Source organism: Bombina bombina, chromosome 2 (assembly GCF_027579735.1).
Source record: "Bombina bombina isolate aBomBom1 chromosome 2, aBomBom1.pri, whole genome shotgun sequence".
NCBI lineage: Eukaryota > Metazoa > Chordata > Amphibia > Anura > Bombinatoridae > Bombina > Bombina bombina.
Window position 1 is genome coordinate 697,681,152 of NC_069500.1, and position 72,089 is coordinate 697,753,240.

Here is a 72,089-nt window from a genome sequence, read left to right on the forward strand (position 1 = left end):
CCATTCAAGGAACTTGCAGACAAACCCTTATCCAAACCATCCTGAAGAAACTGTAAAATTCTAGGAATTCTAAAAGAATGCCAGGAGAATTTATGAGAAGAACACCATGAAATGTAAGTCTTCCAAACTCTATAATAAATCTTTCTCGAGACAGATTTACGAGCTTGTAACATAGTATTAATCACTGAGTCAGAGAAACCTCTATGACTTAGTACTAAGCGTTCAATTTCCATACCTTCAAATTTAATGATTTGAGACCCTGATGGAAAAACGGACCTTGAGATAGTAGGTCTGGCCGTAACGGAAGTGGACATCCAAACCAGATCCGCATAAAAACCTGTGTGGCCATGCTGGAGCCACCAGCAACACAAATGATTGTTCCATGATGATTATGGAAATCACTCTTGGAAGGAGAACTAGAGGCGGGAAAATGTAAGCAGGGCGATAACACCAAGGAAGTGTCAGTGCATCCACTGCTTCTGCCTGAACATCCAAGGACCTGGACAGGTATCTGGGAAGTTTCTTGTTTAGATGAGAGGCCATGAGATCTATCTCTGGAAGACCCCACATCTGAATAATCTGAGAAAATACATCTGGATGGAGAGACCACTCCCCTGGATGTAAAGTCTGGCGGCTTAGATAATCCACCTCCCAATTGTCTACACCTGGGATATGTACCACAGAGATTAGACAGGAGCTGGATTCTGCCCAAACAAGTATCCGAGATACTTCTTTCATAGCTTGGGGACTGTGAGTCCCACCCTGATGATTGACATATGCCACTGTTGTGATATTGTCTGTCTGAAAACAAATGAACGGTTCTCTCTTTAACAGAGGCCAAAACTGAAGAGCTCTGAGAATTGTTCTAAAATATTGATTGGTAATCTCGCCTCTTGAGATTTCCAAACCCCTTGTGCTGTCAAAGATCCCCAAACAGCTCCCCAACCTGAAAGACTCGCATCTGTTGTGATCACAGTCCAGGTTGGCTGAACAAAAGAAGCCCCTTGAACTAAACGATGGTGATCTATCCACCATGTCAGAGAGTGTCGTACATTGGGATTTAAGGATATTAATTGTGATATCTTCGTATAATCCCTGCACCATTGATTCAGCATACAAAGCTGTAGAGGTCTCATGTGAAAACGAGCAAAGGGGATTGCGTCCAATGCTGCAGTCATGAGACCTAAAACTGCCATGCACATAGCCACTGAAGGGAATGACTGAGACTGAAGGTGCCGGCAGGCTGCAACCAATTTTAAACGTCTCTTGTCTGTTAGAGACAGAGTCATGGACACTGAATCTATCTGGAAGCCTAAAAAGGTGACCCTTGTCTAAGGAATCAAGAAACTTTTTGGTAAATTGATCCTCCAACCATGTTTCCGAAGAAACAACACTAGTAGATTTGTGTGAGATTCTGCAGTACGTAAAGACTGAGCTAGTACCAAGATATCGTCCAAATAAGGAAACACCGCAATACCCTGTTCTCTGATTACAGAGAGTAGGGCACCCAGAACCTTTGAAAAGATTCTTGGAGCTGTTGCTAGGCCAAATGGAAGAGCAACAAATTAGTAATGCTTGTTTAGAAAAGATAATCTGATAATGTTCTGGATGAATCGGAATATGAAGGTATGCATCCTGCAAGTCTATTGTGGACATATAATGTCTTCGCTGAACAAAAGGCAGAATAGTCCTTATAGTCACCATCTTGAAATTTGGTATTCTTACATAACCAGAACTGGTCTGAATAAATTGTCATTCTTTGGGACAATGAATAGACTTGAATAAAACCCCAAACCTTGTTCCTGAAGAGGAACTGGCATGATTACCCCTGAAGACTCCAGGTCTGAAACACACTTCAGGAAAGCCTGAGCTTTTACTGGATTTGCTGGGATATGTGAGAGAAAAAATCTTCTCACAGGAGGTCTTACTCTGAATCCTATTCGATACCCTTGAGAGACAATGCTCTGAATCCATTGATTTTGGACAGATTTTATCCAAATATCCTTGAAAAATCTTAATCTGCCCCCTACCAGCTGAGCTGGAATGAGGGCCTCACCTTCATGTGGACTTAGGGGCTGACTTTGGTTTCCTAAATGGCTTGGATTTATTCCAATTTGAGGAAGGCTTCCAATTGGAAGCAGATTCCTTGGGGGGAGGATTGAGTTTTTGTTCCTTATTCTGACGAAAGGAACGAAAACGGTTAGAAGCCTTAGATTTACCCTTAGGTTTTTTATCCGGAGGCAGAAAAACTCCCTTTCCCCCAGTGACAGTTGAAATAATAGAATCCAACTGAGAACCAAATAAATTATTACCTTGGAAAGAAAGAGATAGTAATCTAGATTTAGATGTCATATCAGCATTCCAAGATTTAAGCCACAAAGCTCTTCTAGCTAATATAGCTAAAGACATGGATCTAACATCAATTTTGATAATATAAAAAATGGCATCACAAATAAAATGATTAGCATAATGCAGTAAGCGAATAATGCTAGATAAGTCAGAATCCAATTCCTGTTGCACTAAATTCTTCAACCAAGTTGATGCAGCCACAATATCAGCCAAAGAAATTGCAGGTCTGAGAAGGTGACCTGAATATAAATTGGCCATCCTTAGATAAGATTCAAGCTTCCTATCTAAAGGATCCTTAAAGGAAGTACTATCTTCCATAGGATTAGTGGTACGTTTAGCAAGAGTAGAAATAGCCCCATCAACTTTGGGGATTTTTTCCCAAAACTCTATAGATTTTGCTGGTAAAGGATACAATTTTTTAAACCTTGAAGAAGAAATAAAAGAAGTACCTGGCTTATTCCATTCCTTAGAAATCATATCAGAAATAGCCTCAGGAATAGGAAAAACCCCTGGAGAAACCACAGGAGGTTTAAAAACAGCATTTAAACGTTTATTAGACTGAACGTCAAGAGGACTGGTTACCTCAATATCCAAAGTAATTAACACTTCTTTTAATAAAGAACGCATATACTCTATTTTAAATAAATAAGTAGATTTGTCAGTGTCAATATCTGAGGAAGGATCTTCTGTATCAGATAGATCCTCATCAGAAGAGGATAAATTATTATGTTGTTGGTCATTTTAAATTTCATCAACTAAATGAGAAGTTTTAAAAGACCTTTTAAGTTTATTAGAAGGTGGAAATGCAGACCAAGCCTTCAGAATAGAATCAGAAACAAATTCTTTAAAATTTACAGGTATATCATGCACATTAGAAGTTGAAGGAACTGCAACTGGCAATGTACTATTACTGATGGATACACTATCTGCATGTAAAAGTTTATCATGACAACTATTACAAATGACATTCGGTGAAATAATTTCTACAATTTTACAACACATGCACTTAGCTTTGGTAGAACCGATGTCAAACAGCAATGTTCCAGCAGAAACTTCTGAGGCAGGATCAGATTGAGACATCTTGCAAAATGTAAGAGAAAAAACAACATATAAAGCAAAATTATCTATTTCCTTATATGACAGTTTCAGGAATAGGAAAAAAATGCAAATAGTATAGCCCTCTGATAGAGAAAAAAGCAAGAGGCAAACATCAATGGGGTATTGAAATAATGATAAAGTTTGGCCCCAAGTATGACGCACAACGTAACTTAAACTTTTTTGGCGCCAAAAATAACCGGAAATGACACACTCGCGTCACTAATGACGCAACCGTGTGAAAGGTCTCGGCGTCAAGTATGATGCCGGAAATGGCGAAGTTGCGTCATAGACGTATTTTTTCGCGCCAAAAATATTTTCGCGCCAAGAATGACGCAATAATGTTTAGCATTTGACGCACCCGCGTGCCTAATACAACCCGCAATTTGCAAGAAGTAGTCAATTGAAAAAAAGACTAAACCCCAGGTAAGAAAAAAAATTATTTTTTAAAAAAAAATTATATTCCCCAAATATGAAACTGACAGTCTGCAGAAGGAAATACATGAACCTGACTCATGGCAAATATAAATACAATACATATATTTAGAACTTTATATAAATGCATAAAGTGCCAAGCCATAGCTGAGGTGTCTTAAGTAATAAAAAAACATACTTACCAAAAGACACCCATCCACATATAGCAGATAGCCAAACCAGTACAGAAACAGTTATCAGTAGAGGTAATGGTAAATTGAAAGTATATCGTCGATCTGAAAAGGGAGGTAGGAGATAAATCTCTATGACAGATAACAGAGAACCTATGAAATAGACCCCCGTTAGGTAAATCATCGTATTCAATAGGTGATACTCCCTTCACGTCCCTCTGACATTCGCTGTTCTCTGAGAGGAATCGGGCTTCAACAATTCTGAGAAGCGCATATCAATGTAGAAATCTTAGCACAAACTTACTTCACAACCTCCATAGGAGGCAAAGTTTGTAAAACTGAATTGTGGGTGTGGTGGGGGGTGTATTTATAGGCATTTTGAGGTTTGGGAAACTTTGCCCCTCCTGGTATGATTGTATATCCCATATGTCACTAGCTCATGGACTCTTGCCAATCACATGAAAGAAATACATTTGTGTTAAGAGTTTATTATTATTATAATTTATTTTTTATAGCACAGCTAAATTCAGTAATTCTGTTATAAGAGTATTTACCTCTACCTTCATAAAGCTGCTTTTCTTTTAAAATCTCCTAGAGCTGTAACTGCAGGTAAGGTTTTCATCTTTAAAAAGTTTTGCTTTGAATTCATGAAATACCCTGAACCGGAAACTTGATAAGCATATTACAAAATTGTTCTATTTAAATTTGTTGTAATTGGGGGTTAATTTGGCATATGGTAAGTCATTTGGATTTAAAAGTGATTAAAATCAATAGTGTGACAGGGCTGTACATAACATTCTATTGCAAGGTAATGTACCTGCAAAACCTGTTAAACAGACTTCTATATACAGCTCTAGAATACTAAAAACATTTTATGTCCCTTTAACCCTGCAAAGTCATATGCAATACTGTCAATATTGTGTTAGCAGGACTCTTTTACTTACACAGAAATCACTTACTCACAAAAGATAAAACACTTAAAGGGACAGGAAACCCCAAAATATGTTTTCGTGATTCGGATAGAACATACAATTTTAATCAACATTCCAATTTACTTCTATTTTCTAATTTGGTTCATTCCCTTCGTATCCTTTGCTGAAGGAACATTGACAGCTAGCTGAACATGTATAGTTAGCCAATCATAAGAGACAAATGTGTGCAGGCTACTGAGCTTCCAGTCCGATTACGACATAGGGGGTACAAACAAAATACTACCAATAAAGCCAGACATGAAGCATGCTAGATGGTAATTCTTTAAAATTGAAAAGAGATAGAAGTATGGGTGCATTCCAAGGTGTAACATTTACAATAGAATACACCTCTCAATACATACATATATGTAACATTATCAAATACCATTTCTCCCTACTTGCTGCAGACAATAGATTGGTAACTTTTACTCAACAAGGGTGCCGCTTCTCTTATCGGAGAAATAAAACCTTAGGCAACATTTTGTCTCCCTCCCAATTAAAAAAACCCACTCCTCCTTTTCAAAGCTAATGGTTGACCCATAATGGTCTATATCGTTGCGGCACCAGAGATTGCGTGGCATGGGATTGTGCTTCTTTGGGACCTAATTTTAGCTCCACTGTCACCAGAGAAAAGTTGTTTGAACTGCCGACCATGCTAAATAGTTTCTAAATTTTGTCCTGAGTTTAGAAATACCCAATGTTAACATGTTCTTTGCTTTTTTTGCAAGTTATAGGGAAATAAATACAAGAAGCACTTTGCTATTTCAAAACCACTTTTTTTCAAAATGAGCGCTAGTTACATTGGAACTCTGATATCTGTCAGGAATACCTGAATATCCCTTGACATGTATATATTTTTTTTTTAGAAGACATCCCAAAGTATTGATCTAGGCCCATTTTGGTATATTTCATGCCACCATTTCACCGCCAAATGCAATCAAATAAAAAAAAAAAGTTCACTTTTTCACAATCTTTAGATTTCTCACAGAAATTATTTACAAACAACTTATGCAATTATGGCATAAATGGTTGTAAATGCTTCTCTGGGATCCCCTTTGTTCAGAAATAGCAAACTTATATGGCTTTAGCGTTGCTTTTTGGTAATTAGAAGGCTGCTAAATGCCACTGCGCACCACACGTGTTGTATGCCCAGCAGTGAAGGGGTTAATTAGGGAGCATGTAGGGAGCTTGTAGAGTTAATTTTAGCTTAAGTGTAGTGTAGTAGACATCCCAAAGTATTGATCTAGGCCCATTTTGGTATATTTCATGCCACCATTTCACCGCCAAATGCGATCAAATAAAAAAAAAAAAGTTCACTTTTTCACAATCTTTAGATTTCTCACAGAAATTATTTACAAACAACTTATGCAATTATGGCATAAATGGTTGTAAATGCTTCTCTGGGATCCCCTTTGTTCAGAAATAGCAAACTTATATGGCTTTAGCGTTGCTTTTTGGTAATTAGAAGGCTGCTAAATGCCACTGCGCACCACACGTGTTTTATGCCCAGCAGTGAAGGGGTTAATTAGGGAGCATGTAGAGAGCTTGTAGAGTTAATTTTAGCTTAAGTGTAGTGTAGTAGACATCCCAAAGTATTGATCTAGGCACATTTTGGTATATTTCATGCCACCATTTCACCGCCAAATGCGATCAAATAAAAAAAAAAAAGTTCACTTTTTCACAATCTTTAGATTTCTCACAGAAATTATTTAGAAACAACTTATGCAATCATGGCATAAATGGTTGTAAATGCTTCTCTGGGATCCCCTTTGTTCAGAAATAGCAAACTTATATGGCTTTAGCGTTGCTTTTTGGTAATTAGGAGGCTGCTAAATGCCACTGCGCACCACACGTGTTTTATGCCCAGCAGTGAAGGGGTTAATTAGGGAGCATGTAGGGAGCTTGTAGAGTTAATTTTAGCTTAAGTGTAGTGTAGTAGACAACCCAAAGTATTGATCTAGGCCCATTTTGGTATCTTTAATGCCACCATTTCACCACCAAATGCGATCAAATTAGGTAGTTTGTAGGGAGCTTGCAGGGTTAAATTTAGCTTTAGTGTAGAGATCAGCCTCCCACCTGACACATCAGACCCCCTGATCCCCCCAAACGGCTCCCTTCCCTCCCCCACCCCACAATTGTCCCCGCCATCTTAAGTACTGGCAGAAAGTCTGCCAGTACTAAAATAAAAAGTTTTTTTTTTTATTTTATTTTTTTTAGCATATTTACATATGCTGTGGTGTAGCATCCCCCTAAGCCCCAACCTCCCTGATCCCCCCAAAAACAGCTCTCTAACTCTCCCCATCTGCCTTATTGGCGGCCATCTTGGGTACTGGCAGCTGTCTGCTATTATTTCACAGTCCAAAAAGTGTTGTTTTTTTTAAATGTACACTACTGTTACACCAGATATGAGTGGTGGCACTGGGCAACTGGGCACAGTATACGCTGTGAGGCTGACACACACGCTGGCAGGCAGGCAACTGCAATTAGATTACACAGGGAAAAAAAAAAAAGCAGACTGATGTTCTAGCCCTAAAAAGGGCTTTTTGGGGTGCTATGCTTACAGCAGAGATCAGATGAGTCCTTCAGGACTGTAGTGGACACTGAATACACTAGCCTAGCTATCGATTTCCCTATTAAATCAGCAGCAGCTACACTGTCCCCCCTCTCACTAAGAATGCAGCTTTCGAATGAATCTAAAATGGATGCTGTCCAGGAGGTGGGAGGGTCTGGGAGGGAGGGTCTGCTGCTGATTGGCTGGAATGTGTCTTCTGACTGTGAGGTACAGGGTCAAAGTTTACTCAATGATGACGAATAGGGGGCGGATCGAACATCACATATGTTCGCCCGCCGCAGCGAACGCAAACATGCTATGTTCGCCGGGAACTATTCACCGGCGAACTATTCGCGACATCACTAGCTGTTGCCTGTTTCCCTTTATGTTTCTTGTTGGCTCTGCTTTTATCCTGCATATTTTGCATAAATAAATGCTAAGTTTTATTCAGCTCCCTGGCTTCTCCGCTTTTCCTTGGGCACCAATCAGCAGCTAGCTTCCACTAATGTAGCATATGTGTTCTTTTCACCAAGAAAACAAAGCACATTATAAAATAGAAGTGAAATTAAGAGTGTCTTAAAATGACATGCTTTATCTTAATAATGCAAGCTTAATGTTGACTTTCCTATCCCTTTAATAAAAAAACATGGATGACACAGGCACTTACTGAACAAATATACATGGGGGGAAAAAAATATTTTCACAAGATAGAAGAGTGATGCAGATTTGTGTGGAACAGTTTGAGGTTCATATAAGCACCTTATGTTCCTGGGGCTCCCAGAGCTCCATATTAGCTCATAGACAGTGCTCTCCCCTGGACCCCTTGCACCCATTAGGCATATGTACTATGCAACACAGTACGTTTATGTGGGGCATGCTGTGGTCCCCACTGTCAGCTTAGACAGCAGATACTGCAGCAGGGAGCAGAAGGAATCTGCCTTCATATGGTAAAGGAGCACTGATCGTGCTAATTTACCATACGAAGCGAGAGCGATGATTGTTGCAGAAAGTGACACTGTCTGTAAGAGGTAGCTGGGTAGCCCAAGAGAGGAAGCAGGAGGGAGGGGCGAAGTTCCTTACACTACAGAAAAGTTTTAGGCAGGGGAAAGGGAAGGATGGGGTAAGGTGGAGAGTGAGGGAGCCCAACACTACAGAGACAAAATTAATACATATAAAATAAAAAACAAGAATGAAAAAAATATGTCAGGGAGCAGTGGTAGGGGGGAGGATTTGAGAGCTGCTTTTGGGGGATCAGGAAAGTGTTAGGGTGAGGAGGGATCTACACTAGAGAAAAATTAAAAATAACTATTTAAAAATAAACAAATAAAAGCCTTATAATGCATATTGGCAGCCTATCTGCAAGTAACTAAGGGCTAGATAACAAGTGGAGTGCTAATTGATTGCACTTGCAAATGGTCAAATTGGCCCATTTGCAGACACGCGATAAATAACTAGTAATTACAAGTGGCTGGTTATAGCTACCGCTAGATGAGATCTCTGGATAATTTTCTAAAAGTGCCCCAAATGTAGAATTTTTTTTTTGGATAAAAAACCGACTTCACTAGGCAGTTTTTAGGGGTTAAAAGAGGCGGGTGTGGGGGTGAAAACACTGAAACTGCCTTTACATAGCGGTCTATGGGAACTGTGGGTTCCCTGTAAATATATATGTATATACACAATATTCATGGTTATGGTCTATGATTATGGCACGCTAGAAAGCCAAAACGCATCAGACGTCTCTATTGTCTTTGCTATATTATATATAATTGTGTTATATGGAGGCATATTAAGAAACTGTGTTGTATATTCATATATATTTAATATTGCTGCCCATCACTGCGCTACTTAACCCCTTTGCTGTGCTAGTCCTCATGCCGTGTGTCACGGCATGAGAATGAGGCTCCCATTTAAGCCAATGGAAGCACGCTCTATTGAGCGCAAAGCTTCCATGCAATGTGAATGCAAGGTCGCGTTCGCATTGCGGGCCACTTCAGATACCAGTGCACAATTGTGTGCGCTGGTATTATTAGTGGAGTTTGTGAAAGTGCTTGTGAAAGTGCAATTTTGTGCTCCACTCCTAATTAGCCCTAAGATGCTGGTGACCAGTGGGGAGAGGGGAAGAATGTGTTTGGAAGGCATCAGGTATGATCAGGGAGTGTCAGGTAAGCAGTGTCGTGCAGTAATAGGAGGCAGGGGAGGCAGCCAATCATGGAAACATTTTTTTTAAATAATATTTATTAAAAATTTAAAAATATTTTTTTTTTCTTATTTATTTGGCCACACCCACCCCCGCACCAAGGGTACCCCGTCCCACCCCCCATGGTGATTTTTCCCACACATCATTATTATTTTATTTTACTGCGCTTGCGCAGCAGCCAAATTCAGCTTAGCAAGTTAGCATCCATTGTTGCGCAATTAGGAAGCAGTGAGCCAGTCCGCTGCCCTCCAATAATTGCGCAACATGGATCTAAATAACAATCCTCTGCTTACTTAGAGCTGCGCCACCCTATGTTGACTCGCCGGGCCCTCATAGTAGCTCTCAAAACCGCCTCCATGATGAGCTACATCACTCAGCCAATCAGCATTCAGCACTGCGGGGAGGCGTGCCTGCTGATTAACAGAGTGACGTGTGGGTCACGTGACGTCGTGCCTGGCTTGTCTTTCAGTTGTTGTGTAGGTGGGAAGAGAGGGAGCTGCTGCTGCAACTGCATGTCCGTACTACCCTGCCCGAATTCAAAGTGCTCACTGTGCTCAGTGAGTCAGTCAGCAGCTGTGGTTGTGGCTGTGGAGTGAGGAGGTCCTGGAGGAGGACTGTGGTGTAGCATGGAGAAGACTCAGGAGGAGCCGAGGAGTGGAGGAGCGGACACAGAGTCACGTGGGTGGACCTGACAGTGGAGTGTGACAGAGTCTCTCTCAGTCAGTCTTCGTGACGACTGGTTGTCATTACTTTAGCTTAGGTAAGGACCAGGTTAGGACCTAGCTAGGCCTCAGTGTGCTGTGCAGCCCTGAACTCCTGAGAGTTTGCTGAAAGTCATAAAGAATCCTAAAAAGGCCTTTTTTCTTCCTCACTGATATTCTGGCTGATTATTGCTTGGTGTGGTGTGAGATGATTATGATCATGAGTTGGGTAACGGTTCTGCTTAAAACAAATGATATAGAGTAGGAATTGCGAGCTTAATAATCACAATTTTTGCCACCTGCAAATGCAAATTGCAAAATGAATGTGAAAAAATGAGAAAATACTGGAAATGATAGAAAATGTTTGCAAAGGATTCTGGATGGTGCACAGTGCAGTTGTAAGCTGTGTACAATAAAGAGTCACATAATCATTATATCATATTATTACAGGACTATAAGTATAACATTTTACACATAATGATCATAAAGTGAAGTTAGTGAACAAAGTCAGAATTTATATTCTTCCCACTAGTCCATCTTTGTGCTACATTCTCAGGTCTCACTGAATTAATTTCTCATCATGATCCTACAAGCTGCATCGGGCAACAGCCAGTGATATCATGCACTAAACAATGCATATGTTATTATTTGTAAGCAGCATGCTTCAACTATACACTCACTGCCAAACAACATCTAGGGACAGTTAGTCGCTTCACAACTTCTCTCCGTGACATCCAGACCGATTATGATTTTCTCATGCTGCAGAGAGGCTATGCTAGTAGTGAAAATCAGTGATAATCGGTTGGGATGTCATAGAGAGAAGTGGTGAGTTGTGACTAACAGTCACTAGCTGTTGTTTGGCAGTTGATAGTTGAAGCGAGCTTGATTGGCTTTCCAATTTTTCAAAATTAAATATCTAGCACCCAAGATTGCTGTGTTGACAAAGACAACATTGTGAGTATCATCAGACGGTTCTCTTAAAAAAAAATGTCCTGTTGTTGGAGTATTAAATGGGAGGCAAGTATCTTATTTAGCCAGAATTGAACCTGGCACCAAAACTGCATAATTTTCGGGCAGCTCCAGAACATGTGAACCAGGTCAGCCCGGCATGAATGACAACGTGGACATGTGTTTAATAAGTTACCATACCATCTATTTAGACTTGCAGGGGGTATATATATATATACGATTTAGCAATTTAAAATGAGTCTCACGCCACAACGCCAAGAGGGAGGCCCGCTCAACCGCAACTATACTATATTTCAGCTTGACGATTTCCAGTGTTGGATTATCTTGTGACCACCTAGCACAGATGTCCGAGAGATTACTTCCCCTAATACTGATAAAATCATCCTATACCAGTAACTACTCGAGCGTTTTCCCAACTTGTATAAGACAAGGCCCATTCTTATGGCAGGGTGGGTCCACTCTCTGAAATGATTTTGTATGATTTCATTATACCAATGCCGAACTTGCAAATATGCATAAAAGTCTGTATTTGCAAGTTGGTAACGAGTTTTGAGTGCAGCAAAAGGTCACGTAAGTGAATTAGATGCAAAAGACCTTGAGCAGTCCATCTAAGAAACAATTTATTATTTAAACCAGGAGTAAAACCGGGATTTCTCGTAATGGGTATAGCCTCTGAAATCAGGGGATTATCATCCATGTTACTCTGAATAGACTGCCAGGCTATTATAACATTCACTAGTGTGCATCTCATCTTTATCTTGCTTGGTATAGCTTTAGCAGGACAATGCAGCAGAGCAGTTAAAGAGTAGGGAAAAGCTAATATTTGTTCAATCTCAAGAGAGGCTACATAAGATCCATCAGTTAGCCAATCCATGGTTACCTTAGCTAGACATATTCTATTATACAAAGAGAATATCGGCAGCGCTAATCCTCCAAACTGTTTAAGTTGTGCCAATTTATATAACGAGATACATTTCCTTCCGCTACCCCATATGAATATCCTAATATACCTATCCAAAAGTTTGAGATCGTTTTTAGTTAATAAAACAGGAATATTTTGCATTACGTATAACAGTTTCGGTAAAATAGTCATCTTAATCAAGTTAACTTTTACGGGAGTTGATAATGGTATATTTGCCCACTTTCTTAGATCTGCTTCCATGTTAATTAAAAGAGGGGTGTAGTTAAGATTATACCACTCTGCTGGATTTCTGCTGATTTTAATACCTAGATAAGTTATATAATGCTCAGCCACATTAAAAGGAGGGACGTAGTCCGAGTGTGATAATGAATTTAACCAAAGTAAATCGGACTTAGTAATATTAATTTTATAGTCCGAAAATGAACCAAACTTATCTATGATCTCTAGAATACCCGGGAACTTCATTTTGAGGATTATTAAGAAATAGTAGCAGATCATCTGCATATAATAATAATTTACAGTCTTTCTCTCCTAAGCGAATCCCTTAAAGATACTTTTTTATTAGTAACGCTAATGGTCCAATTGCCAAGTTAAACAAGAGCGGTGAAATTGGGCAGCCTTGCCGGGTGCCTGTCTTGATAGAAAAAGGCGCCGTAAGTGAGCCATTCACTAATAACACTGATGACGCATTTGCATACAGATCCCGAATACAGTTGGAAAAATGCCCTCTAAAAGAAAATTGCTCCATAGCATAAAATAAGGGATCCCAGGTAATAGAGTTGAACGCCTTACGGGCGTCCAGAGACAGAATAGCTGGCTCATCATGACCTTTACTAAACTTCGGCTGGAAGAAGTCTAGCAGCAGAATTTTTTTTCGGATACTCGCTGCCGAGTTCCGGTGTGCCATGAAACTGACCTGGTCCACATGTACTAGAGCGCCCAAAATAGCTTTAAGTCTGTGCGCTAGAATAGAAGTGAATAATTTATAATCGGAATTTAATAATGATATGTGGCGATATGAATCGATTAGTTCAGAATCTTTGCCCTTTTTCGGAATCAGAATAATTTTAGAAGTTGCAAAATATTTAGACGGAACTTTACCATTACATAAGTAATCATTAAATAAATTTACTAAAGGTGGAATTATCTCTACTCTAAGAATTTTATAAAACTCTGCGGGAAGTAAATCTGGCCCAGCTGCTTTGCCCACTCTTAATTTATCAATAGCTTGTCTTACTTCTATATTTGTAATAGGTTGGTTAAGCTTTTCAGCTTCCTGTATGGATAACGTAGGAAGCCTAATTTTCCCCCAAAACGACTCCTTGTTCTGAACATCAATCTTAGGAACATCATACAAAATTCATGAAAGCCTGCTTTTATATCATTGGGATTGATTACTCTTTTTCCATCAATCCTTATAGCTTTGATACTCTTATGTGCCTGATACATGTTCACACAGTTTGATAACAGTTTACCCACCTTGTTGCCAAATCTGTAGAATCTGGACCTACAGCGTAGTTCCTGCATCGCAGCTTTCTGCATAGATATCGTTTCCCATTCCTGATTTGCTTTCATATATTTCAGCCAGTTATTCTGAGTAGGAAGCGATATATAACTATTGTAAGTGTTTCTCAAGTAGTTAGATAGTTCAGATTCCCTTAGACGCGTTTTCGTTCTAAGCCTACAGGTATATTTTCTGACTTCTCCTCTAATCACCGCTTTAGCGGTTTCCCAAAAAACCTCTGAGTTATACATATCTGGGTTATTTTGTATTACAAATGAATGTATATCTATCAGCGCCACAATAATACCATACAAGCTATATCTGATATAGGCGGAGTCTCCCAACCAGACTCCAAAAGTTAAGAGTAAAAAGAAATGCCAAGATACAGCGCTACACTACCCTCAGATGAGGGTTGGGTTGCTAAAGATTGTGTCCACGACTAGGAATGTGTATGCATAAAGGTTAATATATAATATTGTGTTACACAAAGAATATATATAAAACCATGTGAAAAAGTACTTAAAAGGTAAAAGATTAAAAACAAAATATATATATATATAGGATGTGATATTAAAATGTATTAAACAAACATTTTATTAACATAAACTGACAGTTAAAAATACAGTTAAAAATAGATTCAACAATCTAATAGATTGCACCATACAATGTCCAAGAAGTTATGTCCTATGTAACATACAAGTGTTTAAAGTCCCATACCAAAATGTCCAAAGCAAATGTTCAAGGTTAATATCCAAAAAAAATAAAAATAAAAATGATAATATGTCCAAAGTTGGTGTAAAAATCAAAAAGGTGAAAAAATGTAAAAAATATATTAAATATTTTTTGAAAAGATGAAAAAATGAATAAAAATATATAAAAAATATATGAGTTGTGATCAGCAACCCATATGGAAGGAATATAATATATGTGATAGTGAATAATTCTCGTGAGGTGTACACCTAAAAAGTGTGTATAAAAATGTGTGTATATAAAAGGGTGTGGTAAAAAATGTGTCATAAAAAATGTGTCATAAAAAAGGATTCAAAATCCTGGTGAAATAAATAAAGACCAAATTGCTCCAAAAAAATGTGTATATAATTCCAAGTATTCCAAATGTGAGTGTAGAAAGTGCTGGGTTGATGTTCCTCTTCTTAAAAGGTTATCAAATGTAATGGGATATCCTCCTGTACCTAAAAAAGTGTACAGAAAATAGACATAGTGCAATAAAATCACTTTAGAATGACAACAACAGTATTCTACTCACCAGATATATTCTGAGCTGCAATACCAGTGTATAGCCAACACGTTTCGGTCCTCAGAGACCTTTCTCAAGACTGGTAGCAGCTGTCTGGCTTCTACACCTTAAGTGTGTTTTGATAGCCAATGGAGGCAACTTCCAGCCAGCCTGGAGGCAACCGTAACATTTGGCGGCAGCGGTGGGATGGCGTTCTAGCGCAAGGAGCAGCACCCCAACAGCACTGGTATTGTAGGAGATTTATTGAGGGCAACGCTAGCCACTGCGCAGCGTCCCTACCTACAGCAGCATGGAGCTGACAAGATACTATCAATAAATAAATTAAATACAATTCCTACAAATAAATACAATTAAATTAACTAACTAAAGTACAAAAAATAAAAAAGAACTAAGTTACAAAAAATAAAAAAATATTTACAAACATTAGAAAAAAATTACAACAATTTTAAACTAATTACACCTACTCTAAGCCCCCTAATAAAATAACAAAGACCCCCAAAATAAAATAATGCCCTACCCTATTCTAAATTACAAAAGTTCAAAGCTCTTTTACCTTGCCAGCCCTTAAAAGGGCCCTTTGCTGGGCATGCCCCAAAGAATTCAGCTCTTTTGCCTGTAAAAAAAAACATACAATACCCCCCCCCAACATTACAACCCACCACCCACATACCCCTAATCTAACCCAAACCCCCCTTAAATAAACCTAACACTAAGCCCCTGAAAATCTTCCTACCTTGTCTTCACCATGCCAGGTATCACCGATCGTTCCAGGCTCCGAAATCTTCATCCAAGCCCAAGCGGGGGCTAGACATCCATCATCCGGCTGAAGTCTTCTATCAAGCGACGGCTGAAGAAGTCCAGAAGAGGCTCCAAAGTCTTCATCCTATCCGGGAAGAAGAGTAGATCCGGACCGGCAACCATCTTCTTCCAAGCGGCATCTTCTATCTTCATCCGATGAAGACCAGCTCCATCTTGAAGACCTCCACCGCGGACCCATCTTCTTCTTCCGACGACTTCTCGACGAATGACGGTTCCTTTAAGGGACGTCATCCAAGATGGAGTCCCTCGAATTCCGATTGGCTGATAGGATTCTATCAGCCAATCGGAATTAAGGTAGGAAAATTCTGATTGGCTGATGGAATCAGCCAATCAGAATCAAGTTCAATCCGATTGGCTGATCCGATCAGCCAATCAGATTGAGCTCGCATTCTATTGGCTTATCGGAACAGCCAATAGAATGCAAGCTCAATCTTATTGGCTGATTGAATCAGCCAATCAGATTGAACTTGATTCTGATTGGCTGATTCCATCAGCCAATCAGTATTTTCCTACCTTAATTCCGATTGGCTGATAGAATCCTATCAGCCAATTGGAATTCGAGGGACGCCATCTTGGATGACGTCCCTTAAAGGAACCGTCATTCGTCGGGAAGTCGTCGGAAGAAGAAGATGGGTCCATGCTGGAGGTCTTCAAGATGGAGCCGGTCGTCATCGGATCAAGATAGAAGATGCCGCTTGGAAGAAGATGGTTGCCGGTCCGGATCTACTCTTCTTCCCAGATAGGATGAAGACTTTGGAGCCTCTTCTGGACTTCTTCAGCCGTCGCTTGATAGAAGACTTCAGCCAGATGATGGATGTCTAGCCCCCGCTTGGGCTTGGATGAAGATTTCGGAGCCTGGAATGATCGGTGATACCTGGCATGGTGAAGACACGGTAGGAAGATCTTCAGGGGCTTAGTGTTAGGTTTATTTAAGGGGGGTTTGGGTTAGATTAGGGGTATGTGCGTGGTGGGTTGTAATGTTGGGGGGGTATTGTATGTTTTTTTTTACAGGCAAAAGAGCTGAATTCTTTGGGGCATGCCCCGCAAAGGGCCCTTTTAAGGGCTGGTAAGGTAAAAGAGCTTTGAACTTTTGTAATTTAGAATAGGGTAGGGCATTTTTTTTATTTTGGGGGTCTTTGTTATTTTATTAGGGGGGTTAGAGTAGGTGTAATTAGTTTAAAATTGTTGTAATTTTTGTTTGTAAATATTTTTTTTTTTTTTAACTTAGTTGTTTTTTATTTTTTGTACTTTAGTTAGTTTATTTAATTGTATTTATTTGTAGGAATTGTATTTAATCTATTTATTGATAGTGTAGTGTTAGGTTTAATTTTTAGATAATTGTAGGTAGTTTATTTAATTTATTTATTGATAGTGTAGTGTTAGGTTTAATTGTAACTTAGGTTAGGATTTATTTTACAGGTAATTTTGTAATTATTTTAACTAGGTAGCTATTAAATAGTTCTTAACTACTTAATAGCTATTGTACCTGGTTAAAATAAATACAAAGTTGCCTGTAAAATAAATATTAATCCTAAAATAGCTACAATATAATTATAATTTATATTGTAGCTATATTAGGATTTATTTTACAAGTAAGTATTTAGATTTAAATAGGAATAATTTATTTAATAAGAGTTAATTTATTTAGTTAGATAAAAATTATATTTAACTTAGGGGGGTGTTAGTGTTAGACTTAGCTTTAGGGGTTAATACATTTATTAGAGTAGCGGTGAGCTCCGATCGGCAGATTAGGGGTTAATTATTGTAGGTAGCTGGCGGTGACGTTGTGGGGGGCAGATTAGGGGTTAATAAATATAATATAGGGGTCGGCGGTGTTAGGGGCAGCAGATTAGGGGTACATAACTATAATGTATGTTGCGGCGGTGTAGGGAGCGGCAGATTAGGGGTTAATAATAATATGCAGGTGTCAGCGATAGCGGGGGCGGCAGATTAGGGGTTAATAAGTGTAAGGTTAGGGGTGTTTAGACTCGGGGTACATGTTAGAGTGTTAGGTGCAGACGTAGGAAGTGTTTCCCCATAGAAAACAATGGGGCTGCGTTAAGAGCTGAACGCTGCTTTTTTGCAGGTGTTAGTTTTTTTTTTCAGCTCAAACTGCCCCATTGTTTTCTATGGGGATATCGTGCACGAGCATGTTTTTGAAGCTGGCCGCGTCCGTAAGCACCGCTGGTATCTAGAGTTGGCGTTAAATTATGCTCTACGCTCCCTTTTTGGAGCCTAACGCACTGAAAACCCAGCTGTTACAAACTGCTATTTGTAACTGGCCCTTTAAATGGAAAATTGCCCTGCTTCCCTGGATTTTGGAGAAGTCTATTTGCCAGCCTCCTTCCTCATGACTATGGCCCCTGGAAGATTGTGCCCCTGAGAACATATTAACTTTTATTGGGTGTGTAGGGCCCTTTAAGAACCGTCTGGGGACATATTGTGACTTTGGTGTACAATGCCCCTTTAAGACTATGTCCCCAGACCTGTAAAATAACTTGTCCCTGGCTTTTTCCCACTTGGTTCAGTAAATCGGGCTTACTGAACCAAGTACCACACAGGCAGAGTGTTCCACAGAAAGGGAGCACTATTACAAAAGCATTCGTTTTCATTGTGTGCCATTAAGTGCTATGTGACAGACCCTTCGGTCAGAACTAAAGAGTTAAATTTTGTTCAGCTTCAAGAAACTTATTCTAAATACAAGTTTGCTGGGATCAGCTCTAATTAAGTTTAGTGATAAAACATTCCCATTGTCTAATCAGACTGCTAGTGATAAGGTGGACTGCATTGTTTTATTGTGTGTAATGTTATCTGCTGAAGTAATGTTGTGGCCTGTAAAAGGGCGTTGTCTCTATCTAAAATGTATCAAATGTGTGATTGGGGATTTTATGCCTCCCCCTGAGAGTGTCCTGTTTGCATGTAACCTCAATAAAAACCAGGCTGTGTGTTCCAGCACATCAGACCTATTCTGTCCCTCTAACTTGCAGCTTTGACTCATGTTTGTAGGGGCCAGCTATAATCACTACAGGGATTGCTATGCTCTATATACTCCCTTAGCTACTGAGCTCCTGTAAGAGCTCTTGTTCCTGGGTTCACCTACTGGAGCCTGGTCGTAGGTCCAGGGCGCAGAGCAGACGGCGAGATACCAGCCCAACAGCGGTGGTTCATAGAGTACGCGTTACTTATGGTGGCTACGCAGCAGTTAGAGTGTCTACGGTGCTGCTGATCCTTTGGGGAGCGCTAGGAGTATCATTTTCTACGGTCCAACTTCCAGCCAGCCTGGAGGCAACCGTAACATTTGGCGGCAGCGGTGGGATGGCGTTCTAGCGCAAGGAGCAGCACCCCAACAGCACTGGTATTGTAGGAGATTTATTGAGGGCAACGCTAGCCACCGCGCAGCGTCCCTACCTACAGCAGCATGGAGCTGACAAGATACTATCAATAAATAAATTAAATACAATTCCTACAAATAAATACAATTAAATTAACTAACTAAAGTACAAAAATAAAAAAGAACTAAGTTACAAAAAATAAAAAAATATTTACAAACATTAGAAAAAAATTACAACAATTTTAAACTAATTACACCTACTCTAAGCCCCCTAATAAAATAACAAAGACCCCCAAAATAAAATAATGCCCTACCCTATTCTAAATTACAAAAGTTCAAAGCTCTTTTACCTTGCCAGCCCTTAAAAGGGCCCTTTGCGGGGCATGCCCCAAAGAATTCAGCTCTTTTGCCTGTAAAAAAAAACATACAATACCCCCCCCAACATTGCAACCCACCACCCACATACCCCTATTCTAACCCAAACCCCCCTTAAATAAACCTAACACTAAGCCCCTGAAGATCTTCCTACCTTGTCTTCACCATGCCAGGTATCACCGATCGTTCCAGGCTCCGAAATCTTCATCCAAGCCCAAGCGGGGGCTAGACATCCATCATCCGGCTGAAGTCTTCTATCAAGCGACGGCTGAAGAAGTCCAGAAGAGGCTCCAAAGTCTTCATCCTATCCGGGAAGAAGAGTAGATCCGGACCGGCAACCATCTTCTTCCAAGCGGCATCTTCTATCTTCATCCGATGAAGACCAGCTCCATCTTGAAGACCTCCACCGCGGACCCATCTTCTTCTTCCGACGACTTCTCGACGAATGACGGTTCCTTTAAGGGACGTCATCCAAGATGGAGTCCCTCGAATTCCGATTGGCTGATAGGATTCTATCAGCCAATCGGAATTAAGGTAGGAAAATTCTGATTGGCTGATGGAATCAGCCAATCAGAATCAAGTTCAATCCGATTGGCTGATCCGATCAGCCAATCAGATTGAGCTCGCATTCTATTGGCTTATCGGAACAGACAATAGAATGCGAGCTCAATCTGATTGGCTGATTGAATCAGCCAATCGGATTGAACTTGATTCTGATTGGCTGATTCCATCAGCCAATCAGTATTTTCCTACCTTAATTCCGATTGGCTGATAGAATCCTATCAGCCAATCGGAATTCGAGGGACGCCATCTTGGATGACGTCCCTTAAAGGAACCGTTATTCGTCGGGAAGTCGTCGGAAGAAGAAGATGGGTCCATGCTGGAGGTCTTCAAGATGGAGCCGGTCGTCATCGGATCAAGATAGAAGATGCCGCTTGGAAGAAGATGGTTGCCGGTCCGGATCTACTCTTCTTCCTGGATAGGATGAAGACTTTGGAGCCTCTTCTGGACTTCTTCAGCTGTCGCTTGATAGAAGACTTCAGCCGGATGATGGATGTCTAGCCCCCGCTTGGGCTTGGATGAAGATTTCGGAGCCTGGAATGATCGGTGATACCTGGCATGGTGAAGACACGGTAGGAAGATCTTCAGGGGCTTAGTGTTAGGTTTATTTAAGGGGGGTTTGGGTTAGATTAGGGGTATGTGGGTGGTGGGTTGTAATGTTGGGGGGGGTATTGTATGGGTTTTTTTACAGGCAAAAGAGCTGAATTCTTTGGGGCATGCCCCGCAAAGGGCCCTTTTAAGGGCTGGTAAGGTAAAAGAGCTTTGAACTTTTGTAATTTAGAATAGGGTAGGGCATTATTTTATTTTGGGGGTCTTTGTTATTTTATTAGGGGGCTTAGAGTAGGTGTAATTAGTTTAAAATTGTAATTTTTTTCTAATGTTTGTAAATATTTTTTTTTTTTGTAACTTAGTTCTTTTTTATTTTTTGTACTTTAGTTAGTTTATTTAATTGTATTTATTTGTAGGAATTGTATTTAATCTATTTATTGATAGTGTAGTGTTAGGTTTAATTGTAGATAATTGTAGGTAGTTTATTTAATTTATTTATTGATAGTGTAGTGTTGGGTTTAATTGTAACTTAGGTTAGGATTTATTTTACAGGTAATTTTGTAATTATTTTAACTAGGTAGCTATTAAATAGTTCTTAACTACTTAATAGCTATTGTACCTGGTTAAAATAAATACAAAGTTGCCTGTAAAATAAATATTAATCCTAAAATAGCTACAATATAATTATAATTTATATTGTAGCTATATTAGGATTTATTTTACAGGTAAGTATTTAGATTTAAATAGGAATAATTTATTTAATAAAAGTTAATTTATTTCGTTAGATAAAAATTATATTTAACTTAGGGGGGTGTTAGTGTTAGACTTAGCTTTAGGGGTTAATACATTTATTAGAGTAGCGGTGAGCTCCGATCGGCAGATTAGGGGTTAATTATTGTAGGTAGCTGGCGGCAACGTTGTGGGGGGCAGATTAGGGGTTAATAAATATAATATAGGGGTCGGCTGTGTTAGGGGCAGCAGATTAGGGGTACATAACTATAATGTATGTTGCGGCGGTGTAGGGAGTGGCAGATTAGGGGTTAATAATAATATGCAGGTGTCAGCTATAGCGGGGGCGGCAGATTAGGGGTTAATAAGTGTAAGGTTAGGGGTGTTTAGACTCGGGGTACATGTTAGAGTGTTAGGTGCAGACGTAGGAAGTGTTTCCCCATAGAAAACAATGGGGCTGCGTTAAGAGCTGAACGCTGCTTTTTTGCAGGTGTTAGTTTTTTTTTCAGCTCAAACTGCCCCATTGTTTTCTATGGGGATATCGTGCACGAGCATGTTTTTGAAGCTGGCCGCGTCCGTAAGCACCGCTGGTATCTAGAGTTGGCGTTAAATTATGCTCTACGCTCCCTTTTTGGAGCCTAACGCACTGAAAACCCAGCTGTTACAAACTGCTATTTGTAGCTGGCCCTTTAAATGGAAAATTGCCCTGCTTCCCTGGATTTTGGAGAAGCCTATTTGCCAGCCTCCTTCCTCATGACTATGGCCCCTGGAAGATTGTGCCCCTGAGAACATATTAACTTTTATTGGGTGTGTAGGGCCCTTTAAGAACCGTCTGGGGACATATTGTGACTTTGGTGAACAATGCCCCTTTAAGACTATGTCCCCAGACCTGTAAAATAACTTGTCCCTGGCTTTTTCCCACTTGGTTCAGTAAATCGGGCTTACTGAACCAAGTACCACACAGGCAGAGTGTTCCACAGAAAGGGAGCACTATTACAAAAGCATTCGTTTTCATTGTGTGCCATTAAGTGCTATGTGACAGACCCTTCGGTCAGAACTAAAGAGTTAAATTTTGTTCAGTTTCAAGAAACTTATTCTAAATACAAGTTTGCTGGGATCAGCTCTAATTAAGTTTAGTGATAAAACATTCCCATTGTCTAATCAGACTGCTAGTGATAAGGTGGACTGCATTGTTTTATTGTGTGTAATGTTATCTGCTGAAGTAATGTTGTGGCCTGTAAAAGGGCGTTGTCTCTATCTAAAATGTATCAAATGTGTGATTGGGGATTTTATGCCTCCCCCTGAGAGTGTCCTGTTTGCATGTAACCTCAATAAAAACCAGGCTGTGTGTTCCAGCACATCAGACCTATTCTGTCCCTCTAACTTGCAGCTTTGACTCATGTTTGTAGGGGCCAGCTATAATCACTACAGGGATTGCTATGCTCTATATACTCCCTTAGCTACTGAGCTCCTGTAAGAGCTCTTGTTCCTGGGTTCACCTACTGGAGCCTGGTCGTAGGTCCAGGGCGCAGAGCAGACGGCGAGATACCAGCCCAGCAGCGGTGGTTCGTAGAGTCTGCGTTACTGATGGTGGCTACGCAGCAGTTAGAGTGTCTACGGTGCTGCTGATCCTTTTGGGAGTGCTAGGAGTATAATTTTCTATGGTCCAACTTCCAGCCAGCCTGGAGGCAACCATAACATTTGGCGGCAGCGGTGGGATGGCGTCCTAGCACAAGGAGCAGCACCCCAACAGCACTGGTATCGTAGGAGATTTATTGAGGGCAACGCTAGCCACTGCGCAGCGTCCCTACCTACAGCAGCATGGAGCTGACAAGATACTGGTCAGAACCCTGTGAAGAGCACCTCAACCGGATCCGTCGCTATGAGGGCGCGGATTTCGTTCCAGAGGTAAGTCCGATATGGTCGGTATAGTCTGATATGATATTGGCGGCTAGTCCGATATGGTCCAGACCCTGCGCAGGAGGTAATCAGTCGCATCATCCGGGAATTGGACACGGAGAACAAAGCGGCACGAGCCTTTGAGCGCCAACTGTGGAGTTTGAGGGTATGGACACCTGGTCTCTCTCCCCAGCCGCAGCATGTTCCACAGGGAGAGGAGAGCAGCGACCTCCCTCCCCAGCGGCAGTATACCGTGCAGAGGGAAGAGACAACCGGTCTCCTTCCCCAACCCCAACCAGAGATACCCGAGGCAGCAGGCCTCATAGACTGGTCCTGGGAGGACCCCCAGCAGGCAGGTGGAGATGGGACCGCAGTCTCTCTACCGGCCCTACAGGGATGCTGGGCAGGCGGCCCAGATCCCCAGCGACAGACCCAGCTACAGGGAGGGGAGAGCATCGACCTCCCTCCCCAGCCGGAGTGTGCCTTCCAGGGAGAGGAGACAACCAGTCTCTCTCCCCAGCCGCAGCATGTTCCACAGGAAGCGGAGAGCATCGACCTCCCTTCCCAACGGCCACCGGAGTATCAGGAGGAGGAGGTAAGCCAATCTCCCCCTCCCCAGCTAAATCCTAACTTGGGCCCAGGGTTAACAGTGGAGATGTTAACCCCCACTTACCCCCATGTTCCCTTTGCCACCGGGCTGGACTATGCCCTAATTCGCCCAGCAGAAGAGCTAGCATCAGGACAGAGCGCTGCTGGCCTCTGCCCTACAGACCCCCTTGTTACAGGACTGGCCTGCAAACCCCTCACCCCAGCAGAAGCGCTGGCACCAGGGCAGAGTGCCGCTGGCCTCTGCCCCCCAAGTACCACCAGCTATTTGCCCAGCTGCTCCAGGAAGGCTGAGGATGCTACACTTTCATCCTACAACCTGGAACCTACAGGCCAGTACTACTTATTGTGGGGGGGGCTACTTTGCGGCTAATGTTTATTTGTGGGTGGGTTGCGAGACTAACTTAGGCACTGACCGACAGAAGGTTAGGTGCCTGGTTAGTCTCCCTCCGAAAGGGGAGATATGTTACAAACTGCTATTTGTAACTGGCCCTTTAAATGGAAAATTGCCCTGCTTCCCTGGATTTTGGAGAAGCCTATTTGCCAGCCTCCTTCCTCATGACTATGGCCCCTGGAAGATTGTGCCCCTGAGAACATATTAACTTTTATTGGGTGTGTAGGGCCCTTTAAGAACCGTCTGGGGACATATTGTGACTTTGGTGAACAATGCCCCTTTAAGACTATGTCCCCACCCTGTAAAATAACTTGTCCCTGGCTTTTTCCCACTTGGTTCAGTAAATAGGGCTTACTGAACCAAGTACCACACAGGCAGAGTGTTCCACAGAAAGGGAGCACTATTACAAAAGCATTCGTTTTCATTGTGTGCCATTAAGTGCTATGTGACAGACCCTTCGGTCAGAACTAAAGAGTTAAATTTTGTTCAGCTTCAAGAAACCTATTCTAAATACAAGTTTGCTGGGATCAGCTCTAATTAAGTTTAGTGATAAAACATTCCCATTGTCTAATCAGACTGCTAGTGATAAGGTGGACTGCATTGTTTTATTGTGTGTAATGTTATCTGCTGAAGTAATGTTGTGGCCTGTAAAAGGGCGTTGTCTCTATCTAAAATGTATCAAATGTGTGATTGGGGATTTTATGCCTCCCCCTGAGAGTGTCCTGTTTGCATGTAACCTCAATAAAAACCAGGCTGTGTGTTCCAGCACATCAGACCTATTCTGTCCCTCTAACTTGCAACTTTGACTCATGTTTGTAGGGGCCAGCTATAATCACTACAGGGATTGCTATGCTCTATATACTCCCTTAGCTACTGAGCTCCTGTAAGAGCTCTTGTTCCTGGGTTCACCTACTGGAGCCTGGTCGTAGGTCCAGGGCGCAGAGCAGACGGCGAGATACCAGCCCAGCAGCGGTGGTTCATAGAGTCTGCGTTACTGATGGTGGCTACGCAGCAGTTAGAGTGTCTACGGTGCTGCTGATCCTTTGGGGAGAGCTAGGAGTATCCTTTTCTACGGTCCAACTTCCAGCCAGCCTGGAGGCAACCGTAACACCAGCCATTCTGTGAACTCTAAATACCAGCGGTATTTAAAAGGTGCGAGAGAAAAAAAGCATGCGTAGCTAACGCACCCCTTTGGCTGCTAAACTATAAATCTAGCCATTAGTTTCCTTTTAAAGTGACCATAAAGTTAACCTACTTATCCTACAGCACCGTAAATTTGTCAGAAGAGTTATATCTATACACCTGTCTATTTGCACCTGTCAAAGTACGAAAAAATTAGATTTAATAGCAGGGTTACTTAACTCTTATAGACTTACATAATAAACTAGTGTAAAGCATATAAAAATACCAAGAAGAACTTACAGAATCTGTTAATTAGCACAATAGGGCCTAGATTATATGTGATAGAGTTTCCTTTACATATAGCAGGGTTTCTTAACTCTTATAGGCTTACATAATAAACTAGCGTAAGGCATATAAAAAATACCAGATAGAACTTGCAGAATCTTTTAATTAGCAAAATAGGGCCTAAATTGTATGTATCAGAATTTCCTTTACATAAAGCAAAGCACCTTACAACAGCCCAATTACGATCAGCACATAAAAAAGGAGACTTAAAATAGACACCAAAAGTCGTTCCAATTTAGGCCTATATTCAACATTGGAAGGTGTAGCAGTATTAATCTAAGTTCCAACAATATGTAGGCTGCCCTTTAGGATAAATTTTCTGTAGCCGGATACTGCCAATGGGAATGACTTTCAACAGAGTGTAGAAGCACTGGGAGTATATGTCCAGATAAAGCATAAACAAATCGTCACTTGCTATTAGTCAGCCATATCCTTCCCTGGTGGTCAAAGTCTCTTTGGTTCTTCCTTTAAATTAACACTGGAACATGACAATAATATCAGCAGTCTAGCAACCACAGTAATCCAAGGGTATGAACTCTCTTGCTATAAACTGTAAATATTGTAGTCACAGTGACCAGCCGTCATCCCATTCTCTGAATAATTTCCATATATTTAGATGATTTTAGGGCAAGAGAAACAGTCACCAGCGACCCAAAATAATACCAGCCAGGTAGTCAACTATAAGGCATCCAGTCAACATACAGTAGCTGGAGTAACTTTTTAAATTTCTTGGCCCCTTTAACAAACAGCAGTAACAAGCCGGCCTAGTAGACCTGCTCTTCCTCTTCTTACCTTCACCCGGCAGTATTACCGGGACTTGTCTAGGACACGATGATCTGATCATCCATGTTTCGGACCAGCCACAGCATTACTTCGTGCCCACCAGCAGTCACCGCCAATCCCCTCCAACCAGGTGGAGTCAGGTTCTGCTGCCAGGTATCGCGGCATTTGTAAAAATTAACTGTAATTCAGCCCTCGGATTGTAAAGGCTTAGCCGATATTTATAGTTATGCTGCCTATATAACAATTTCTATTCCAAATAATTTAGAAAGCCAGTCACACCTGGGTGCAGTGTTTTTAATTTTTTCATCGTATGTTGATGTATGTGTGGTTAATATATTGTCCATTTAATAAACTTTAGTGTATGAATGTTGGTAAACCAATTTTATAATAATTCATCATGAATGGGCTTAGTTGGCTATTTTTTCACAGATTTGAGTTATCTATTTAGACTTGTAAGTCTATTTACAATTACTTGTTAGTTGTTGCCTGCTTTATTAACCTGCTGTTTTGTTTACCTGTCTCTCACAACTAACACTCTGATAAAAACGGAATTACATTGTAAACTAAAACCTCATATTTCAGTAAACACTGTAACAGACAAGCAGGCAATCCAGGGAACTTATAAAAACATACTTAGAGTTGAATTAGCTCCCTGTTGAACACATTGTTTTGTCAGGGGGTTTCCAATTAAGATAAAAAACTACTAATTTATATTCCTAATAAAAACACTCCCATTAATCCTTTTGAGAGTTGTTATCTAGGAATACCTACAATTACCATATTTCCTATAAAGCACAAGCCTATTAATTTGATAGGGATATTGCATTCTTTCACTGCTGGAATTTTCCCACAGTTAGTTTTCTAAAATTGAGTGTGTGTATGATAGCATGAGTGTACTACAGTTAGATTGGGAGTGAGAGCATGTATGTTAGAGTGTTTGTGAGAGTGTGTGACAGTGTGTGTGAGTGTTAGAGCTAGTGTATTAATGAGGGTGTGTATAAAAGTGCTAAATTGAGTTTGAGAGAGTGTGTTAGAGTGAAAGTGTATTAGAGTTAGAGAGAGTAAGTGTGTGTGAAAAAGTGTTAGTGTATGTATGTTTCTGAGTATTAAAGTGTGAAATTGTGTGTGAGTGTTAAAGTTGCATGCAAGAGTGCATCTAAGAAAGAGAGTGAGTGTGCATGTAAGAGAGAGAGAGAGTGAGAGAGTTTTGCAGGGTCATGGGATGTCCTGTACTTGTGTTACGTGCTATAGGGTGACATTACTAACTTTTTGTTTTAGATGTTAAAAACTTGTTGGTGCCAGTACTTTAGTGATATCTATGTATTTATGTGTATGTATATGTATATATATATATATATGTATTTATGCGTATGTATTTATGTGTATGTATATGTATATATATATATATATATATATATATATATATATATGTATTTATGTGTATGTATATGTATATATATATATATATGTATTTATGTGTATGTCTATGTATATATATATATATGTATTTATGTGTATGTATATGTATATATATATATATATATATATATATATATATATTTATGTGTATGTATATGTACAGGGAGTGCAGAATTATTAGGCAAATTAGTATTTTGACCACATCATCCTCTTTATGCATGTTGTCTTACTCCAAGTTGTATAGGCTCGAAAGCCTACTACCAATTAAGCATATTAGGTGATGTGCATCTCTGTAATGAGAAGGGGTGTGGTCTAATGACATCAACACCCTATATCAGGTGTGCATAATTATTAGGCAACTTCCTTTCCTTTGGCAAAATGGGTCAAAAGAAGGACTTGACAGGCTCAGAAAAGTGAAAAATAGTGAGATATCTTGCAGAGGGATTGCAAAGCTTCTGAAGCGTGATCATCGAACAATCAAGCGTTTCATTCAAAATAGTCAAGAGGGTCGCAAGAAGCGTGCGGAAAAACCAAGGCGCAAAATAACTGCCCATGAACTGAGAAAAGTCAAGCGTGCAGCTGCCAAGATGCTACTTGCCACCAGTTTGGCCATATTTCAGAGCTGCAACATCACTGGAGTGCCCAAAAGCACAAGGTGTGCAATACTCAGAGACATGGCCAAGGTAAGAAAGGCTGAAAGACGACCACCACTGAACAAGACACACAGGCTGAAACGTCAAGACTGGGCCAAGAAATATCTCAAGACTGATTTTTCTAAGGTTTTATGGACTGATGAAATGAGAGTGAGTCTTGATGGGCCAGATGGATGGGCCCGTGGCTGGTTTGGTAAAGGGCAGAGAGCTCCAGTCCGACTCAGACGCCAGCAAGGTGGAGGTGGAGTACTGGTTTGGGCTGGTATCATCAAAGATGAGCTTGTGGGGCCTTTTCGGGTTGAGGATGGAGTCAAGCTCAACTCCCAGTCCTACTGCCAGTTTCTGGAAGACACCTTCTTCAAGCAGTAGTACAGGAAGAAGTCTGCATCCTTCAAGAAAAACATGATTTTCATGCAGGACAATGCTCCATCACACGCGTCCAAGTACTCCACAGCGTGGCTGGCAAGAAAGGGTATAAAAGAAGAAAATCTAATGACATGGCCTCCTTGTTCACCTGATCTGAACCCCATTGAGAACCTGTGGTCCATCATCAAATGTGAGATTTACAAGGAGGGAAAACAGTACACCTCTCTGAACAGTGTCTGGGAGGCTGTGGTTGCTGCTGCACGCAATGTTGATGGTGAACAGATTAAAACACTGACAGAATCCATGGATGGCAGGCTTTTGAGTGTCCTTGCAAAGAAAGGTGGCTATATTGGTCACTGATTTGTTTTTGTTTTGTTTTTGAATGTCAGAAATGTATATTTGTGAATGTTGAGATGTTATATTGGTTTCACTGGTAAAAATAAATAATTGAAATGGGTATATATTTGTTTTTTGTTAAGTTGCCTAATAATTATGCACAGTAATAGTCACCTGCACACACAGATATCCCCTTAAAATAGCTAAAACTAAAAACAAACTAAAAACTAATTCCAAAAATATTCAGCTTTGATATTAATGAGTTTTTTGGGTTCATTGAGAACATGGTTGTTGTTCAATAATAAAATTAATCCTCAAAAATACAACTTGCCTAATAATTCTGCACTCCCTGTATATATATATATATATATATATATATATATATATATATATATATATATATATATATATATATATATATGTGTGTTTCTTGGGTGTATCATAGCCAGCCTCATCAGCCTCTGACCTCACTGCACGTCACTGCAGGTAAGAGGATAATCCCTACACTAGAGCAAATATTAACCTTACAAGCTAACTGATAAACTCCGACAATGTCCAAAACCAGTGGGTTATTAATCCAAATTATAGATAGTATATAGATTCTAAAACAAAATGGAGACCTCTCTCTTACCCTGTCATGCTCTCTGCTAAAGATTTCTCCTCACTCAAGCTTCCTTTTCACAGACTCAGCTTTATGGAGGCACAAAACACAACTTTTTCCTTTGATGATTTAGATAGAGCATACAGTTAAAAGCAAAACAAAACAACTTTCCAGTTTATTCCTTTTATTGAATTTACTTCTTACTCTTTATTAAATTTACTTCTTACTCTTTATTAAATTTACTTCTTACTCTTTATTAAATTTACTTCTTAATCTTGGGGACCAATCATGTCCGACCGACATTGCTGAATGGTGAACTGCTTTTGCAATGCTGCCCTCTGCAGATTTGTGGCCAATTGGCCGCTAGCAGGGGGTGTCAAATCAACCTGATCATATACGATCGGGCGGATTGATGACCACAGCCTCAGAGGAGGCGAACGAGTTAAGGAGCAGCAGTTTTAAGACTTCTTAACTTCTTAACTGCTGTTTCACGCGGAAACAGCTGCATTAGGCAGCATTCGGCTGATAATAAATCGGCCCCTTGGTGTCATTTAATAAAAAAACATATCTAGATAGACAGCATGCACATGTCTGGAGTACTATATGGTAGCTAGAATGCTTTTAACAATGTTATAAATAATGCAAACTTTTGCCATAAAGTGCTCCAGACAAGTTCATGCTACTTACTCAAAGAATACAATGAGAATAAATGACATTTGATAATAGAATTAAATTAAAAATTGTAGTGCTCTATCTGAATCACGAAAGACACAAAAATTACTTTACTTTGGTCCACTTTATGGGTAGTGTTCTCAGTCTAATATGTTTTATTTCTACTTGTAAATACTTTGTACATATACAGTAAAATACATCCATGTTATGTGATGCTACTTCAGAGATGTGCTCTATTTTATACAGGAATATTATCTGCCTTAGTATCTAATTTAAGTCATTCCTTTGTGTTTCTTATTGTGTTGATGCGTTGCTCCTTTGTACATTGACATTGTGTTCATTCAATAAAAAATATTTAATAAAAAAAAATACTTTTCAGTTTCCTTTAATATGAATCTTAATCACTCTTATTTCTGCTGCCCCTAACATTGCCGCCACCTACCTACAATTATTAACCCCTAATCTGCCGCCCCCAACGTCGCTGCCACTATATTATATTTATTAACCCCTAAACCTAAGTCTAACCCTAACCCTAACACCCCCTAACTTACATATAATTAAAATAAATCTAATTAAAACCTACAATTAATAACTAAAATAAAACCTAAGCTAGCTACAATATAACTAACTAGTCCTAAAGCCCGTTCAGATGGGCCATTTTTTGCAGAACAGTGGTCCCACCCCTTGCGTTCTCTCCCTACCACTCTCTTTTGCTTTCTCTCTTTCCCCCCTCTCTTTTGCGCTCTCTCTCCCCCTCTCTTTTGAGCTCCCTCTCTCCCCCCTCTCTTTTGCGCTCTCTTTCCCCCCTCTCTTTTGCACTCCCCCCCTCTTTTGCACTCTCTCTCTATCTCCCCTCTCTCTTTCTCTCTCTCCTCTCTCCCTCTCTCTCTCTATCTCCCCTCTCTCTCTCTCTCTCTCTCTCTCGCCTCTCTCTCTCCTCTCTCTCTCCCTTCTCTCTCCCCTCTCTCTCTCCCCTCTCTCTTTCTCTCTCCCCTCTCTCTTTCTCTCTCCCTCTCTCTTTCTCTCTCCCTCTCTCTTTCTCTCTCCCCTCTCTCTTTCTCTCTCCCCTCTCTCTCTCTCTCTCTCTCTCCCCCCTCTCTCTTTCCCCTCTCTCTCTCTTTCCCCTCTCTCTCTCTCTCCCCTCTCTCAACCTCTCTCTCTCCTCTCTCTCCCCCCTCTCTCTCTCTCTCTCCTCTTCCTCTCTCTATCTCCCCCTCTGTTTCTCTCCCTCCCCTCTCTCTCTCTCTCCCATCTCTCTCTCTCACCCCCCTCTCTCTCTCCTCTCTCTATCTCCCCTCTGTCTCTCTCTCTCACCTCTCTCTCTCCCCCCTCTCTCTATCCCCCTCTTTCTCTCTCTCTTTCCCTCTTTCTCTCTCTCTCTCCCCTCTCTCTCTCTCTCTCTCTCTCTCTCTCTCTCTCTCTCTCTCTCCCCTTTCTTTCTCCCCTTTCTCTATCCCCTCTCTCTCTCCTCTCTCTCTCTCCTCTCTCTCTCTCTCTCTCTCTCTCTCTCTCCTCTCTCCTCTCTCTCTCCTCACTCTCTCTCCTCTCTCTCTCTCCTCTCTCTCCCTCCTCTCTCTCCCCTCTCTCTCCCCTCTCTCTCTCCTCTCTCCTCTCTCTCTCCTCTCTCTCCCCTCTCTCTCCCCTCTTTCTCTCTTCTCTCTCTCCCCACATCTCCCCTCTCACTCTCCCCTCTCTCTCTCTCCCTATCTCCCCCCTCTGTCTCTCTCTCTCTCCCCTCTGTCCCTCCCCCCTCTCTCTCTCCCTTCTCTATCTCCCCCTCTCTCTTTCTCTCTCTCCTCTCTCTCCCCTCTTTCTCTCCCCTCTCTCTCTCTCCACATCACCCCTCTTTTTCTCTCCCCTCTCTCCATCTCCCCTCTCTCTCTCTCTCCCCTCTCTCTCCCCACTCTCTCTCTTTCTCCCCTCTTGAGCTCTCTCTCCCCCCTCTCCCCTCTTTTGAGCTGTTTGAGCTCTCTCCACAGCTTTTCACGGCCCTGCCCCCGGCCCCGCCCCCTCTCTCTATCTCCCCCCTCTCTCTCTCTCCCCTCTCTCTCTCCCGTCTTTCTCTCCCCTCTCTCTCTCTCTCCCCACATCTCTCTCTCTCTCCCCTCTCTCTCCTCTCTCTCCCCCTCTGTCTCTCTCTCTCTCCTCTCTCTCTCACTCCTCTCTCTCTCTCCCCTCTTTCTCTCCCCTCTCCCCACATCTCCCCACTCTCTCTCCCCTCTCTCTCCTCTCTCTCTATCTCCCCCTCTGTCTCTCTCTCTCCCCTCTCTCTCCCATCTCTCTCTCTCCCCTTTCTCTCTCTCCCCTCTCTATCTCCCCCTCTCTCTTTCTCTCTCTCCATATCTCCCCTCTTTTTCTCTCGCCTCTCTCCATCTCCCCTCTCTCTCTTTCTCCCCTCTTGATCTCTCTCTCCCCCCTCTCCACTCTTTTGATCTGTTTGAGCTCTCTCCATGGCCTATCACGGCCCTGCCCCCGGCCCCGCCCCTTCATGGCATTCACGCTAGGCCACGCCCCTTCCCGGGTCTTCACGCTAGGCCACGCCCCGCACACGCTCGGCCACGCCCATTTCTTCTCGCGGCAGTCGGCAGATCAGGTAGGGAATCCAAGGCCAGGTGTGTTTGTCCTCGTGCTGTCTCTACTGCGCATGACAGCTTCAGACAAACACACTTGGCCTTTTATAATATAGGATAGTTACATTGTACATTTTACAGGCAAGTTTGTATTTATTTTAACTAGGTAGAATAGTTACTAAATAGTTATTAACTATTTACTAACTACCTAGCTAAAATAAATACACCTGTAAAATAAAACCTAACCTAAGTTACACTAACACCTAACACTACACTACAATTAAATAAATTACCTAAATTAAATACAATTAAATAAATTATATACAATTACCTAAATTACAAAAAAAACCCCACTAAATTACACAAAATAAAAAACAAATTACAAGATATTTAAACTAATTACACCTAATCTAATAGCCCTATCAAAATAAAAATGCCCCCCAAAATAAAAAAAAACCCCTAGCCTAAACTAAACTACCAATACCCTTAAAAGGGCCTTTTGCGGGGCATTGTCCCAAAGAAATCAGCTCTTTTACCTGAAAAAAATACAAACAACCCCCCCAACAGTAAAACCCACCACCCACACAACCAACCCCCCAAATAAAACCCTAACTAAAAAAACCTAAGCTCACCATTGCCCTGAAAAGGGCATTTGGATGGGCATTGCCCTTAAAAGGGCATTTAGCTCTATTGCAGCCCAAAGCCCTAACCAAAAAATAAAACCCACCCAATAAACCCTTAAAAAAACACTAACCCCCTTAAGATCCACTTACAGTTTTGAAGATCCGACATCCATCCTCAACGAAGTCCTCATCGAAGCGGCAAGAAATCCTCAATGAAGCCAGGAGAAGTCTTCATCCAAGCCGGGAGAAGTGGTCCTCCAGATGGGCAGAAGTCTTCATCCAGATGGTATCTTCTATCTTCATCCATCTGGTGTGGAGTGGCTCCATCTTCAAGACATCCAGCGTGGAGCATCCTCTTCCAACGAAATCTTCGTCCAGAATGAATGTCTCTTTAAGTGACGTCATCCAGATAGCGTCCCTTAGATTTCGATTAGCTGAAATAATTCTATCAGCCAATCATAATTAAGATTAAGGTTAAGACTTTGTTGGAAGAGGATGCTGCGCGCCGGATGTCTTGAAGATGGAGCCGCTCCACGCCGGATGGATGAAGATAGAAGATGCCGTCTGGATGAAGACTTCTCCTGGCTTCGTTGAGGACTTCTTGCCGCTTCGATGAAGACTTCTCCCGGCTTCGTTGAGGATAGATGTCGGATCTTCAAAACTGTAAGTGGATCTTCAGGGGGTTAGTGTTAGTTTTTTAAAGGGTTTATTGGGTTTGTTTTATTTTTAGGTTAGGGCTTTGGGATGCAATAGAGCTAAATGCCCTTTTAAGGGCAATGCTCATCCAAATGCCCTTTTCAGGGCAATGGGTAGCTTAGGTTTTTTTTAGTTAGGGTTTTATTTGGGGGGTTGATTGTGTGGGTGGTGGGTTTTACTGTTGGGGGGTTGTTTGTATTTTTTTTTCAGGTAAAAGAGATGATTTCTTTGGGGCAATGCCACGCAAAAGGCCCTTTTAAGGGCTATTGGTAGTTTAGTTTAGGCTAGGGTTTTTTTTTATTTTGGGGGGCTTTTTTAATTTTCATAGGGGTATTAGATTAGGTGTAATTAGTTTAAATCTCTTGTAATTTGTTTTTTATTTTGTGTAATTTAGTGGTTTTTTTGTAATTTAGTTAATTGTATTTAATTTATTTAATTGTATTTAATTTAGTTAATTTATTTAATTGTAGTGTAGTGCTAGGTGTTAGTGTAATATAGGTTAGGTTTTATTCTACAGGTAAATTTGTATTTATTGTAGCTAGTTAGTTAGTAAATAGTTAATAACTATTTAGTAACTATTCTACCTAGTTAAAATAAATACAAATAAACCCTAAGCTAGATACAATATAACTATTAGTTATATTATACGATATTCTGTATATCTTCGCCAAACCTCTCCTCAACCGTATCTGAGTTTGAAACAGGCAGTATGCTCACTCTGGTACGGGAGATAACCAAATGATATGTAAAGAAGTGGTTTAATGTATAAAGCAGTCATGGTACAAAGTCAGTTAAAATAATAAAGGACTTTATTTATGGACACAACGTTTCTCGGTCCAACATGACCGTTTCATGACCGTTTCATCAGGTGTATCAAACAATGCTACTGCCAGCTACCCGCGTTTCACCCCTAAGTGGCTCCAATAAAAATCAATTTATTGCTACTACAATGCTACTGCCAGCTATGCATGTTTCACCCCTAAGTCTCTGGGGCTTCTTCCGGCTCCAATAAAAATCAATTTATTGGAGCCGGAAGAAGCCCCAGAGCCTTAGGGGTGAAACGCGCGTAGCTGGCAGTAGCATTGTTTGAGCAACTAAGGCACCAATCTACAGGAACGGCGATTTTTGGCAGAGGTGTCTGGTGGTGTATCCACAATCTAAAGGCATATCATCGAAAGGAACAGAGAGGAGACAAACACCCTAGGGAAATACACCATACGTGTGGGATCAACAGGTGTACCTAGGAGGTGTGGCACAGGGATAGTGGGACTCCCTCAGAACTGCAAGTATAAACCGCTACGGTGGATTGTTCAAAAGCACAGATGTGATATCAACATGAAAACAATGAATGTTATAGCCTAATTGTGGGATCACCTGAATAAAAGGGATATTTTACATATAGGTATAATCGCCTCAATACAGCTATCAGTGTCTTTACCGGGACAAGAGTGGTCACTGATCAAATTTCCAAACCCAGACATACTCTGACCATCCACTGTATATCCATTGCTTGGACTTAGTACATTCAACCACAGGATATAATTCCTCTATTTCAGTGCTGGGAACTTTAGTGCCTTTCTCCTTTAACAGGATCCTGGAACTTTAAGTTTATTTTTTCAGTTTTTTATGTTCTTGAATTCTGAGAGCTCTTTTTTTATGATTATGAATCATGATTCCCCCTTTTTTCTGCATCCATAGTGCACTATGATAGATGTTGAATGGCCAAATTCATTGTTATATATAATATATTTTTTCCTTTATTTTGCTCCAATACATGCGTCTAATTAATTCATGCTCCCTTCTTGCAGGGTATTTAGGTATTATGCATTGTTAAGTTTTTACACTATATTGTTATGTTGAGGGTCCTTAACATTTAGGCTATATAACCACATACTTTTTAGGGATTAGTTAGTGCTGGATAGGAAATGCTGATTTACTCTTTTAGGTTTAAATATATATATTTAAAAAATAGAAATGAATATGAAAAGGGTACGATTAAGCCCTTTTCCAAAAAGTAAAGGAATACAGCACTCTTAGCGTTTAACCTAAATTAATTTATTCTCCATATATAAGCATCTCCCAGAAATGGGTGAATACCCACGTGAAAAAGAAACCAATATCTCAATATATATAAGTTGTCAAAATTACTTTTGAAAACTATCAGCTTTAACATATCAATGCAACACATATGTACCTTTAAGACCTTATATCACTTATCATTTGTCATATTTTAGATAGTCCATTACTTCTATCCACCTCTTAACCTCTATGTTTATAAACAAGGTTAGTTCATCATCCAAAATACATTGGGATTGTCCATCCTGAATGTTTTGCAAAACAAACCAGTTATATGAACTTGTTATGAGTCAGCTTCACAGCTCCATATAATGCTCTATCACAGAGCCATATTCACACATAAGCATTCTTAGCAGCTTATGCGATACAGGTCAGGGAGATAAGTATTGCATAAACTGCTAAGAAACACTACACCTGGCTGCAGTGAGCAGAGGGCAGTGACGTCAAATACCTGGTGAAACCCACAGACATGATAGAGTAACCTGCTTGTGAGAGAAGCAGGGTGAATCCCTGTTATGAGAGCGGTGTTTCTTGGAGGGCTATGGGACTGACTATCTACAAACTGCAAGCGATTTCTAGGGATCCAGTAAGAGGAGGAGGCTGAACAGGTACAGCTTGACCTTAAGTGGGGTTGCATACTGCAGTCGTATGTTGCACTTGCTAGCCTGTAAAACCAGATCCTTAACAGCTCAATTTGAGCGGAATGTGTGAATATGACTCTGAACTGTGATAGAGCATTATAAGGAGCAGTGAAGCTGGCTCGTAACAAGTTCATATAACTGCTTTGTTTTGCAAAACATTCAGGATGGACAATCCCAATGTATTTTACATGAGGAACTAACCTTGTTTATAATCATAGAGGTTAAGAGGTGGATAGAAGCAACGGACTATCTGACACATGCCAATTGATAAGTGATTTAAGGTCTTAAAAGGACATATGTGTTTCATTGATATGTTATGTGTTTAAGCTAATAGTTTTCAAAAGGAATTTAGTCAACTTATATATATTCAGATATTGGTTTCTTTTTCACGTGTGAATTCACCCATATCTGGGAGATGCTTATATATGAAGAATAAAATAATTTATGGCTAAATGCTAAAAGAGTGCTGTATTCCCTTACTTTTTGGAAAATTGGCTCTGCTATCTGGTCATTTCTAGCTAGAAGTGGGGACAAGGCTAAACTGTTATTACAGCGCGCGTCCAGATGAATATATAACCTTGGTACAATGGCACCCCAGGGCTTGAATGTCCACCTGGACTGGCGTTGCTTTATGTAGAGCGAGTTCTTATGCAATGACTGTACAAAATAGAAATTACCAGATAGCAGAGCCAATTATATGTGATAGGATAAAATAATCAGCTAATAGGTGTAACTATATATATATATATATAGTAGTAAGAATGATACTAATTACCAGTAGGATGTGTGATACAAGTAGCTAGACTATACTGTATATACATTACTGTTGCCCCTTTCAGTTTTCCTCTCTTAGAGTAATAACCCATCTAGTTCAGCATGAAGAATGTAATGCCTATAGGATAGGTGGATAGATCCGTAAGAAATGACAATCACTAATAGTGGTAGAATTGAAAGCTGTTTATGATGCACTACATAAAAGCGTTAGACTGTTTAGGTCATAGTGAAGTAGCTAAAGGTCTTAATTTTTGCATATATAAAATAACTGCTGTGTGAGACTAAAGAGAATAATAAGATTGTGCACTTTCATCTTTGTTTTTAGTATTGGAGACGCTGCAGTTGCTGGGGGCAACGGATGACGTGTATGGTGCAACATGTGTCAGCCACAACTTCCAGAAGGCCGTGAGCAGCGCTTTTAGTCTGTCACAGGGTGTCTTTAAATGGAAGGGAGTAAATGTATTTTGTAAGTTCTTTCTGAGGATGGGGGAGACCCCGAAACCTCACGGCTAAATAAAAAAGTGATGTTATGCTTAAAAGACCAGTTGAGTGCCTTTCCTTTTTGCTGCCTCTCTTTCACTCTCTCTCTCTCTCTCTCTCTCTCTCTCTCTATATATATATATATATATATATATATATATATATATATATATATATACATATAAATGTACAACACACAGAGAAAGTCAAGCACTCACTTATAAGCTCTCAGCTAAGATTAAAAGCAAAAATGGAAGGGTTAGTTACTGCATCTGGCCAAATGGGACAAGCCCAGGTACCACGTCAAGGTCCCTTCCAAAACCTGGGACCCTAAAACAGCCACACAATGCAAGCTCTCAATTTAACAAACTGCGAACAAGTGAAGGGTGCACAGGCTTATGTAATCACCCTAGACATATACAAAACACGGAAGGGGACTGCACTCTCAGACTGGACTGGGTACACATTCTATGACTCTGCAACATATTCAGCCCTGGGTGCTCACTGGCACTCACAGGAAGCTGTGCTATCCCCAGACAGGTCTGAGCCAGTTAACCCCAGACAGGTCTGAGTGCAGAACCTTAGGGATAATTACAAAAATAAATTAATACAACACACAAAAAAGTCCAGCACTCACTTACAAGCTCTCAGCTAAGATTAAAAGCAAAAATGGAAGGGTTAGTTATCGGATCTGACTAAATGGGACAAGCCCAGGTACCACGTCAAGGTCCCTTTCAAAACCTGGGACCCTAAAACAGCCACACAATGCAAGCTCTCAATCCAACAAACTGGGAACAAGTGAATGGTGCACAGGCTTATGTAATCACTCTAGACATATACAAAACATGGAAGGGGACTGCACTCTCAGACTGGACTGGGTAAACATTCCCATAACCCTGCAACATTCTCTGGGGACAGCACAACTTCCTGTAAGTGCCAGTGAGCACCCAGGGCTGAGCATGTTGCAGGGTCATGGGATGTGTACCCAGTCCGGTCTGACAGTGCAGTCCCCTTCCATGTTTTGTATATATAAATATATGTATAATTGTATATATATAACGTAAATGCAGGAATCACACTCTCACAGACACATAAGCCATCCACCAGGGTGCTGGTAAAAGAAGGAATTAATAAATGCAAAAAGACAGCACTTACTGGATTGCACATCTTGTGAAAATAAAAATAAAAATTGAATGTGGTAACGTTTTGAGGACAGCTTCCTCAGACTAACCAGAATCACAATGAAAGACAAACATTTAAACCAAAGTTCCCCTCCCCCTGTGTAAATTGCACCCAAAATTATCACCATGGTAACAGCTGTGAAAAATCATAATGACCCAGAAACCATAGTATTGCATAATTTCCCTACCCAGACACAAAGTCCATTCACACATTCCTTAAAAGGACAATCCAGTCAAAAATTAAATGTACATAGATAAATTATATCTTTGCATATAATTTTTTTTTCAATATACATGTATTGGCAAAAATGCTTCTAGTAAAAGTGTTTTAATGTTAAAATGTTTCTCTGCAAGTGCACGTTAAGCACAGCTAGATATACTCAGTGCACCCGCATTTTAAATACTGCAGTTGCTCAGAGCACCAGTGGAGGGGGGGCCTTAGCTTAGGGGTCTTGCGGTGGTTTGCTGTTAGAGGGTTAATAGAGTAGGGTTTTTTTGCAGTGGGGGTAATGGCAGTTTAAGGGGGTTAAGTAGGCGGTTTAGGGTTGAAGTCGTGTAGAGGTTATTGCAGTTTAGGGGTTAAGTAGTGTAGAGGTTATTGCGGTTTAGGGGTTAATAGTGTAGCAGGATAGTTTGCGATCGTAGATTTGCAAATGGATAACATTTGTGCAAAACTGTTGCCATATAGTGCTACAGACTGTTCCTGAGCTTTTTCTCAACAAAGGATACCAAGAGAACAAAGATTATTTGAGAACTGAAGTAAATTTGAAAGTTGTTGGGTTAGGTACAGAAACTTGATACCTTGTTTTATATCTGCATATTTACTCCTTTTTTTTTTTTTGCTTTTTTATTAGCCAACAAAAGGCACAATAATACAGTGGTACAGAATAAATCAGAACATTTAGGAAGTTGTCAGTAGCTGTGAACATTAAGTAAGTACAAGGCAATTTATCACATGATAATATCATACAAAGAATCCTCCTTTGTATAAATGTACTATAGTTCAATCAATTATTGTTGTGGTGGATTAAAAAAAGAAAATAAAGAAAAAGAAATTGACACAGACAACAACCATAATCATTTTTCTTGTTTTACCAATAACTAAACACAAAAAGCAACACAATGGACCCACCTTAACCAACAGGAGAGAAAAAAAGAAAAGTGGGAGAAAAAGGAAACTGAGAACCTCCTTTCTTCTCTCCTCCCTTCTCTCCTCTCCCTCCCCTTTCCCCCTTTTTAAGAAAATAAACTGAGTGGATTAAGGATCCGGCTTATTCACCAGATTCCTAATAAATCTATTTCAGTGTTCCTAAAAGGATAATTTTGAAAAATAAAATTATGTTGCACTCAGAGATCATATCTGTGTCCATTTGCTCACTAATACATTGGGCTTTTTTTAGATAATTTTTGGTTTCCATAATACTAGGAATGGCTTTATCCCTCCACTTTTTAAAGATTAAGCTTCTCATTGCTAGTATTATCATATTTATATTTTTTTACGTTCGGTGTTTGAGTTCTCTCTATAAGAAAGATTACATTTACTAAAGAAATACAAGCCCTATTAATCTTCAGAGTGTTGTTGATCCAGTACTCTACTTTTAACCATATCTGTCTAACTTTTGGACATGTCCAAATCATATGAATTAAATCAGATGCATGATAAACACACTTTGGACACTTGCTAAATTTGGAATTATGCCAGTCAAACCCTTTCTTAGGGGTTTAATAGGTTCAGTACAACAATTTTAAATGGGACTCTCTCCAGTTCGCAGATAGAGTGGTTTGCGTAATACGTGTAAGGGAATGTTTTACCCGATCAGGGTCTATGTTGCTTCAAGCAGTTAACTTTCTCCATTTTTGTGCTATATCACTTATATTTAACTCACCTCTTTGAGAAACCAGCAGATCATACCAAGTTGAGATAGACAATAATTCCTTTCTAGATAGTATACGCCAATTATCAAGCTTCCCCCAGGACCAATTCCAGTTAAAGTTTTTAATTAGTTCAAACACACTATGTCTTACTTGCAGATAGGCATAGAAATCTTTATTATCCAGTATAAATTTCATCTTTAAATGTCAAAAGTTTTGATATTTGTGCATTTTGATATATAAATTGAGCAAGGAGGGTTAAACCTGCTCTATGCCATTTTCGAAAAATCAGTGCTTGTGTACCCCCCTGAAACTTGGAATTATCCAGTATTGTCTGGAATTTAAGTATGTTCAGATTAATTTTTAATATTGTTCCCAGTTTTTTGCATGCCTGAATAACGATGTAGATAGAACTGAGTTGTTTCACCTGTTTAGGGAGTGTACCGGTTATGCAGTGGATAAGAGCAGTTGGGTGATAGGGAAGGAGCTTATTTATCTCTAAACTGTTGTTGGTAAAGTAATCCAAGCTCAGAATCCAGTCTATCATAACTTGGGATAGAAAAAACTAATTATACATACTTAAATCTGGTAAGGCTAGGCCTCCAAATTTCTTAAGTATAGATAGTTTGTTACTGGAGATTCTGGGTAATTTATTCCTCCAAATAAAATACAGGAGTGCTGTATTTAAACTTTTAACCCCTTAAGGACCACAGCACTTTTCCATTTTCTGTCCGTTTGGGACCAAGGCTATTTTTACATTTCTGCGGTGTTTGTGTTTAGATGTAATTTTCCTCTTACTCATTTACTGTACCCACACATATTATATACTGTTTTTCTCGCCATTAAATGGGCTTTCTAAAGATATCATTATTTTCATCATATCTTATAATTTACTATAATAAAATTATAAAATATGAGGAAAAAATGGAAAAAAATGCACTTTTTCTAACTTTGACCCCCAAAATCTGTTACATATCTACAACCACCAAAAAAAACCCATGCTAAATAGTTTCTAAATTTTGTCCTGAGTTTAGAAATACCCAATGTTAACATGTTCTTTGCTTTTTTTGCAAGTTATAGGGCAATAAATACAAATAGCACTTTGCCATTTCCAAACCACTTTTTTTCAAAATTAGCGCTAGTTACATTGGGACACTGATATCTTTCAGGAATCCCTGAATATCCATTGACATGTGTATATATATTTTTCGAAGACATCCCAAAGTATTGATCTAGGCCCATTTTGGTATATTTCATGCCACCATTTCACTACAAAATGCGATTAAATAAAAAAAAATGTTCACTTTTTCACAAATGTTTTCACAAACTTTAGGATTCTCATTGAAATTATTTACAAACAACTTGTGCAATTATGGCATACATGGTTGTAAATGGTTTTCTGGGATCCCCTTTGATCAAAAATAGCAGACATATATGGCTTTGGCATCGCTTTTTGGTATTTAGAAGGCCGCTAAATGCCACTACGCACCACATGTGTATTATGCCTAGCAGTGAAGGGGTTAATTAGGGAGCATGTAGGGAGCTTGTAGTTTTAATTTTAGCTTTAGTGTAGTGTAGTAGACAACCCAAAGTATTGATCTAGGCCCATTTTGGTATATTTCATGCTACCATTTCACCGCCAAATGCGAACAAATTAAAATAAAACGTAAAATTTTCCCAATTTTAGGTTTCTCACTAAAATTATTTACAAACAGCTTGTGCAATTATGGCATAAATGGTTGTAAAAGCTTCTCTGGGATCCCCTTTGTTCAGAAATAGCAGACATATATGACTTTGGCTTTGCTTTTTGGTAATTAGAAGGCAGCTAAATGCCGCTGTGCACCATACGTGTATAATGCCCAGCAGTGAAGGGGTTAATTAGGGAGCTTTTAGGGAGCTTGCAGGGTTAATTTTAGCTTTAGTGTAGGTATCAACCTCCCACATGACACATCACACCCCCAGATCCCTCCCAAACAGCTCTCTTCCCTCCCCCACCCCACAATTGTCCCCGCCATCTTAAGTACTGGCAGTAAGTCTGCCAGTACAAAAATAAGAGTTTTTTTGGGGATTTTTTTTTTCTAAAATAATAATTCTGTTCTGTAGTATCCTCCCTTAGCCCCCAACCTCCCTGATCCCCCCCAAACAGCTCTCTAATCCCCCCCTCTCTCTGCCTTATTGCGCCATATTGGGTACTGGCAGCTGTCTGCAAGTACCCAGTTTGAAATCAAATGGTTTTTATTCATTTTAATTTAAAAAATACAATTTTCTGTAGTGTAGCTGCCCTCCCTCAACCCCCAACCCCCCAACCCCTGCCAGATTGCTGACATTTTTAATATGCCCACCCTCACTCCCACCGAGTACCACCTTGTGCTATTATTCAGTGTTCCATAGTGTAGGGTTCCCACCCGCGCTACCGTGCACGCGCACGCACCTTCTCCCATGCACGCGCACGCTCCCGCACTCAATCCCACCCCCCTTCCCACTGATGGCCACCCACCCGCTTCCCTGGGTAAGCTCCCACCCACCAACGAACATGGCCATCGATGGCCAATGCAGAGAGGGCCACAGGGTGGCTCTCTCTGCATTGGACGGCAACATTTTTTTATAGCAGTATGCCTCAATATCGAGGCATCACTGCTATAACATGAAAGCAGTTGGAAGTGATCAGGATCGCTTCCACTGCTTTCAAAGACCAACGACGTACGGGGTATGTCCTTGGTCGTTAACTGCATTTTTTTGCAGGACGTACCCCATACGTCGTTGGTCGTTAAGGGGTTAACATCCTTAATCATTAGCAAGACTGGGACGTTCTGTAGAATATATAACGTTTTTGGCAGGAGTACCATCTTAAAAAGTGCAATACGTCCTGAGATAGATAGTGGTAGGTTTTGCCAGTTCTTCATGAATTCCTTTATCTTACTAAGGATAGGAGAAATATTAAGTCTATAACAGTCTTGGGGATGAGAGAAGATGTTAATTCCAAGGTATTTGAAAGAGTTGGCTACTATTCTAAAAGGTATTTCAATTAAAGGATCCTTATGTTTCCTGATCCATAATAGTTCTGACTTTGTGGTGTTAATCTTGTAGCCGGAAAAAGAGCCAAACCTATGTATTAATGTTAAAGGTATTAGAGATGTATAAGAGAACATTATCGGTATATAGTGCGGTTTTTAGCTCCTTAGCCCCTACTTTTATACCCTCTATTTGCTGCCTGATCTTTATGGCTAATGGTTCAATAGCAATATCGAACAATAGTGGGGTAAGGGGACAGCCCTGATGTGTACCTCTTCCAAGATTTATAGAAGAGGATTCTATATAGTTAACAATTAGTTTAGTTGATTTATTTTTATATAAAATTTTGATAAACCTTAGAAAATTATTTTTAAATCCAAAGCGAGGGAGCTTATCTAATAAATGTTTATATTGTAAAGAGTCGAATGCTTTTTCAGCATGTATTGCAATAATCACAGAGTCAGGGTGGTCATCCCCATTGCCTTCCTCCAAGTTATTAAAATAGTCAATGGTTAAAAAAACCTCAGTTATTTTAGCTGCTGAATTTCAGTTGGTTAGAAATCCTGCTTGGTCTTTATGAATGATATTACTTAATTCTAGTTGTAATCTTTTTGCTAGGATGGAAGTAAGTATCTTGTAGTCTGAATTGAGAAGAAGTGCAATAGCACTGTATGATTCATTTTTTAGGGGGTCTTTCCCCTGCTTAAGGATTAAAGTTGCTCACGAAGCTGTAAAGTTTGATGGTACCAGGTTGTTCTCTGTATAAAGATGATTAAATAATTATTTAAATGAGGGGTGACCATTGGGGCCAGGATTTTAAAGGATTCATTTGGCATTGCATCAGGGCCGGGTGCTTTATCTAATTGTAAAGCTTGTATACATTGTAAGATCTCATCCTCAGCGATAAGGGAATTAATTCTTATGATTGAATCACTACTTAAAGTTGGGTTAATAATGTTTTTCCAGAATTGTTCGCTAGCTGTTTTATCTGTGTCCCTGAAAGAATACATATTTTTATAATAATCTGAGAATACTTCTAAGATTTCTTCCAAGGTTTTATATAGTGTATCTTTATCTTGAATTGAATCGATCAGGGAACTCTTTTTACTATTCTTCACTAAATTTGCTAGCAATTTCCAGCTTTATTGCCATGTCTATAGAATTTAGCCTGCATTTTTACGTCTGCTTGAGATGTGTTGTGTATTAGAAAAGTATCCCTTTCTTTCTTGGCTGTTGTGTACTTTCTCCAGTATTCTGGAGTATTTTGAAATAAGTAGCGATTGTACGAGTTAGTAACTGCTCTTAAGATATCTCTTTCTCTGGCTCTATATTTCTTTTTTAGTTTCACAGGGTAAGCAATGATATCACCCTGAGTACTGCGTTTGCAGCTTCCCAAAAAATAGTTGAGTTATTTACAGAGCCTTGATTAAGAATATACTCCACCATCTTTCCGTTTAACCAATTTCAAACTTAAAATCAGCTAAGAATTTTGGGAAAAAGAAGCATGATGGTGAGGGATATGATTTTTGTAATGAAATTTCTAAAATAATCGATGTATGGTCTGAGATACAGATCGGTGTTATTCTAGCTTTAACCCCAACTTTATATAGATTTTCACTAATCAGAAACATGGCGATTCTCGAGAAAGATTTGAAAATGTTTGAGTAATATGTGTACTCTCTTATATCGGGATTCTGTATTCTCCAGACATCTTTGACTGATAAGTTTTTGTAAAGAGTTCTAAACATTTTAGCCTCTAGAGCATCTATTCATTTTATTTTGATTTGAGACTTGTCTCATTCTATAAAGTGGAGTTTGTGGGGCCATGTTAAAGTCTCCTGCCAAGATGAGATACCCTTCCTCAAACTGCTAAATCTTTGACAGGAGATAGTCCCCGAAGCTTGTGCTAAAAATGTTTGGGGCATAAATATTGCAAAGTGTATATATGGAGTTTGCTATTTTTAGTTTTAAAATAAAAAATCTACTGTCATGGTTTGTTACTACAGATAGAATCTGATACACTAAATTTTTACACAATAAAATCGCTACCCCCCCCCCCCCTTATTCTTGCTAAGCTTGGTGTGGCAATAATCTCTCTTACCCAGGAAGTTTTAAAGATTCTTCTGCATTTGAGTGGGTTTCCTGCAGAAAAGCTAAATCAGTGTTTAATTTCCTAAGATGGGAGACATTAGTTTCATGTTTTATCGGAGATATAATGCCACCAACATTCCAAGCTGTAACAGTCAAATTATTTACCTTAGCCATTATTTAATGGGGGATGAATAAAAGAAGAGAAGATGGGGAGAAGAGAGAGGAAAAAAAGAGGGGAGGGGGAGGGAAAGGCAGGGAGGGGGACCATATAGCAACAAAAATAAATTTACACATAATTTAAACAACCCTGTTTGGGGACCGACCATTTAGTACAAAAGAAAAAAAAAATAAGAAAAATTTGAACAGTACCATCCAACTATTTAGGACATTTTTCAACATATAATTTCTACGCCTCCATGGCAGAGTCAAAAAAGTAGGTTTGCCCTTCTATAGTTACTCTCAATTTAGCCAGGTAAATTACCGTGGCCTGAAAACCTGCCTTTATCATTTTGCCACAGGCTGGAGAAAGCTTTCTTCTTTTAATAGATGTTTCAAAGGAAAAATCCTGGAATAGTAACATTTTGGAATCATTTTAAAAAAATGGGTTGGTTTTTACGAAAATATTGCAGGAGCATAATTTTACTACCTAGAAGGTAGTTTCCCCAGTCTGTGTGCCCTTTCAATTATTATAGATTAATTTGAAGAGGGGATTTTTGATAACTGGGGGAGTGTCTGAGAGGTAAATTTTATTAGATCATGATACTGTTTAATTTCAGGAACCCCTATGATTCTAATGTTGATCCTCCTTGATCGGTTTTCAAGGTCCTCTAACCTATTTTGTAGTTTAGTGATTGCACTCTATCTTAGAGGCATGTGTTTCTGTCAAGTCCTCCAGATCAGAGATTCTTTGTTCAGCTTCCTGGATTCTTTTAGAAAACTTACTTCTTTAGTTAGGTTTGAAGAATCTTGTTTCATTTCTGCTTTGAGCAAGTCAAACTTATGGGTAAACGCTTCTATGATATTATCAACCAGGGTTTGAGTGTCAGAGGATTCATTATGTCTTATAGTGCCACCTGATTGTGGGTGCATTTCTACCAGGGTTTCAATATAGTTTTTAGTCTTTCTTTCTCTGTGTTTAGAGGCCACAACTGGAGTCATGATTTTACTGTGAATAGGTGAATTAAGGAATTTATCCATATACAGAGCGTATAGTGAATTAACAACTAATTCTAATAATTAAAAAAATTGGGTGTAGCCAGAGCAAATGGGGAAGAGAGACAGAGAAAAAAAAAAGGGGGAAAGGAGGGGGGAGGAGGAAGAGGAAAAGCAAGTGAGGGGGAAAAAGTGAATTAGTGGAGGAGGTGTGAAGTGTGAAAAGGAGGAGGGGGGAGTGTTAAGGACCAGTTATGGCAAACAAAGGAACAAGGAAACCCTTGAACATGGTGTTCTAATTGTCAAAAATATTTAAAATCTTCTTTATCTACAAGGAGGTTACCCCTGTACTATGAATAAGTTAAGTTAAATAGACCTGCATTAGTTTAAATTATTTATGTAGGTCACTATATTGCCACACAGTGATGCTGAAGCCTAATAGAGGATGATATTATATGATCAATACGCTTGTAAAGAGAGACTTATAAATACGTTTTCTAGATAGCAAACAAATGTCTCTAGATTCAAAAATACAATTTTCCAGTGGTGTATTTATAAATCTAGACTCAGTAGTCACACTATCAGCCTTTTTCTAAGTAGGCTATTAGTCACATTAAATAGAATAACTTTTCTAGAAAAGATTATTTACATACACTAACTTAGATACTTTGGTCTATACTGTCTATTTAAACCACTGCTAACCCCCAGGGTATAAGGGGTAATAAGGATTATAAAGACCTCTTTTAAGAACCAACTTCCATATGTTGGATTACAGACAATTAAATACGTAAATAAAAACGATTACATTTTCAAATAAAATAAAAATAATACGGTGGAAAAAACAAACAGAAATATCACTCATAGTCCCATTATGGGCGCCATGTACTAAGGCGTCAATTTTTTCGCACAGACCGTATCGAAATAACCCGCCGGCATTCGCACCATGCGGATGGCACTTTGTTACATGAATGTACTAAAAACCAAGCCGTAAAATTTCGCGTCTATTGTGTGTCGAAGACAATCGGATTATTGATAACTTTGAAGCTTCGTTCGGCGCGAAAGAGCAAAGTTAAGAAGCAGTCTGCGACCTGATTGGTTTAGTTCTTTACCCACGTGACGATCTAGGTGTCATAATCGCCAGATAAGCGGCAACGTCTGGCTGCTGACATGTATAAGAATGTGCATTTTCCCAGAAATCTTAGAATATTGTTTATTTACTTTTCGGTATTCACTTTGACAAGATGGCTTGCACAAAAAAGTGTAAGGCTGCCAACATTTTTAATAGTCCGGGTATGGCTTGTGAACGCGCTGTCATTGGTTCAAGGTATTCTGCTATTTCATTGTAAAGTTGCATAATAGCTTCTCTGTCCAAACGGAATCTCTGGATAATCTCTCGATCAGAAATGCTTTCCAAACCCATACGTGGAAGGAAAACTCTAGGGACTCTAATTCTTCTACCTCTCCTTCTTTGCAAGTTGTCAACCGGTGCCTGTATAGCCCTTCTTCCTCGTAATTGAATTAATCGGAAAAGAAACATGTGTAAAAGTGTCTCCATCTTCATTTACTGATCCAAAAACCAATAATGCTACAATAGTAGTCTAGTCCTTTCACTTAAGTACTTCTACCTGGCGTCAGGTTGATACCCCCTATAGTTTTCTATTGTATTCGCTACCTAAATGGTCGCGAAGCAAATCACGCAAAGTTACAGTGAAAGTTGGAGCGGGCGGATTAGTTGTAACATTCATAATTTCCGATTACAGCGAATTTACGTGCGATCGAACATGTAGTAAGTGGAAAAAGGCTTCGGAACGATGAGTTGAGTTTTTTCGAGCAGATCGCAGATTGGTACATACGAGAAGCAGATCGTGAGCGAATTTTGACGCGGAAATACAGACGGACGGTCACTTCGAAGCTTAATACATGGCGCCCTATATGTTTAGGAACTTTCCAAGATTAAAGCTGTAGCACCATTTTCAGGGTCAGTAAAATCAGTTAATGTGCTCTTAATAAGACTCTAAGAGGAAATATTTGAAGACCTCTTTGTCTACATGGAGGTCACCAGTGTATTATATATGAGTTACATTAAATTGACCGACGTTAGTGTAATTTATCTATATAGGTCACTTTTATTACCATACAGTGATACTGTAATCTAGAAGAGAGTGATATTATGTGGTCTGCGGGAAAGAGATCTATAAATAAGTTGGGTTCTACTTAATACTTAGTTCTTCTTTTTTTTTTCTTTTTCCCCTTTCTTCCCCCTTTTTCTCTCTCTCTTTCTGCTCTATCCTCCTTGTAATGATGCCTTACAGAAGGCTTTGACAACTTATTTTGTGGAAAACAGTTAAGTGTCTTTTGGTTCAGATATAAGATTCACCAGTGATGTATATATATGTCTAGACTTAGTGGTCACCCTTTCAGCCTGTTTCTTGGTAGACTGTTAATCACTACAGCATATTTACTTAATTATCCCTATCCTTGTTCTTGATCAAGACTAATTTATATATGACTATTGCACATTTCTTGAGATTGGAAAATTCATTTGGCATATATATTATTTTAATACACTTTACTTCTTCTATGGTTATGAATACAAAGAATTTACCCAATAAAATCCTTTCCGCACTCAAACATAGTGAAAAACATTGGGATAAAGGCAAAACTTTAAAAGTAAATATCAGTTAATCATGTGCTGTAAAAGTCAGTCCATTTGTCAAAGGAATCTTAAAGGGATATCAAACCCAAATATTTTCTTTTGTGATTCAGCTAGAGCATGCAATTTTAAGCAACTTTCTAATTTACTCCTATTATTAAACTCTCTTTGTTATCTTGGTATGCTTTGTTGAAGGAACAGCAACTCACTACTGGTTTCTAACTGAGCACATGGGTGAGCCAATGAAAATCGGTATATATGCAGCCACCAATAAGCAGCTAGAACCTAGGTTCTTTGCTGCTCCTGAGCATTCCTAAATACACTTTTTAGCAAAGGATAACAAGATAAGGAAGCAAAATAAATAATAGAAGTAAATTGGAAAGTTGTTTAAAATTGTATTCTCTATCTGAATCATGAACGGAAAATTTTGGGTTTCATGTCCCTTTACGAGAATGCTGAGACTGCATGTAGTAGAAGAATTTCCAAGACGGAAAATGATTAGGAAAATAAGTGGAAATCTAACTGTAAGGGGGAAGAAAACAAGCACAAGAGTACCTGTAGTGAGTAGCTTTAAAGGTTAAGTGGAGTGCTGGGAAGTATACAATGTGCATAGTAAGACAGCAGCACATTATTTCCCTTAGTAACCTGTTGCTAGGTAAATGTATTTATAGAAACATAACAAAGGAATGACAGGGTTTACTTCTGCCTGTAATATTTTGTTATTTATTGGCTAACAGTTTCCATTTCATCAAAGAAAGTGATGTAGGATTTCTCCTGGACTTTTACTAGCAGATTCTGACAGTAACATCTTCTATTAATGAAATGTTTCAAAGGGACTTGTTTTTCAATATAAATTGATGTTATTTATCCCTGAAACAACTGTGAGAAATATTTTCACATTTACATTGTCAGGATGTAAGCACAGATGAAAGAATTATTAAATAACTAGTCCTAAAGCCTGTGTACACGGGGCAATTTTTTTAAAGTACAGTGGTCCCACCCCTTGCTCTCTCTCTCTCTCCCCCCTCTTTTTTGTGCTCTCTCTCCCCCCTCTCTTTTGCGATCTCTCTCTCCTCCTCTTTTGCTCTCTCTCTCCCCCTCTCTTTTGCTCTCTCTCCCCTCTCTTTTGCTCTCTTTCTCTCTCTCCCCTCTCTTTTGCTATATTTCTCCCCTCTCTTTAGCTCTCTTTCTCTCTCTTCCCTCTCTTTTGCTCTTTCTCTCTCCCCCTCTCTTTTGCACTCTTTCTCTCCCTCCTCTCTTTTGCTCTCTCTTTTTGCGCTCTCTCTCCCCTCTTTTTGCTCTCTCTCTCCCTCTCTTTTGCTCTCTCTCTCCCCCTCTTTTGCTCTCTCTCTCCCCTCTTTTGTTCCCTCTCTCCCTTCTTTTGCTCTCTCTCTCCCCTCTTTTGCTCTCTCTCCCCTCTTTTGCTCTCTCTCTCCCCTCTTTTGCTCTCTCTCCCACCTCACTTTTGCTCTCTTTCTCCTCTCTTTTGCTCTCTCTCCCCCTCTCTTTTGTTCTTTCTCTCCTCTATTTTTCTCTCTCCCCCCTCTCTTTTGCTTTCTCTCTCTTTCTGCCTCTCTTTTCCTCTCTCTCTCCCTCTTTTGCTCTCTCTCTCCACCCTCTCTTTTGCTATCTCTCTCCCCCCTCTCTTTTGCGCTTTCTCTCTTTTGCTCTCTCTTTCCCCCCTCTTTTGCTTTCTCTTTCCCCCCTCTCTTTTGCTCTCTCTCCCTCCTTTCTTTTGATCTCTCTCTCCCCCACCTCTCTTTTGTTCTCTCTCACCCCTTCCTCTCTTTTGCTTTCTCCTCTCTGTTTTGCTCTCTCCTCTGTTGCTTTCTTCCCCGCCCAGCCATGCCCCCATCACGGCACGCCCGCTCGGTCACACCCCCATCACAACACACCCACTCGGCCATACCCACATCACGACATGCCCGGTCACGCCCCCATCGCAACACGCCCAGCCACGCCGCCTCCACAGCAGAAAAAAACTTTCTCTGGCCAGGTATGTTTGTCCTCGTGCAGTCTCTACTGTGCATGACTGCATCTGACAAACATACCTGGCCTTTTATTATATAGGATTGTGAATAAACAAACTCAAAAAAAGAGGCCAAACCCTGTGTTTACTAACAATTACTGGCTTGAAAAGGTAACGTGAGAAATAATCCTGAAAACTTACATATCCCCATACACACTAATTATGTATAGAATAAACATTCATACCAGCAACACAATTAAAAACCCTTAAACCTTAGCTCTATAAATAATCAAAATAAAATAAATGTAGCCACCAATTTGCTGAATCAAAAATGGGCCGGCTCCTTAGCTTAGATTCCTGCTTTTTTAAATAAAGATAACAACAAAATGAAGAAATTTGTTTAAAATTGCATGCTCTATCTGAATCATGAAAGAAACAATTTGGGTTTAGTATCTCTTTAAAGTATTAACTACTCTGAAGTGGGAACAAATATCGATATTATTAGTACTGCAGCGACCTGCTAAATAGATATAAGCTAGGCTCCTACAATCAGGGAGCCATATTTAATATTAGCATAACAATGCAAGTCTAGCTGCAGATTAACAGAAAATGTATCATTTGGATTCCATCGACATGAGAATTTTTAATCATTATAGGTTAAAGGGAGAGTAAACACTCATTTTCATATAACTGCATGTAATAGACACTGCTATAAAGAATAAGATGCACAGATACTGATATAAAAATCCAGTATAAAACTGTTTAAAAACTCATGGCTAGAATACGAGTTTTGCATTATGAGCGGTGCGGTACTAACTTGCAAGTTATTTGCACCGCTCACTTACCTACAGCGCTGGTATTACAGGTTTACAAAAACCCGGCGTTAACAGGCAAGAAGTGCGCATAGAGCAAAATTGAGCTCCATACCGCACTCCAATACCAGCGCTGCGGTGACCTGCGGTGAGCTGGTTTTACGTGCTGGTGCACAATTTCCCCATAGACATCAATGGGGAGAGCCGGCTAAAAAAAAGCCTAACACCTGCAATAAAGGAGCGTAAAGCTATGTAACGCAGCCCCATTGATTCCTATGGGGAAAGAAAAGTTATGTTTACACCTAACACCCTAACATGAACCCAGAGTCTAAACACCCCTAATCCACTTATTAACCCCTAATCTGTCACCCCCGACATTGCCGATACCTACATTATACTTATTAACCCCTAATCTGCTGCTCCGGATATCGCCGTCACTATAATAAACATATTAACCCCTAAACCGCCGCACTCCCGCATCGTAAACACTAGTTAAATATTAATTTTAACTCATAATCTGCCGCCCCTAACATCGCCACCTACCTACATTTATTAACCCCTAATCTTCCATCACCAACGTCGCCGCCACTATACTAAAGTTATTAACCCTTAAACCTAACCGTAAGTCTAACCCTAACACCCACTAACTTTAATGTAATTAAAATAAATCTAAATAAAACCTACTATTAATAACTAAATAATTCCTATTTAAAACTAAATACTTACCTGTAAAATAAACCCTAAGATAGCTACAATATAACTAATAGTTACATTGTATCTATCTTAGGTTTTATTTTTATTTCACATGTAAGTTTGTATTTATTTTAACTAGGTAGACTAGTTAGTAAATAGTTATTAACTATTTACTAACTACCTAGCTAAAATAAATAAAAATTTACCTGTAAAATAAAACCTAACCTGAGTTACACTAACACCTAACCTTACACTACAATCAAATAAATTACATTAATTTTTTTATTTTTTTATTATTTATTTGACACCGGCAGTGTGATTGAAATACACAGTCTCCACCATACCTGGCAGAGTGCAATTTATACATAAAGAAAGGAAAGAATCCACAACATTTGAGTCAAAAACACATTTGAATAAATCCATACGGAAATAATATCAACACCCTGACATTTTTAACATTTTGTGTTTACCAAAAAAACAAAAACAAAACATAGATAAATAATCTTTTAGATAGTAGGTCCTTATGTGGATTTCATAATATAGATAGACATGGTTTCCAATTTCTCATGCTGTGTAAACAATGATAAACACAAATAGAACAAAAACAACAAAAGAAAAAAAAAGGGTAACAAAAAATAAAATAAAATACATACCCTTACCTCCACACTATCACCAAAATTCCATCTTAATATTTTAATAGCAGGTAACTGGAAATATTTCTCTTAATATTAAGCTTCCAAAATACTCAGACCTGTGGAACGCTTTGGTAAGTATGTATTGTGCAGATATAGGATATGACTGGATAATTTTCAATAATTTATTAAAGAAATATTGTATTTGTTTATTGTATATATTAGATAGATTATGTTGTTCAAAAGTGATCTGTGATTTAATTGCAATATAACAAACACTTAGCACCAGCACTCGACAGTTAGAATCCACATCCCTCTGACATAGACCTATACCTCCGTGTACATACAGTCAAATCCTATGTATGTAGAGGCAACAAAACAGCACTCTCTATGTAACAAATATAATGTAAAGCGGACTTACAAGGGAATGCAGCTCCAGTCTGTTCTGCCGCCCCCTTCTTCACTGCCGCTGCTCCGAGAGTGCTGGGCTGTCCTTCCGGTTCAAGGCCTCCGAGTATTCCACCTGGTTGTGCAGGTGAGCCCAATGGACTAGTCGTGTAAACAGCAAAACAATGAAAAGAATGTCCAGACCGGCTCCTCCTTCCACAGTGCGCTCTTTATTGAACCATAAAAAGAGCGTAACAAACGGCACAAATAAAATTTGACAATGTCAAAGCACCTACAGGCCAGAGTAAAATACAGGTAATGACAGGTACCCCCTCACATCTGATGCGTTTCGGTGGTTACCGTAATCATAGATACTGTGTGTGGTACCTGTGTAACTTTATACGAGTTCCTGTCTCACTGATTGGCTGTCTCCTACACACCCCTCTATTACAATTGGTCCTCTTCTAAACTTTTTCTATTGGCGTATAAAGTAGGTTTGTTTATCACATGTCTTCCCAAGAATGGGCTCATAGGTCAGCTCTGTAAAGCCTAATTACTAAAGTCATTTTTAACCCGATGCAATCAAGAAAGTTTCAATGTAATATATATGCATATTGCCTCTTCGCAATGCTTTCACCAATACTCTATACTTTGCTCTACAATTGCATGCGATACCTGACTGTTATAAGTCATGTTTATTGTATTGCTGTATGAATCGCTAGATCCTAGTTTTAAGCTATATATGATTACAGGTTTGAAACTTAGTGGCACCTTATTTTGTCTGGAATATGCAAATGGGTTGTACTGACTGTGACCTTATGCATGTTTCATATGTGAATCTATAGACTACACCAGTATTATCTATCCCAAATTTCATTATCTACACTCAATATAATGAAATGAATAATTTTTCAATAATTTTCCAATTTAATTTGTGTTTAAACTTTATACAGAGAACTCCTGTTTTTTGCTTTTCTTGTTACTAGACTAGTTACTTGGGTTATTTGGATTGTTACCTACTACAACTTAGACTAGTTTTAGCACCAGTTTTTGGATATTGTGTTTATTTGGTACATTAGTATTGGTCTACAATTAACCTTAGTATAAATTCCATTTTCCTACTAAAAGATCTACTGGTGTTATTCTAATTTCTCCAATATGACAATTATTGTCACCACTAAATGGCTTATTGTTGTCAGCATGTTCACTAATCAACTAGGAATGTGTAACAAGCATTCTTACTTCTCCCAATGGTTAATGAGATCCCATTTAGAATTGAAACCTGTCGGTATCCTAGTACCAAGTCTAAATATCCAGTAAGCTTCTCTTTTATAGAGAAGCTTCTCTCTGTCTCCTCCTCTTAGTGGTTGTCTGACCAACTCTATCACTTGCCATTGGAAAGTAGTGATGTCTTTATTATGGACATGTATAAAATGATAGGCTAGTGCAGAACATTCTTTTCCCCTTCTTATGTTACTAAGGTGTTCCCTAATACGTGATCTCACCTCTCTAGTGGTGAGTCCCACGTATTAACGTCTGCAAACCGTGCATGAGATTAGATATATTATATATCCCATAGAGCAATTTATACATTGGGATGTCTCAAACCTATGTCCTGTGTTGTATGACTCAAAGTATCTAGTCACTTTAATTGTATCACATGCCTTGTATAATGGACTGTTACATCTAAAGGTCCCTTTTTGTGTCAACCATGAGCTCCTATATGTTTGATTAGGTATCTTAGTAGGTGAGAGCATATTGCCTATACTCATGCTTCTGGTATAGGAGAAATTGCAACCCCTTTCTATTATAGGTTTTAATTTGTCGTCTGCTCTAAGAATTCCCAAATTTCTTCTGATTATATCACATATTTTCATATATTGATTTCTGTGATTAGTTATAAAATGTACCTGGCCTTTTTTATTTTTATTTTCCTTAGCTCTTGAGGTAACTAGTAATTCTTGTCTTTCAGTTTTGTCCACTTGGGTCTTTGCTTTCCTAATTACAGACCTGGGATAGCCTCTCTCTTCTAATTGTAAAGATAAAGTTTTGCATTCTTGTTTATATTCATCCTCATTGGAACAGTTCCTCTTCATCCTATGGAACTGTCCCTTTGCTATTGCCATAGACATGTGTTTGGGATGATTGCTTTTTGCATGCAATAAATTGTTTTTGGTTATTGGTTTTCTATATGTTTTAGTTTGTATATACCCTTTTACTTCATCTCCAGTTAATGTAATATCCAAGTAATTTATTTTTATAGGATCACATTCCATGGTGAATGTGAGGCCTATTTCATTGGAATTGAGATATTCAAGAAAACTTGATAATTCTGCCATAGGGCCATCCCATATTAGAATCAGGTCGTCAATAAATCTACGAAAGAATCTTATCCTCTCCCTAAATTTGTTTTTTACCTCCAAAGATGTGGGACTCTTCCCACCAACCTAAGAATAGGTTGGCATACGAGGGGGCGAATTTCGCCCCCATCGCGGTCCCACATCTCTCGAGGTAAAAATCTCCCTGGAACTCGAAAAAATTATGATCCAGTAAAAACTTGACCACTCTTTTGACAAAAGAAATTTGTTCACTCTTAAGATTAGTGTCTTTACATAAGAAAAATTAAATTGCCTCTAACCCATGTGTATGTGGTATTCGTGAATAGAGGGAAACAGCATCAATAGTTACCCATATGTAACCTTTCTTCCACTCTATACCTGTACACAAATTTAGAAGGTGCTTGGTGTCTTGTAGATGACTCCACAGTGTCAACAACAATGGGCTGTAATATCATATCTACCCACTCTGATAAAGGCTCCAGAATGGAGTCTATACCTGAGACAATTGGTCTACCACTTATATTTTCCAAGGTTTTATGAACCTTAGGAAAGAAATGAAACAGTGGAGTCTGAGGATGTTTCTTAAGTAGGAATTCTACTTTATACGCCCATAGAAAAAGTTTAGAAGAGGACCAATTGTAATAGAGGGGTGTGTAGGAGACAGCCAATCAGTGAGACAGGAACTCGTATAAAATTACACAGGTACCACACACAGTATCGATGAATACGGTAACCACCGAAACGCGTCAGATGTGAGGGGGTACCTGTCATTACCTGTATTTTACTCTGGCCTGTAGGTGCTTTGACATTGTCAAATTTTATTTGTGCCGTTTGTTACGCTCTTTTTTATGGTTCAATAAAGAGCGCACTGTGGAAGGAGGAGCCGGTCTGGACATTCTTTTCATTGTTTTGCTGTGATTTAATTGCCTCAGTAAATAGTCTAAAAGAGGGGGGCTTCCTGTTTTTCCAATTTCTCAGGATCAGATTTTGAATCACTAAAATAACAGTATTAATCAAGTCATGGGACTGTACATCTGAGGTCAGAAAGAAAATACTTCTTTGCTTGAAAAGAAAAAGTTCTTGTATAGTTTTATTATGTCATGATTAATCTCTTCACAATACTTGACCCAATTAGATAAAAACTGATCCAGATTTAACTGTCCTTGTTTTGCCAATAAGATCTGGATCCCTTGCCTATATTGGTTAATAAAATCGCCAATTGTTTCAAAATATTCCGACCAAATTCCCTTTTGCAATTTTTTATTTATAAAATGGTGTTGGAGATATGCGTAGAAACACTTATTAGGCAGATTATATTCAATAGCAATGCTCTCAAACGTTCGCATACTAAGCCCCTCGTCAAGGAATTGTACTATAATCATTAGACCTTTATCAGCCCACCTCTCAAATATATCATACTGAAACCTTGGTTGAAATTCCGGGTGGCCTCTAACTGGTAGGAAAGCTGATATATGGAAATGAATCTTCAAGTGGGAGCATAGTTGCTGCCATGCTTTGACCACATTATAAATACTAATTATTGTTTTAATGTTTCCAGGGAGTTGTACATTTGGGCAGTGTAGGATCGCTTTAAGGGATAGCGGTTGTATAAGATTTTCCTCCATTTTTATGTTAGTTAAGTAGTTAGAGGAGAGGAGCCAATCCACTCCATATCGTGCAAGTATGGAAATATTATATGCCCTAATGTCAGAGAATGCAAGGCCTCCGAATTCCTTAAGCAGAGAAAGTTTTATTATAGAGAGCATATGTCTATTCTTTTTCCAGAAAAAATAGCACATACCCGATTAAAGGTCTTAATATCTTTATCGTGAATAAACAGCGGTAAGTTATTCATAATATATAAATTATATATTATGAATAACTTACCGCTGTTTATTCACGATAAAGATATTAAGATCTTTATTCGGGTATGTTATAATAATATTTGGGGAAAAAGTATGGTTTTTATCAACATCACCTTAGCAGACAATAAAATTAGAAAGAGGCTCAAATTAAATTAATTAAATACAATTAACTAAATTACAAAAAAACCCCACTAAATTGCACAAAATAAAAAAAGAAATTATCAGATATTTAAACTAATTACACCTAATCTAATAGCCCTATCAAAATAAAAAAGCCCCCCCAAAATAAAAAAAAACCCTAGCCTAAACTTATTATTATCGGTTATTTGTAGAGCGCCAACAGATTCCGCAGCGCTATAAACAAAGGCGGAGTACAACAAAACAATTATAGGGATCAAATGGGTAGAGGGCCCTGCCAAGAGTTGCACTGTTCTAGTCAGCTCTTAAGAAGGTGATCTACAAACAGCTGGACTCTTAGGCTTACATGCTAAGGGGGTTCAGGGGATAGCAATGAAGGAGGGGAACTGGTATAAAGAAAGGTTAGCGTAGGTTGTATGCATCCCTGAACAGTAGAGTCTTTAGGGAGCACTTGAAGCTTTTAAAACTAGAAGAAAGTCTTGTGGAGTGAGGCAGAGAGTTCTACAAGATGGGAGCCAGTCTGGAGAAGTCCTGTAAACAGGAGTGTGATGAGGTGACAAGAGAGGAGGAGAGTTGGAGGTCTTGAGCAGAGCGAAGGGGACGGGAGGGAGAGTATCTGGAGACAAGGTCTGAGATATAGGGGGGAGCAGTGCAGTTGAGGGCTTTGTATGTCTGAATGAGAATTTTGTGTTTGATCCTAGAGGCAAGAGGAAGCCAGTGAAGGGATTGGCAGAGAGGTGCAGCAGATGAAGAGTGATGTGTAAGGAAGATGAGTCTGGCAGAGGCATTCATTATGGATTGTAAAGGAGCTAGGTGGCAGATGGGGAGACCAGAGAGGACAGAGTTGCAGTAATCGAGGTGGGAAAGAATGAGAGAGTGGATTAAAATCTTAGTTGTGTCTTGTGTAAGGAAGTGTCTAATTTTAGAGATGTTTTTAAGGTGGAAGTGGCAGGCTTTAGCCATTGACTGAATGTGAGGAGTGAAAGAAAGATCTGAGTCAAATGTGACCCCGAGACATCAGGCATGCGGGGTAGGGGTAATGATGGAGTTGTCGATAGTTATAGAGAGATTAGGGATGGAGAGTTTAGAAAAAGGGGGGAAATAAGGAGCTCAGGTAGTGAGAGGACATCCAGTTAGAGATGTGAGAAAGACAGTTAGTGACACGGGTTAGCAAGGAAGGAGATAGGTTTGGTGCAGAGAAATAGATTTGGGTGTTGTCGGCATACAAATGATATTGTAAACTGTGGGACTTTATTAGGGAACCTAGTGATGACGTGTAGATTGAGAAGAGAAGGGGACCGAGGACAGAGCCTTGCGGTACTCCGACAGAAAGTGGTGACGGGGCAGAGGAGGCCCCAGAGAAGGCTATAATAAAGGTACGGTTTGACAGGTAGGAAGAGAGCCACAAGAGGGCTGTGTCACAGATGCCGAAGGATTGGAGGGTTTGGAGAAAAAGAGGGGTGTCAACAGTGTCAAAGGAGAGAAGTGGCCTTTTGATTTTGCTGTAAGTAGGTCGTTGGTAACCTTAACAATTGCTGTATCTGTGGAGGGATGGGGACGAAATCAAGATTGCAATGGGTCAAGGAGGGAGTTTATTGTAAGGAAATGGGATAGGCATGCATAAGCTAGTTTTTCTAGAAGCTTTGATGCAAGAGGGAGGAGGGAAATAGGGAGGTAGTTGGATGGGGAGGTAGGATCAAGGGAAGGTTTTTTGAGGATAGGTGTGACCTGTGCATGTTTCAGCAATGAGGGAAATATACCGGTGCTGAGGGAGAGGTTGAAAGTGTGTGTGAGTATAGGGGTAATGGTGGCAGAGAGGGAGGCGAGTAGCTGTGAGGGGATAGGGTCAAGGGGACAGGTAGTGAGGTGAGAGCGCAGTATAAGGGCCGAAACTTCTTCCTCAGTAACAGGGGAGAATGAGCTAAGTTTAAGGTTATGTGGGTTGTGGTTTATTGAGAGCATTTGAGGGGGTGAGACAATGGAATTATGTTGAGAGCTGATTTCATTTCTGATGGAGTCGATTTTGTTATTGAAGTGGTTGGCAAAGTCTTGAGCTGACAGAGAAGTTGTATTAGGAGGTGGGGGAGGGAGGAGAAGAGTATTCAAAGTGGAGAACAAACATGTTGGGTTTGAAGAAAGATTAGAGATAAGAGTAGAGAAGTAGTGTTGCTTATGGAAATTAAGGGCAGAGTAGTAGGATTTCAAGATAGATTTGTAATGTTGAAAATCAGCTGAACTCCTAGATTTTCTCCAGTGCCGCTCAGCAGTACGGGAACATCTGTGTAGGTATTGTGTCAGAGGAGTATGCCAGGGCTGAGGATGAGTGTTTGATTTCCGAGCTATGGTAAGAGGGGCGAGATTGTCAAGGACGGATGTAAGGGTGGAATTATAGTGGCAGATAGATTGGTCAGGGCAGGAAAAGGAGGAGAAGGATGAAAGGAGAGGGTTGAGGGAATTAGAAAGCTGTTGTTGATCTAATGACATAATGCTTCTGTGAAGTTTGGTGTGAGGAGCAGAAGGAGGGAGAGTTGTAGGGAGGACTGATATGTTGCAAGTAAGGAGATGGTGGTCAGAAAGAGGAAAGGGGGAGTTTGTGAAGTTTGAGAGAGTGCATCGATAGCTAAAGATCAGGTCAAGGGAGTGACCATCTTTGTGAGTGGGAGAATCAGTCCATTGTGACAAACCGAAAGAGGAAGTGAGTTGCAAAAGTTGTTTTTGCAGTGGGATTGTCAAGAGGGATGTTGAAGTCACCAAGAATGAGGGAAGGGGTGCCTGAGGAAAGGAAATAAGGTAGCCAGGCAGCCAAGTGATCAAGAAATTGAGTTAAGGAGCCAGGAGGATGGTATATGACTGCAAGACGTATAGAAAGAGGAGAGAATAAGCGAATCATGTGGGTTTCGAATGAGGAAAATGTGAGGGAAGAGATGGGATGTATTTGTTGGAAGGTGCAATGAGAGGAAAGTAAAATACCTACACCACCTCCTTGTCTATTACCAGACCTAGGAGTGTGGCTGAAGTGGAGACCCCCATGTGACAGTGCAGCAGTGGATGCTGTGTGTAGGGGAGAGAGCCAGGTTTCTGTTAGGGCCAGAAGGTTGAGGGAGTGGGAGATAAAGAGCTCATGTATAGAAGTGAGTTTGTTGCAAACAGAGCGAGAGTTCCAGAGTGCACAAGTGAAAGGGGTAGTGGCTTTTGATGCAAGAGGAATGTGAGTAAGGTTGTCAGAGTTTTGTTTTTTGAGTCTGTGGGATGGTATATATGGATGTGCATGGCTAGGCAGTTGTTGGGGAACAGGATTAGGGGAGATATCACCAGCAGTTAGTAAAAGCAAGATTGAGAGTGACATGAGATGAGATACAGATTTGCAGTAATGAGACTTCTTTTGAAACAAGGTGCAGGGGGGAGAGAGAGTGTTTAGGAATAGTACAAAAGTAAGGTGAGTTTAAGAGAGATGGGCTAATGAACAGTGCAGATGGAGAGGGAGAAGGAGTAATTGAGTAATGTAGTTTGTTATAGAGACAAAAGGATGCAAAAAGGAATATGAAGATATTAGGCATTTTTTCAAAAGAGGGAACCAGTTAAACACATAAGGCACAGTATTACAGTAGCAATTGCATAAGAAAACAGTAAGGTATATCAAACATAATATTACAAAAGTACCTGCCTTTTTCTTGCCCCTTGCCCAATCCTTGTCCAATTCTTGTATAATTCTATTGCTAATGCCTCACTTATAAAATATTCACTTAATTCTTGTATAATTCTATTGCTAATGCCTCACTTATAAAATGTTCACTTAATTCTTGTATAATTCTATTGCTAATGCCTCACTTATAAAATGTTCACTTAATTCTTGTATAATTCTATTGCTAATGCCTCACTTATAAAATGTTCACTTAATTCTTGTATAATTCTATTGCTAATGCCTCACTTATAAAATATTCACTTAATTCTTGTATAATTCTATTGCTAATGCCTCACTTATAAAATGTTCACTTAATTCTTGTATAATTCTATTGCTAATGCCTCACTTATAAAATGTTCACTTTGAAAATGTTACAATGTACACTGCCCAGGCAATGCACCCCTGTGCAATGCACATCCCAAACTAGTGTGAAATATATGCAAGGAGGGCAGTCAGCTGAGTCCACTAAATTTAGTTGATTGCTAATCAAAGACAATTGGAAAGACCAATTGGAAAGTTAGATTCTGGTCTGGTCAGGGTGAGATGTTAAGTAAACAGACAATAAAATTTGGGGGAGGTTAAAACTATGGAATAAGACAGCTATAAATTTTAGAATAATAGCAAGTATTGATAAGGATTGAACATCACATGGAAATTAACTGAACATTAGAAATAAGACATTGGATAACAGTACAACAGATGTAGGACTAAATTAACAAACTAAAATCATTTGCTCTATGTAAATATTCATGTAAAGAAAAAAAGAGAGAGCGCACAAAAGACTCAAGTGTAGATTTTATTCACAGGGTTTGCACATAAAATAAATTGCACTTACTAGAAATAAAGGAAGCTTTCAAGTTGTTAGGGGATCAGGATACTTATCAAATTTTGGATAAGGATCCCACCGAAATATACAACAAAGAACTATATAAGATTCTAAATAAAGCTAAACTAGAAGGTAGTATAAATGAAAATGAGTTTAAATTTATATTTACCACCCAGCCAAACATAGCAATTATTTATCATCTTCCAAAAATCCATAAGGACAGTAAAAATCCACCAGGTAGGCCAATAGTGTCCGGGATAGGATCATTTAGTGATAATTTATCTAAATATGTCGACTTTTACCTTCAACCAATAGTGAAGAATATGAAAGCATACCTCAAAGATACAACAGAGGTGATCAAAAGGTTTGAGGGTAAACAATGGGAAGAAGATATGTATTGGCTAACCTGCGATGTTGCCTCCTTATACACCTGTATACCCCACATTAACGGTACAAATAAGGTAAAAGAAGAACTTTTAAAATTATTTTATGTTTGAAGACAAATATTATCTGCAGACCCAAGGCACAGCGATGGGGACAACATTTGCCCCATCCTATGCAAATCTCTACGTTAACGCGTTTGAAAATGAATATATTTGGAATAATAAACCATTTTCAAGCAATATAGTATCATATGGTAGATATATAGATGACGTCATTATCCTATGGAAACGGGATATGACGGAAATAGATAATTTTATGAAACACATCAATAGTAATAATTTTAATCTAACTTTTACCAATTCATTTTCAAAAGATAAAATAGAATTTTTAGATCTGGTACTTTTTACAGATAATACAGGAAAAATAGCAGTTAAAAATTTCCGCAAAATCACAGATCGAAATAGTTATATCCAAGCCAAAAGCGCACATAGAAAATCATGGTTAGATAATGTTCCATATAGTCAATTTCTAAGAATAAAAAGAAATTTCACACATGAAACTGACTTTGAAATAGAAGCAAAAATTTTAGAAGAAAGATTTCTTGAAAAGGGTTATGATCAAAAATTAATACAAGCTACAAAAAACAGGGCTATTCTAAAAGAGAGAAATACAAACAATAAAACAGACAAACCGAATGCGATAGGGTCCCGTATACATGATAAACTAATAGAACCTTCTAAACCAGATCCACCAAGACTTATAACAACTTTTAATGAAGGTTCAAAAACTTGCCCCAAGTAAAATAAAACCTACTATAAAAAGCAAGGCTAGTGAAACAGAAAAAATCGGAACTACATGGTTAAGTGAGTGGAAGGGAACCATGAAATGCGGGAAATCCCAATGTAATATGTGCAAACATGTCAATAGAGCTCCAACATTTTCTAATAGTTCAGTAACTGAAACTTTTAACATTTCATTTAGAAGTAATTGTGAATCAATATATGTGGTCTATTTATTACAATGTGGGTGCGGCCTACTTTACGTGGGCCGTACGAAACGCAAAATAAGACGGCGTGTTAATGAACACATTTATAACATTGAAAAAAAGATGACAAACCATAGCGTTCCAAAACATTTTTGGGAATGCCATAGATATAACCCTAGTTCTCTTAAGGTACAAGTTATAGATAGAGTCCCTACAACTAAACCCAATCGCCTTTTAGAATTGAGAAAGTTGGAAACAAAATGGATTTATAAATTAAAAACATTACAACCACATGGTCTTAATATAGACATAGACGTAGCCACATTTGTGTAAGTATAAATATTCAATCCAAAATGTTTTTTAATTTTTTAATCTTTTATTTTTTTATATTTCATATAGACTACATATTATATCAAACTAAATCAAATTGCTCAATAAGTATAAAATAATACGTTTTTAATATAGAAAATCAGGTCTAGATTTGAACATTTTATAACTAATTATGTATGTGCTTTTACCAGCATCAGTTTAGTATAATTTCTTTTTAAAAATGCAATTTTAAAATTTATAATCAATTTCAATGATTTTATAGGATTGTGTTAATTTAGATATAAGAAAACACAATATGGTATATATTAGGTAGATATAACACACATTGAGTAAGGGACATCAAGTAAGAACGTTTGTGTGTTTATAAATATTCAATAGATAGCCAGCTTTTAAACGATACAAGCTGCAATTTTTAACAACACTAAATTTATGGTTTAATATGTAGGGTAAATAAAGGTATAGAAAATAATAAAAAGGTTACCTCTTTTTCGTTTAAATTTTTTTTTTATGCTTAGAGAGTTATTAGGAAGTACAACACAGTTATAATGTAATACGATTTAGAGATGCTAATAGCAATCTAGTAATAACACCACGATTGATATTTTAGGTATAATAACATGTTTTGGGTTTCTTTTGGTAGCAAGATATTTATGTAAGCAATGCAGTGTCTTGTAATATGTATTTTTATATATGTATGTTTGTTTATAATATGCGCTGTTGAGAAATGACAGCAATCACGCTGTTCGGCTAACAAACACACCCATGGATGTTGGCCATTGGTAGAAAAGCTCATGCCCCTTGATATTGGATTGGCCATCGGTCCTTAAGAACACACAGGACTATTTGGATGTTACGATTGGCCAAGTAAACACACCCACAAATTTGATTGGACATTTGCCCTTTAAAAGGAAGAGGGCGGCAAGAGGAACTATATCCGTTTATTATCCTTTGAGAAAGCCCAGCCGCTGACTGGGGGAAACGCGTCAGGTACCGGCTGACAGGTCCGACGCTCAGACTTCAACTTGATCCGCTCCCTCCTTTTGGCAGACAGGCAGCTAGGAAATCCGGAAAGCCCTGTTACAGAAGCCGGTTTGCACACAAACACCTGGAGACACTGACTTCCTAGGCAGCAGTGTGGAGCGGTCACATAAGTTGAGGAAAGAGAGTTGAACTCTGAACGCCTTTTTAACTTTATTTCTAGTAAGTGCAATTTATTTTATGTGCAAACCCTGTGAATAAAATCTACACTTGAGTCTTTTGTGCGCTCTCTCTTTTTTTCTTTACATGTATCACTATCCCCATGACTGAGGTTTGGATTTACCTTGTCTGATTGGAGCTGTACAAGACAGGACTCGTGTTTGGAAACCAAAGTGCTACACAATTCAAAAGGACATATTACCCTGTACTTTGAAAAACTCTCCATATGGGAAATATATGAGAACTTATATATATATGAGAACATATAAGAGGTACTGGCTTAATGCAAATACAAACAGTGCGCAATATTTTGTCTTAATGTTGGTTTGTTAACACAAATAGTGTGCAATACCTTGACATTTACTTTCTTTTTTTCTTTTCATATCTTTTGCGTTCAGTCCAATTGGATTTTTATATAATTGCTCTTTCTTTTTAATTAATTGCATCTTGCTTGTTTATTTATTTATTTACTGTTATTATGGAGCTGCTAAATTGAAGGGCTGTTTTTTCATATATATTTTAGAGGTGTTATTGTGAATTTTTACGTTGTTTTAGGAATTTTTAGGATTTTAAAACATCTATTTTAACGGCTCAACCTGTGCTTATATTTATATATCAATTTTAATAATTGTTTATTTGGGAATATTAATCTGTTTCTTTATATAAACATATATTATTGCATTTATTTTTCCCATTAAGTACTGTATCAGTATATATAGCGCAATTTACTTTTCTTTTGTTGTAATAAATATTCATGTACCAGAAGAGAGCTACAGGAGAGTAAAAAAACACCAGAGAGCAGTGAATACAGAAGTTTAAAAAACACCAGAGAGCAGTGAATAGTTTGCAGATTGACAGGGTCTCTATTCACGTACCAGAAGAGAGTTACAGGAGAGTAAAAAACACCAGAGAGCAGTGAATAGTTTGAAGATTGACAGGGTCTCTAATCACGTACCAGAAGAGAGTTACAGGAGAGTAAAAAACAACAGAGAGCAGTGAATAGTTTGCAGATTGACAGGGTCTCTATTCATGTACCAGAAGAGTAAAAAACACCAGAGAGCAGTGAATAGTTTGCAGATTGACAGGGTCTCTTTTCACGTACCAGAAGAGAGTTACAGGAGAGTAAAAAACACCAGAGAGCAGTGAATAGTTTGCAGATTGACAGGGTCTCTATTCAAGTACTAGAAGAGAGTTACAGGAGAGTAAAAAACACCAGAGAGCAGTGATTAGTTTGCAGATTGACAGGGTCTCTATTCAAGTACTAGAAGAGAGTTACAGGAGAGTAAAAAACACCAAAGTGCAGTGAATAGTTTGCAGATTGACAGGGTCTCTATTCACGTACCAGAAGAGAGTTACAGGAGAGTAAAAAACACCAGAGAGCAGTGAATAGTTTGCAGATTGACAGGGTCTCTATTCAAGTACTAGAAGAGAGTTACAGGAGAGTAAAAAACACCAAAGTGCAGTGAATAGTTTGCAAATTGACAGGGTCTCTATCCACATACCAGAAGAGAGTTACAGGAGAGTAAAAAACACCAGAGAGCAGTGAATAGTTTGCAGATTGACAGGGTCTCTATTCACGTACCAGAAGAGAGTTACAGGAGAGTAAAAAACACCAGAGAGCAGTGAATAGTTTGCAGATTGATAGGGTCTCTATTCACGTACCAGAAGAGAGTTACAGGAGATTAAAAAAACACCAGAGAGCAGTGAATATTTTGCAGATTGACATGGTCTCTATTCACATATCTGAAAGCAGAGGAGAGAGAATAGGGTTAGCTTGATGTAGTGTGCAATTCTTCAGCAGATGTCAATAGGCAACATGTTTTAATAATAGGCAACATGTCTTAATAAGCAGCACTGTACTGTGTGAGTGCAGTTCTTGTATAATTCTATTGCTAATGCATCACTTATAAAATGTTCACTTATAAAATGTTCACTTTAAAAACCTAAACTACCAATAGCCGTTAAAAGGGCCTTTTCACTGTAAAAAAAAATACAAACAACCCCCCAACAGTAAAACCCACCACCCACACAACCAACCCCCCAAATAAAATCCTAACTAAAAAACCTAAGCTCCCCATTGCCCTGAAAAGGGCATTTGGATGGGCATTGCCCTTAAAAGGGCATTTAACTCTTTTTTCGCAAAAACCCTAATCTAAAAATAAAACCCACCCAATAAACCCTTAAAAAAGCCTAACACTAAACCCCGAAGATCCACTTACAGTTTTTGAAGACGCAACATCCATCCACAACGAAGCCGGCAGAAGTCCTCAATGAAGCAGCAGAAGTCTTCATCCAACTGGGCAGAAGTCTTCATCCAGACGGCATCTTCTATCTTCATCCATCTGGCATGGAGCGGGTCCATCTTCAAGACATCCGGCATGGAGCATCCTCTTCAATCGACCTCTTCTTGAACAATGAATTCTCCTTTAAATGACGTCATCCAATATGGCGTCCCTTGAATTCCGATTGGCTGATAGAATTCTATCAGCCAATCGGAATTAAGGTAGAAAAAATCCTATTGGCTGATGCAATGGATCACCCAATAGGATGAAAGCTCAATCCCATTGGCTGATTGCAACAGCCAATAGGATTTTTACCCTTTAATTCCTATTGGCTGATTTCAGCCAATTGGAATGTAAGGGACGCCATCTTGGATGACGTCACTTAAAGGGAAACTTCATTCTTCAGCAACCATCAGAAGAAGAGGATGCACCGCGCCGTATGTCTTTTTTTTTTTTTAAATATTTTTTATTGAGGTTTTACATAACAAACATAAAGCATAGTTCGCCTTTTGATAACAGTAAGAGATATATATTAGATTTAACAAAACAGTTTGGCAGTTAGAAAATACATAGTAGGTAGGCTAATGGAACCTCGATTTTGAAATAAAATAGCAAAAGTGACTGACCAGTTGAGAGGACACTTTGAGGTCCAATGATCTATGAGTATAAGAAAAAGTTGATGGTCAGATAGGTAGCTCTTTATGAGCTTCAAGTAGCAAAGGTATGAATATGTAATGTGGGGGGGGAGCTTCAGCGGGTAAGCACCGCTATGTAAGTAGGGGAAAGGGTGGAGGGGCAGAGCCATATGTATATGAAGGCAAGTTTAAGAATATGACGAGACCGCTAAGAGTATCAATGGGGATTTAGCTACAGAATTAGACGTCAGTATAAACCACACGCCTCTTAGTAACTTGAACTGTATGTAGCCATACAGAAGGGTATGTCAACAGGGAGTTAGTGCTATATGCTTATGTAAATGACTGGGAGGGTCATATATTGGATGTCAGCACTTAAAGCTTAGATTAGATATAGTCGTAACTTCACCTACTAGTTAACGACCTTGCAAAGAGATAGATGTTATTCAGGATAATAGTTGGTCTAAAACTTTAATATGGACATGCATGGACTATTATTATATTAACACAGAGACTCATTCGTATCAGAATACGTCTAATACTGCATTTTCATTGGGTTATCATATTTCAACTACACACATAGACTCGTCCAAATTTGTCAAGTACTCTGACATATTATAGAATCATGTAAGTAGAAAGACACAGACTCTGTCCGTCATATAAGTCTCAGCTATAGAGTGGTATATAAATTAGAGTTATACAAGTCTCGGAGAAGCTAAATGTGACAAAGTTGTATGGTAAAACAGAGTCTAAGCAAGCTTAAAAAGAAACAATATATATTGACATGTTATCTAACTGTCTAATATCTAAGCTAGGACAACACAATAAATTTGATTGGAGAAAATTATTATATAGAAACACAAATACAATGAAAACAGGTCCGGTGTATTAAACTGTACCCAACATAGAACAGCCGAACCCTAACTTTTCCTATATAGAAAGCAGCACTTAAAAGTTGTGGAATGCATTATGCTCATTCATGACTGCTATCAGAACTCTGGGATATGTCAGTTGTTATCTGCTTTCGATTGCACTTAAGATAGTAGTAAGAAAAGTAGAAAATGGAGAACAAATAATATGGGTTATGGTCATATCTATAACTGATATAGGCATAATGATAAACCAACTAGGAGTTTAAAGTTCTGTAATATACCTTGGTTTTCTAAAAAATAATAAATAAAAAGAGGTCATAAAGCAGACATTCAAAAAATGGACCATAGTGATAATGACAGCATACTCTGTAAAACGTAGGAAATAAGGAAACACCTCATTGTAGATAAATGTTTTGTTTGGCAACTGAGTTTTAAGTATAGTACTAACTTACAGGTTAGAGGGTCATTTAGGACAGATCTAAAAATACATGCGACTGGGCTAGTATATGGAAAGAAATCCAACAGGGAATGGAGTCAGTTCACACATTAAACCAGGTAAAAACTTCTAAACCTATTAGTATCTAACATTAATTAAATAATTAGAAGCAGTGGTAAACTCCAATAGTTTTACATAGTTGCTTATATATAGGTAGGGATTGGATTCAGTGATACTGTGAGAGTCTAAGCTTCTTTATCCCTGGGGAGATGTCTCTCACCCTATTATATTATGCAGCAATTGGTTGGGTCTTTATCTTTCTAATGTATGGCTCTACACTTGACTATAATAGGGAGTTTTCAGACTATTGTAGGATTGTACAAACATAGGAGAGACAAACTAATTACAATGAACTGTACATCCATATATTATAGGTGTAGCGGTGTAGCCCAATATGTTTTAATATTTGAAGCAAAACTGAAGCCTGACAACCTTAAGCTACATGATAAATTATTATATCCCAGTTTTCAGGCCGTTAGCCTTCATTAAGAATATTGATACTCCACAAATGTGGCATATATATGCGCCTAAAGCAAGCAGAGTCTAGAGTCTGAAAATGTACATGGAATAGTGAGGCTTCATAGGGTATCCCACCAGCAGTTAGCCCGTCGCCAAATTAAAGTCTGACCTGATTCAACCTACTCCAGTTCCCATGGCATGCATTCCAGTTATACTAGCAATGAGAGACTGCTTGCGGATTGTGTTCCGTAGCTTTGCAGATGCAGGGTCATGGCAAGAGGTGCAAAGTCCCAATGCCAAATTGCTGTAGAAAGAAAAACACCATGCTCGTTTTGCTAGAACTCTGGGATATGTCAGTTGTTATCTGCTTTCGATTGCACTTAAGATAGTAGTAAGAAAAGTAGAAAATGGAGAACAAATAATATGGGTTATGGTCATATCTATAACTGATATATGCATAACGATAAACCAACTAGGAGTTTAAAGTTCTGTAATATACCTTGGTTTTCCAAAAAATAATAAATAAAAAGAGGTCATAAAGCAGACATTCAAAAAATGGACCATAGTGATAATAACAGCATACTCTGTAAAACGTAGGAAATAAGG